This window comes from Pelobates fuscus, chromosome 5 (assembly GCF_036172605.1).
Source record: "Pelobates fuscus isolate aPelFus1 chromosome 5, aPelFus1.pri, whole genome shotgun sequence".
In the NCBI taxonomy this organism is placed as follows: domain Eukaryota; kingdom Metazoa; phylum Chordata; class Amphibia; order Anura; family Pelobatidae; genus Pelobates; species Pelobates fuscus.
Window position 1 is genome coordinate 162,824,691 of NC_086321.1, and position 72,089 is coordinate 162,896,779.

Consider the following 72,089-nt stretch of genomic DNA (forward strand, 5'->3'; position numbering starts at 1 on the left):
TCACACTTGCCAAATAATTGGTAGCGGACATGTGTGTCTATCTATAAAGAACTATAAAGGACTCTGCATGGGAGGGTGCCAAGACCACACCCAAGCAAAGTGGTATATATGTACCGTGCGTTACCAATTGACTGTATTGTAATTTGATTACTGTATCTATTACTATGCCACTACTGCTGTACCATGTAACTACCTTCAGCCTTGTTGCCACACCTGCACATGTTGTGTTACTGATTGTGTACACTGTTATTAAATGCATTGTTTGTTAAAAAAAAAATCTTTAATAAACAGAGACATGTCAAAAAAAGAAATTAATGATCAGGGTTGGCACTAATACGAGCACTAGTAGGAGCGATAAAATAAATACATATATAAAAACAGCTATTTATTTGCACCATAAATAAATATACAATTAACGAAAATAATACAAAAATATATGTAAAACAGTGGTGATCATCCTATAAATACTTCTAATGAAGACCATCAAATCAAAGGCTGCACATCTTAAGGAATTGAACCAAATAGTGATAAACCATAAACAAACGGATAATTGAAGCAGCAATTGAATAAGAGGAATATAAAGAGCACAACAAAACAGAAAGCCCACTTGCCGGCTAAATGCCTAATCCTGTAGAAGTTAGAAGATTTTTCCTTCATGGAAAGTCTTGGCTGGATAAAAGTATCTCCTAGTGTGTCTACATAAGACGTGCTGTAAATGCTGGTCTTGCTCCAATGAATATAACAAGATTATTATTATTATTATTATCGCCATGTATATAGCGCCATCAGATTCCATAGCGCTTTACAATATTATGAGAGGGGGGATTTAACTATAAATAGGACAATTACAAAAAAACTTACAGGAACGATAGGTTGAAGAGGACCCTGCTCAAACGAGCTTACATTCTATAGATTAGAACAGTATTGAATGTGAATAGGACACAATTATGGAAACCCAAAGAGGCCATGCAGTGTAAAAAAAAAAATGTGATTTATTTTTTTGATATAACCAGTCGGAAAAATATTAAAAATAAATGGCCTATCTGGGATTCCATATGCAACATATTAATAAAAAGTATATTTTATTCCAGATAGGAATGTGTAGACAGTATGTGACTACAGTAAGGGTGGATAAAGACACAAAGGAGGATGTGATTAGTTAATTGGTTAATTGATATGCCTTCCAAGGTGAATATTAAAGGATGAATTTTTCATGCATGTATTCATTGGGGATTTATCTTAAAAGAGCTTGCAAAGCCCTCACCTTTTTTCCTGGAAAAGACTTTTAGTCTCATCACAGGGATAAAAAAAAAATCAAAGGCTTCTCACACATGTCTAGTCTGTCAGTATATTTATATCGGTAGACATTTTTGTGCTAAGATAGCAATTAAAAGTGTATATTGATAATCACACTCAGAACAAAGCTAACTCCATTTTGGATTTACAGGCATATAACATATAATTTCTCTTTACTGCTAAGTACTGCTGCAGTCTGCTGGGCCACCCCTGCAAATACAGGGAGCCGGTGTGCCTGCGGCTACACATCTATATAGCGATCATCGCTATATATATGTGCAGAGAGGGAATGTGGGGCCCAGAACTGCCAAAGCAGTCCGGGGACCGCCGGGCCCTTGACAACCGTCATGGTTGTCACCCCCTGTAAGCCGCCCTGTATGGATATAATCTTGATCTGAGCACCAACTACTTTTAATACTCTAGTGATGGATAGATTTGGCAGATACAAAACATATATTTAGTTTAAATGTATGACTACCAGCAAAAAACATGTATTGTTTTTTTAAAATATAATTACAATTTAAAATGATCAATACTTGTATCATTATAATTTGAAACAATGAATAACTATAAATTGCATTTCTATCTCTATGTGTTTGGTCTCCTGGAAAGAAGCAGTGAAAAGTAAATTATTTGGAAATTCCCTTATCTCTTGGGCATGGTACTGTTATAGAATGTACTGTGAAGGGACGCATAAGGGTAAATTTGGATACTTGTACATGAAAGTCAGAGTGACAAATCAATTGCACTGAATGAGGAATATAGCTTCAGCAGCATCATTTCCATTTCCTATTCCGAATTTCAATTGGAATCTGCATTACATCAGAAAATTTCATTACCCAGCTCATAGGGAATTATAACACTACTCGATATAAAATATACAACCTCCAGAGATACTCAAAAGTTTTAATACATCACACTACATTTGCTCTGCATGTCTTCCAATGTAAAGAAAATGTGTTGACTAAAATATTATCTACATCTTAAACTCTATTCTTCCTAAAGTTTTTTATTTTTTTTTTATTTTTTTTTATTCTGTTCATTGTGTACCTATTACAGTTAGATAGTGATACCACAGAAGATTAAAAATGTAAATGTGCAAAATTCTAAATAACTAGTAAAAATTGGTTTCTGATTTTGAACGTTTGCCCACTGACAAAGAAATTATCAGTTTATAATTTTAATGGTAGGTGTATTTTAACAGTGAGAGACAAAATAACAAACAAAAAATCCAGAAAAAATGCATGTCAAAAAAGTTATAAATTGATTTGCATGTCAATGAGTGAAATAAGTATTTGACCCCTTCAACTTATTACTTGGCGGCAAAAACCTTGTTGGCAATCACAGAGGTCAGACATTTCTTATACACCAGGTTTGCACACATCCCAGGAGGGATTTTTCCCCACTTTGCAGATCCTCTCCAAGTCATTAAGGTTTCGAGGCTGATGTTTGGCAACTCAAACCTTCAACTCCCTCCACAGATTTTCTATGGGATTAAGGTCTAGAGACTGGCTTGGCCACTCCAGGGACATAATGTTCTTCTTCTTGAGCCACTCCTTTGTTGCCTTGGCTGTGTGTTTTGGGTCATTGTTATGCTGGAATACCCATCCACAACCCATTTTCTTTTTTTTTTTTTTTAAATATATCTTTATTTGATTTTAAAAAAAGATTTTAAGTCAAAGAACATACATCATACATTTTAAATATCAAAGAACATACATCATACAAAATACAAAAATATAAACAGTTACGACAGTAGTATTGACCATCAAACCATTCAAGCTATATCATATACCGTATATACTCGAGTATAAGCCGAGTTTTTCAGCCCATTTTTTGGGCTGAAAAACCCCAACTCGGCTTATACTCGAGTCAGAGTCTGTATTATGGCAATTTGCATTGCCATAATACAGACTGGGGGTGAGAGGGGGCTGGCAGAGCTGTACTTACCTTTCCTGCAGCTCCTGTCAGCTCTCTCCTCCTCCGCGCCGTCCGTTCAGCACCTCGGTCAGCTCCCAGTGTAAGTCTCGCGAGAGCCGCGACTTACAGTGTGAGCTGACAGAGGGAGCTGCACGGACGGCGCAGAGGAGGAGAGAGCTGACAGGAGCTGCAGGAAAGGTAAGTACAGCTCTGCCAGCCCCCCTCTCCCCCCCACTGAACTACCAATGCCACTGGACCACCAGGGAAGGAGAGCCCCCCTCCCTGCCATATATCAAGCAGGGAGGGGGGACGAAAAAAAAAATATAAATTAAATAAGAAAAAAAATAATAAAAAAAAAAATAATAATAATAAAAAAAAAGGGGTATAAGGACCACTATGGGAGGGGGGGTGGGGGTGGGTTAAGGACCACTATGGGAGGGAGGGGGGTTATAAGGACCACTATGGGAGGGAGGGGGGGGATAAGGACCACTATGGGAGGGAGGGGGGGGATAAGGACCACTATGGGAGGGAGGGGGGTATAAGGACCACTATGGGAGGGAGGGGGGGATAAGGACCACAATGGGAGGGGGGGGATAAGGACCACTATTGGAGGGAGGGGGGTATAAGGACCACTATGGGAGGGATGGGGGGTATAAGGACCACTATGGGAGGGGGTGGGATAAGGACCACTATGGGAGGGAGGGGGGTATAAGGACCATTATGGGAGGGAGGGGGGGGGGGGGTATATGGACCACTATGGGAGGGATGGGGGGGGATAAGGAACACTATGGGAGGGAGAAGGGGGATAAGGACCACTATGAGAGGGGAGGGGGAAGTAAGGACCACTAGGGGAGGGGAGGGTAAGGACCACTAGGGGAGGGGTGAGTCAGGACCACTGGGGGGGGAGTGAAGGAACACGGGGGTGGGGAGGTAAGGACCACTGAGGGAGGAGGAGGGGAAGTCAGGACATATGGGGGGGGAGGGGGCGGCAAAAAATGTTTTGCCTACGGCGGCAAATATCCTTGCACCGGCCCTGCACACACTGCATTCACACACTGCATTCATGCACACACACACTGCATTCATGCACACACACACTGCATTCATGCACACACACACTGCACTCATACACACACTGCACTCATACACACACGCTGCACTCATACACACACGCTGCACTCATACACACACACATACGCACACACTGCATTCATTATACACACACTGTAAATAAATATTCAATTAATATATTTTTTTTAGGATCTAATTTTATTTAGAAATTTACCAGTAGCTGCTGCATTTCCCACCCTAGTCTTATACTCGAGTCAATAAGTTTTCCCAGTTTTTTGGGATAAAATTAGGGGCCTCGGCTTATATTCGGGTCGGCTTATACTCGAGTATATACGGTAACTTCCGTCAAAGTACATTCTAAGTCCTGCATACATACAAAAAGGGAGTAGACCGCAACATACAATAGGATCAGTTATACATACATAATCAAATTTTATCATTTAAACACTTCAGTGTATTCATCCTAAATAATTATTGTTATTGCTCATTATTTTCTAAGAATTTTAGACATTTCTTACCCATTTCATATTTCTGTACAATATCCCTCCTCTTAAAAAGCCCTATTTCATTTTTAATTTGAAGTATTAGTTGTTTCTCCCAGTGTTTAACCTCAATTGTCACAGAGTTCTTCCATCCTCTTGCTATCAGAATCTTTGCTGCCATAAAAGAATGGCAGACCAAAAATTGTTGGTATATTAGTAAATCAGGCCATTGAAGGTGTAAAAGGGCCGTTGTTGGGGATTTTTCTATCATAATTTTGTCCCAAACATACAGTTTTCTAAGGAGCTCATCCCATAAATTCTTAATTAATCTACAACTCCACCAAATATGAATAAAACTTCCCAAGTTGCTTCCACATCTCCAACATATTTTAGATTCATTGTGATCAATTCTATTTAGTCTCATTGGCACTAAATACCAGCGATAGCAAACTTTATAATGTGTCTCAAACAGTGTAACATTGTGAACATTCCTTTTTAACTGTGTCAACATATTTTCCCACTTTATTGGGTCTATTTTTAGATTACATTCTTTTTCCCAACTTTTTATTTGTTTGGACCTTATATTTTTAGGGATTGCTCTTATCAGGGCATAGCAATTTGCCATGTTTTTCCGAGAGCTATTGTTTCCAAAAATCTGTTTTATGAGGATACTACTGATTATATTACTCTTAGCAAGTGATTTATCTATAAAGGATTTTATTCTTAAATAACGAAAAACCTCAGCCTGAGGGAGACCAAAATCCTTAGATAAAGTTAAAAAATCTTTGATTTTATCTCCTCTTAATATATCTTCCAAATTTTCAATTTTCATATCCTTCCAAGAATCTATTTTTAGGTCTGGCATTAGGGCTTCTAGTATTTCTATCTTCATAAACCCAAAAATATTTCCCAAGATTTTTAGTTTTTTTTCTAATCTTATTCCAGTCATTCAGTAAATATTTTAGAATTACACTATTAATTTCTTGCCCGATCTTCTTGGGTTGCCAGATATATCTAAATAGTTCTTTTCCATTTAGGTCTTGAGTCTCTAAACCAAACCAGCCAGATTTTTCAGAATCTTTTTTGGTTAATAACTGTGTATGGAATATGATAGAGGCTTCATAGTGACCTACTATATTCGGAAAGTTCACCCCTCCATGCTCTACAGTATTTGTTAATTGATCTAAACTAATCCGAGGTTTTTTCCCCTTCCAGATAAAGTTTTTAATAAGCCTCTGTGTTATCTCCAGCCATGGCAATGGGATTTTTAAAGGAACCATTCTAAAAAAGTATGTCCATCTAGGCACTATGTACGCATTTATTACATTTATCCTTCCCAGCCAACTAAGAAACAGGGGGTTCCATTTTTTTAACGATATCCCAGTGGACTTCAGAAGCCTAGTAAAATTAATCTCCACCATTTTGTCCAATTTATCTGATAATATTACCCCTAGATATTCAAAACTCCCCTTCGCATCCGTAAAGCAATATGTCTTCAAAAATTCATTTTTCCACTCTTTGCTACAGTTCTTAAATAACACAATTGTTTTATCTGAGTTTATTTTGTAGTTTGAGATAGTACTAAATATTTCTATTTCTTTTATCAAGTTGTCAATTGATCTGGTTGGGTCTATGAGGGTCAAGATGGTATCGTCTGCATACATACTTATTTTTAATTCTCTATCGGAGTTTGGTACTCCCCGGATATCTGGGTTTTCTCTTATTCTAATTGCAAAGGGCTCCATTGAAAGAATATATAGAATAGGTGAGAGTGGACACCCTTGCCGTGTGCCATTTTTTAATGGAAACCAATCTGAGCATAGATCTATGCCGACTACTCTCGCCATGGGATTTTGGTAAATAGAGCCTATTGCTGACAACATCCAACCATCTATGCCCATTTCCCTTAGCACCCCCATCATGTATCCCCACCCGACCCTGTCAAAGGCCTTTTCTGCATCCAGTGACAGGGCCAGGAGGGGAATTCGCGTTCTATCACTCCAATCCAGAACATTGATCATTCTTCTTATATTAGTACTAGCCCGTCTAGTTGGGACAAACCCTATCTGGTCTCTATCTACCAGTTCCATCCACAACCCATTTTCAATGCCCTGGCTGAGGGCACGCAAGATTTGACGGTACATGGCCCCGTCCATCGTCCCTTTGATGCAGAGCAGTTTCCTGTCCCCTTAGTAGAATAATACCCCCAAAGCATAATGTTTCCACCTCCATGTTTGACAGTGGGGATGGTGTTCTTGGGGTTATTAGGCAGCATTCCTCCTCCTCCAAACAAGGTGAGTTGAGTTGATGCCAAAGAGTTCGATTTTGGTATAATCTGACAACAACACTTTCACCCAATTCTCCTCTGAATCATTCAGATGTTCATTGACAAACTTCAGACGGGCCTGTACATGTGCTGTCTTGAGCAGGGGGACCTTGTGAGCGCTGTAGTGTGTTACCAATAGTTTTCTTGTTGACTATGGTCCCAGCTGCCTTGAGATTATTAACAAGATCCTCCCACATAGTTCTGGGCTGATTCCTCACTGTTCTCATGATCATTGAAATTCCACAAGGTGAGATCTTGCATGGAGCACCAGACCGAGGGAGACTGACAGTTATTTTGTGTTTCTTTCGTTTGCAAATAATAGCACCAACTGTTGTCACCTTCTCACCTTCTCCTCAGGCTGCTTAGTGATGGTCTTGTAGTCCCTTCCAGCCTTGTGTAGGTCTACAATCTTGTTCCTGACATCCATGGACAGCTCTTTGGTTTTGGACATGGTGGAGAGTTTGGAATCTGATTAATTGGTTCTCTGGACAGATATATTTTATACAGGTAACAAGCTGAGATTAGGAGCACACCCTTTAAGAGAGTGCTCCTAATTTCAGCTCGTTACCTGTATAAAAGAAACCTAGGATCCAGAAATCTTGCTGATTGATAGGGATCAAGTACTTATTTCACTCATTGACATGCAAATCAATTTATAACTTTTTTGACATGCGTTTTTCTGGATTTTATTTTTGTTATTCTGTCTCTCACTGTTAACATACACCTACCATTAAAATTATCCGGATTAGAGGCCTTCTTGAAACTGTTACCATCGAAACACTACCTTCCACACAGTGTGGAATATTCCTTACCCTCCTCCCAGAAGCAACTCCACAAGATCTGGCCGTTGACAGCGCCCACAGATCCCTGGATCTGGCTCCTCTAGAAACCCTGGGACCCCTTAACCAGAGCACAAAACAAACTAACAAACAGAACATTCCTAGTAATGAGAATAGCAATAATGGAACTCTGGGGCACTCCAAACATATCCACACTCCCAACGGTCATTCGTAAAACCAAAGAAGAAATGGAAATGGATAGGATCTTTGCCAAAGTCCACGAAACATAGAATTTTTTTTTACAAGATCTGGGAACCATGGCTAAATTTACCGTCCCCTATTGTAACTGACTCCCATAGCATAATAGTCCTTTACGCCCTACGCACCCGCACTGCACCGCAGCGGGGGGGGGGGGGAGGGTTGAATGAGAGACCACTACCGCGGATGGGGGGGTGGAGGGGATGTAAGGTCTTGCCTTCCTCTTTGTCCTCCTTCACTTGGGACTTTTACACCCCATGCACTTTGACCCCACGACTGAGTCGGGGCCAACAGAGCAGGGGGTGGAGGGAAGCCCAAGCATCTGCCAAGGGCAAGCACATGCTTAAGCAACAACACTGCAGTCCCTGGTCCCGGTCATGGCTCTAAGCCTACAAAAGAGCCTGGACTGGAGAACCATTCATAAACCCAAACCAAAAGACCTGTCCCTGGCCCACTTACTCGACTCACAAGAGGCTGACCTTCACCATACCCACACACACAATTGAGACCACAAATTGGGGCTCCAAGAGCGACTAGTCGGACCATGTCTCAGCCCTCAAGACCAATAGTTACACTTGTTTATGCTACTGTATAATTTTGTTTTTATTATATTTTGTATATACGATATGTTTTGAACGACATTGACCTCAGAACAGCAAGACAGCCAAACAACCTCACCACATGATGGGAACCCCAACCCGCAGACCACCAAACACAGTCCATAGGCTACTGAGATATATTAACCTACTGTATAACCACGGTACCTTGACAACAAACCATGTAATTGACTAACAACAGAAACGGTTGAACGCTATAAATGATCTGCCTAATAACAGTTTCCTTTCTGTAATGCTACCTTTTGATTATGAAGACTCAATAAACACAGCATGTTTAGAAAAAAAATCTCAGAAGGCGCAGTGTTTTAAGATAAAAATATTGCAAATACTGACTCCTGCCACAATAACCATTTCAAATCACTAATCACTGAAGTGGTCATGGTCATTGGAGAAGCCCTTCACATTAAAGCCAGTTTATTGGCTACTGATAAAAATTAAATATTGCGAAGGAGGGGGAAAGATTACTGTCCTCCCTCTGCCTCCACCAATGGACGGCAGATGGGGGTATTAAATAATTAAAAAAAAAAAAACAGTATATATCCTAGCATATAAAGAATGAACTAGAATATAGTCAGTTATGCAGTCTGTGTGTAAATATTTTTAGATCTGATTTAGTTCAACACATTCCAATAAAGTGGCATTCAATAGCATTGTGACTTTAGTTCACCTTTGAATACATGATTTAGTGGAAACTGTTTTATTTCAATTATTTTGATACCATTAACTCAATGAGAATATCCATTATATTTATATTTTTATAATATATATTTTACTGACTTAATCTATTTATCGATTTGTACGGTTCATAAGATTTTCTTAGTAATGTTTTGTGATAAATTCTAAACCTTTGAGCTAAACTCATTCTTTTTCCGTATTGATAATAAGAATGCTTAACCGTTATGCTATTAATGGACTTTACCTTTGAAATACTGAACAACATAAATTATTACACTGCTACCTTTGTGGTGAGGAGATACAATGCTTTGTAAAAACAAAAATATACAGGCTGATTTGCTTGATAGTGGAAAAATTGCCATATCTTATAAAATGAGTGGCACTTTGAAGTCAGAAAAAACAGCATGCAAGCTGACTGCTCAGTATAACTTACTCCATTTTGGATGGTTTTCTAACTGCAGAGTTTGAATGATGTCTGAAGAAAACATATTGGTGGAGGTAGCAGATATGTGTTTTTCTGTTTGCAGCCATAATGCTAAATTAAAAAAACAAACAAATTGGTCTGTAACACCCCAGAATTAAATTCATAATAGTTTGCACATTAATGGACAAACATCACATGAGTGATATTCCTGGGACTGCTGAATGTTTTATACCATTATTATGCCATTTATACAGCGCCAACAGATTCCGCAGGGCTTTACAATATTATGAGAGGGGGGATTTAACAATTCAAGAAATATATGTTGAAGAGGACCCTGCTCAAATGAGCTTACCATCTATAGGAGGTGCACGTTTAGAGCAGGGCTGCAGCGTTCAAGGCAGAGGTTAGGGTAGTGTTATATGTGGAGATGGTCAGTGAGGGACAGGAGAGGGAAGGGATGGATAGCAGTTGTGAATCAATATCAGCTGACAGCTTCTGGAGGTCAAGAGAATTAAGGTTCCTCCTGAGTTGAGGGGGGTTAGGCTGAGGTTGTTGAGTGAGGGGGTACTTGAGAGCAAACTTTAAGAGGTGGTGATAAGCGAGAGGAAATGGAGTGCTGCAGATATTAGATACTGTACATGCATAAGAGAAAATTAGGTTGAGGGTATTGCCAGCTAGATGGGTGGGAAAATTAGCCTACTGTGATAGCCAGAGGGAGGAAGTAATTGAAAGTAGTTTAGAGGTTGCTAAGGTCAAAGGCGGGTTAATGGGAATATTGAAGTCCCTGAGAAGAGAGGAAATAGGGTAGCCAGGCAGCAAAGTGGTCAAGGAAGAGGAGAGGGGAACCAGGTGGGCTTAAATAGCGGCAATGTTAGCAGAGAAGGGTTTGAAGAGGCAAATCGAATGCATTTCAAATGATGGGAAGGAGAGGGAAGGGGTAGAGGTTTGAATGAGCAGTGAGGTGAGAGGAGAAACTCTACACCGCCACCTTTACATTCAGAGTGTCTTGGGTTGTGGGTAAGTTAAAGACCACCAAAGGATAAAGATCCATGGGTAGTACTGTCAGAGGGGGAGAGCCATGTTTCTGTTAAGGCTAGTAAATCTAGGGAACGAGAGATAAAGAGGTTGTGGACTGCAATGGATTTAGTAATATTGCAAACAGAGCATGCATTCCAGAGGGCAATATTGAAGGAGGATTTAGAGGAAGAGTAACATGAGATGGGTATGAGATTGATGTGGTTAACTTAAGTTAGTACGTGGTGGGTTTGCTGAGATGGGACCGGGGTTTGGAGAGACATCACCAGCTGCTAGGAGCAGAAGATAGAAAGGAAGTAAAGGTGGGAGTAGGGTTTTAAAGTTTTGTAGGAGGATATGCATATAGAGGATTTGGGAGGAGCTGGAATGGTATATGTAGAGTGCATGGGATGAATAGAGGGGGGAGTAAAGTGGAAGTAATGAAGGGACAGGGGCCCAGTCTCTGCTTAGGCTTTTCTGCAGGGCTTGGTTTCTTGTGAGTACTGGGTGTTTATAATCAATGCTGTTTTAGGGACCCAGTCTCTGCTTAGGCTTTTCTGCCATGCTTGGTTGCTTGTGAGTACTGGGTGTTGTATCCAATCATTAAATATTTCAGGTGTTAATTTTAGGCCTTCCAACAGTCCCTATTTCAGGGTCCTATCCGACCATTCTTCTTCAGTTCCCTGGTGTCAAGCACCTGGAGACAGCATGGAATTGTCCAAATGCAGTACAGTGTGAGCGCATCATTAGATGAACTCATGCTGTGCAGTGGGCACTAACACCATAAAGGGAGTGCTTTAGCAGCAGTTACATTCACCAAAAATCAATGTTGGTCCCTTTTTTAAAGCATCTGTCTTTTTGAAACACTTCACTAAAAAATGTTATTAGATGTGTAATTAGTACCAGGCCCGGACTGGCCATCGGGCACACCGGGCAAATGCCCGGTGGGCCGCGGTGGGCAGGGGCCGAGGCCGGCAGGGGAGGTTCCAGGATCTCCCCTGCCGGTCTATGCAGGGCCGGCACTATGCGAGCGCCGGCCTCGCTGTTTGCCACGACGGGCCGGTGGGAAGATCAAAGATCTCCCTCACCGGCCCACTTAAATAGACCTGCGGCACATGCGGCTGGGGAGGGAGGGAGAGGACCCGGCGGAGCTCTATCCATGGCAACGACCGGATCTCGCGAGAGTGAACTGTAGCCCGCAGGCTAGAGTTCACTCACCCACTGGACCGCCAGGGAAGATACCAGCGTGCCGGTCCCCCCCTCTCACTCACCAGCGTGCCGGTCCCTCTCCCCCCCTCCTCCCAGGCTAAAGGTAAGAAGGGAGAGGGGGGGATATAATGCATGCTTATTAGATTATTTTTTTTCCCCCAACACAAAATCTCTTTTAAAATTCACCCTCAGCACCCTCACCCACATCACACTCAGCACCCTCACACACATCACTCTCACACAAATCAAACTCAGCACCCTCACACACATCACTCTCACACACATCACTCACAGCACTATCACACTCAGTACTCTCACACACAGCACTCTCACACACATCACACTCAGCACCGTCACACAAATCACACACAGCACCCACACACACCTCACACACAGCACACTCTCACACAGCACCCACACAGACAAATCGCACACAGCACCCTCACACACATAACACTCAGCACCCTCACACACATCACTCTCACACACATCATTCGCAGCACTATCACACTCAGTACTCTCACACACAGCACTCTCACACACAGCACTCTCACACACATCACACTCAGCACCGTCACACAAATCACACACAGCACCCACACACACACCTCACACACAGCACACTCTCACACAGCACCCACACACACAAATCACACACAGCACCCCCACAAATCACACAGCACCCTCACACACAAAACACACACAGAACCCTCACAAATCACACACAGGACCCTCACACACAGCACCCTTAAACACAACACCCTCACACACAGCACCCTTAAACACATCACACACAGCACCCCCACACACATACAGATACACGGCACCCTTACACACACACATACACAGCATCATTACACACAGCACCCCTCAAACACAGCACCCTCAAACACAGCATCCATCACAAACACATACTGCACCCTTCACGTACACACCACACCCCTCACAGACACTCACTGCACCCCTCACACATACACACAGAACCCCAACACACTGCACCAAACACACACACAATACTTTCAAACATATTTTATATATATATATACACACACACTACAGCACCCCTCTCACACACTGAACCCCTCACACACATATTGCACCCCTAAACACATTACATTCCAGACACACACTAGATCCCTTACCCAACTCTGGATCATATACACACACTAGATCCCTATATACACTCTGATTCCGTTATATACACACACTCACTAGATCTCCTACACATTCTGGGTCCTTCAAACACACACTAGACTCCTGTACACACACACACACACACACACACACACACACACTGCACCACCTACACACACACTACATTCCTCACATACACACTCTGGATCCCTTATACACACACTAGATTCCTTGTAAACAAACACATGCTACACCCCTAAACACACACTCTCTACAACCACTACATCACCTATATACACACACACACACTATAGCCTGTATGCACACACTTACTACATCCCCTATACACACATTCTCTACAGCCCCTAGCCACATATACATTACATTACACCACAAACACAACACGACTAAAACCGACCTTATTACACAATACCACACCACAATCAGCTCACTCTACACACACACAATCCCACAAGCAGGCTCCAAACACATGCACAATACTCTTTCCTGGCCCTTTTATCTCCTGGTATCCATTTATAGAGACACCAGAGACAAGTTGCAAGGAAACACAGTGCAAGCATGTTATTAAATTAGCTTGCACTGTGCAGAACAAATACAGGTTTTTTTTTTCTCGTGCTAGAGCTCTTTAGCAGAGCTCTGCCCTGGAAGATGATTGACCCAACGCTCACTTTGAGAGGGGGCATGTTTGTCATTGGTGATGACGAAACACACCCTCTCTGCCCCGCCCCCTTCTTAGTGGGCCACTGTGCTAAAAAAATGCCCGGGCCTAATTTTTCTCCCAGTCCAGCCCTGATTGGTACATATATGTTAGCTCTGCTGATCTGTTCATTATTGAGAGTCCCGACTCTAGGACAGAGTCAATAGTCTATTCAAGTATTTCTTTTGTAAAGACAAGAACCAATCTTCATGAAATAAGATATAAACCACTTTACTTATGTCAACTCAACTCTACACTGGGTCTGAACTCCTGGTTTTGACATTGTATCTAAGCTTTTCCTCCTTTTTCTTCTTATGGCTGAGACTTCTCTATATGCATTAAGGGAATATGGGTATTGCAATTATCTTCACTTTGTATGTATGTCTAGTATGTATGCATATTTTTTGATATAATGAATTAAGATAATGGAATATGTATGTTTTTTGTATTGAAAACCAATAAAATTTATAAAAAATAAAAACAAGATATAAACCTCTTTAGATTTCAAATTGTAATACACATTTGAAAATGTTGATTTAAATGTTGAGGGATGTCTTCTACATAAATGTGTAACAGTTTTGGATAGGGTGTGGATCAAAAATCTACATTTGTGTGGAGTGTTCAGGCCTTTTACATTGTGTGAGTATAAGAGAAATCTTGTGGACAGTAGGGGTGAATATAGAAGTGGTAGCACTGGCGGATCCAGGGGGGGGCAATGGGGCAATTGCCCCACCCCCCCCAGATTCTCTCCTGCCGGCTAATGCAGGGCTGGCACTGTCCAAGTGCCAGCCCTGCAATGTGATTGCGGACCAGGGAGGGAGATTAGTGCTGGCAGCCAGCAGGAGAGGGAGAGAGGACCCGGGAGCTCAGTCTGCAGCTCCTCCGGTCCTACTCTCGCGAGCACGGAGCGTTGCTTCTAATGGAAGCACCTTGTTTTTTTCCTTGGCACTCTGATTGCTGGCTAAAGGTGATAGGAGTAGGCATGATCTATATGAGTGTGGGAATATCTGAGGACTTAAAGTTTTGGTGTCTGATTATTCAATATCTTGTTAGTAAAAGTGGAATAGTAAATTATAGTATAACTAAAGTAAGTGATGGTCTTGCATGCTGAGAGCAGGCCTACCTGATATGAGGCCAACCTAATATTGATATGAGGCTTACCTAATATTGTTGCATAATCTTTCAAAAATACTTAATATTTTTGGGTACATTTTTAAATGTATTTTTTCCACATATTATAATATTAAAAATATACCATATGTAAAAAAAAAATCAATATCTACTGTGATAAGGTGAATGGGGTGGTCTGTGAGGGAGTTTATATTTCGACGGAATTGTTCAGAGAGGCATATGATTTTTAACCCCAGGGGGAGTGTGTGTGTCTGTGTGTATATAACCTAAAATGAATATTTAGTTATGGGCCCCTGGGGTGGAGCATTTGGAGAGCAGGGTGGACCAGTGCTCCACTCCGCAGTTTAGCGGTTTTCTTGGGAGACATAGATCCAGGCCAGGGTTTTTGGACTGTCTCCAACCCACTGCTCAGCTGCAGGTAATCAGCTGCAGCAGTGGGAATAAACCCCACCCTGCTAGGCAGGTAAGGGGAGAATGTTTGTATTCTCTCTTGAAGAGCTGGAAGCTGAGAGCTGAAAAAGACAATAGGTTGGTGAAACCAATATTATTTTGCTATAGTTTAACCCCTTAGAGATAGGGAATCTTAAGTAGAGCTCAGACGAGCTAGGTTTTTGTTTATAGGGATTTGTGTTATATTTATGTTTTCATTTACTGCTGTCTCCTGTGTGGATTTACAAATAAAGTGCCTGGATTTAAGTTACTTTTAAAGACTGTGCATGTTTGTACCCAAAAGGACCGTGCTAACTGCAGACAAGGATCACAATACAAATATTTAAATATTTAAAAAGTTAAATAGTTCTAATATTATTAAATCCTTTTAAAAGTTTATCCAAAAATATTAAATCATTTGGAAAATGTATCCAACTATATTAAATTGAGGCCTTAATCTTTAAGTCAGAAAAACATATATAAATGAAGGTCATAAAAGTGCCTTAACATCACATATCATGTATACATTGTTGGCTTCCTTGCAAACTAAATACGTATATCACTTAAAGTTGCAAAAGTATGTCCAGATGCAGTGAGAGTGAGCCATGACATCACACACTTAAGTTCAGTAATAACTATTAGAATGCTTATCCTTTTCCGTACTAATTATAAATGGGTTCACCCAATATTAGTGATAAACCAGTGACAGATAAGTAAAATTATGGAATTGAGTGCCTTGTTTCTCAATTACATTAGGGTTTTCTTGCTACAAGCACCTTTCTATAAGTACCACTTAGAACAGACAGGATGTATTTATTTTCCTTAATGTCAAATTTTTGTTGACCTGGATACAGGCATTACTAACTTATTTAGCAAAATATGTAAACCCAGAACACTTATTTCAATTATTTTATTTTACCATGATAATCCCTGTGAGAAAACCAGCTTTCTCTATATTCATTCGCATGCTATTTTGAATATTTTCATCATTTTGTTTATTTGTTCGGTAGTTTCCAAACTACCGAATGACCAACCACCCCCCTGGCTCATTATTGATAAAGGAAACATTCAATTAAGAACTCTCTATGTGCGGCCGCCGTTCATATAGCCAAATGCCACGTGGCAGAGAAAACGTCAGCCATCTTGTTTGCACAAAAGGAGGCAGCGGGACGTTGAGTGTCTGGAAATAAAATCGGACACTCGACTTCCCGAAACACCGGTCAAACTGATGAACGCCTGCTTCCTTTTTCCGAACAGTTAGGAGAGCGCTGTTCGGTAGTTTTGTTCCCATGAACGAGGTTCCCAGAGGGATCCATTCGTGCATTAGTTGGTTTATTTGGACTTAACAAAATAGACTGACCGCACAGTCTGAAATCATGGAACTGTTTTGGGCAGGAGCCTCGTGTGCGGTCAGTCAACTGGGACTTCCATGAAAATCGAAAATCCCTGAACCGATCTGTGTGATTTTTGGATATGTTGGTCACCCAGATCAGGGCTATCAGGTGATGTGCCATTTGTGGGGGTCCTTTAAGTTTTGGGATGGTTTCCAGGAATTGTGAAAATTGTGTTCCCTCTGCCCAGAGATAATTAAGTTATTACTTTATCTGACCCAATTATCTCTAGGCAGAGAGGAGGAGATATACTGTTTGTATTTGGAGTGTCATTATTTTGCTCTGTATTTTTATTGGTTATCCTAAGTTGTGTCCCTGTTTTCCACAAAGTCCAGGGGGGTGTTCCCCTGGCCTGAAAACTTGCATAAAAGCCAATAAGATCTCAATAAAATCTCATTCCTGTTGCACCCTTCATCATGTTTCGGCTGATGTTTGGGTACCTGATTATTGCTTTGGGGAAATTCAACTTGATTGCTTCACTTACTCTGGATTATTAGGCGAGCGGAGAACCGAACGGCAAGCTATAATCACTCTTGCTCTCTGCCGTTCGGTTAAAAACTGACAAACCCCTAGCTACCACTTCAGGGTTCGTTACAATCCCAATCCAAATATGTTATGACATCTCTCCGAGCAGTGTTAGTTTGTTTCAGCTTCTAGTTTTATTCTGTTACTATGCCAATTTTAAATAGGATTTATTGTTGTTTTTTTTAAATTTGGAAACAGGAAGAAAATTATATTTGTGTAACATATTAAAAATATAAAATAAAAACAATTACCTAAAATCTATCAAGTGTTTTTTTTATTAAAAAGGTGGGTAAATCTTGCCCTTTCATGTACCTCACGTTTCCCCAGGTAATGGAAATTCTCATTATCTATTCAGATTCAAAACTTGGCAGTCAAAGTTGTTTTCACAGTAACTCCTTATTACGTATACATCCAAAATTGGTATTCAGCAGTGAATTATGGATCTTCTTGTTTCCAATGTGGTCAGGTAGTTTTGGGGGATTATGCTCACAGAGACACAGCACCCTCTCCCTATATCCAAAGAAATAAAAACAAAAAATTTTGCAATCAGAGACTGCAATTCAAATATTCTTTATTATGTCACATTAATGTGGCAAGCATTTAAATTCGACATTGCAAATGTTTTTAGGACAGTATATACATGTGAGGAAATCTTTATGTATCAATAAACATTGTAACATTGTGTTTACTGTTACCTAAATGTTTTATTTTGTCAAAAGATTTTTGTAAAAAAGGGTACTGTCTCTGTAAACAGACATAAAGTTTATATTCAATAAGACCGGGGTGGGTATTTCTCTTGCTCTGTTAATTGATCATTAACCTCACACACAAGAAGGCTGCTGCAGGCATTATCAGGTAATTAATATAGCTGAAGATTATACATTCTAAATTAAACACATTGGGAAATAAAGGAAATTTAAAAATGTGAACTGTTTTTTAGGAAATATGTAGAGAGCTTGTTTAAATCACAGCCATGGGAGGTGTGGCTAAGGCTGCATACACAAAGTGATTGAATGTATAAATTGCAGAGTGAGATTTCAAGTAGATGATCTATACAACAAAACCATTTTATTAAGCTAAAATTGTTTAGGTGCTTAGAGTGTCCCTTTAACTGTGTGACTAAAGAAAAAAATCTAAAGATTATAGTCAAGGGTTTTCTTAGGAATCTTCTCCTGACTGGCAACATAATTTGAGTAAAAAGTGCAAAATGTTGGGTGATTCTGTATAGCACCTATTTTGTCTCTTATAAATCTACCCCACATATCACTATACTTTTCAAACATGTTTGAATCAGACTTAAAACAGAGAAGTCTGATTTTCTATGCTTCAAAGAAAATGTTATGCAGTAGTAAGTTTCATAGTACAACTATTAACTGAGAGATCTAAGAGAATGTTTAAGAAATATATTTTATCAACAGCTATAATTATATATTTGTATAACAGCACAAATATGCAAAGATGAATAATAAAAATTAAGAAGAAAAGTTAATTTAAGATATCTGTCAAAATAACAGAATAATACCCAAAACTTGGTAGTGGTCGGTTTATAAACTATTATTTGATCGTTTCCATCATTTCTATTTTTACCCTTTTGTTTGCATATAAAGCATTATTGGAATACAATATAAATAGAGTTACATAATGATCCCAGCTTAGGGGCAAAATGAACACAATTAAATTCCACATTGGTGAAAGATACATACATCTACATAGAAGGCTAATGAGATATGCGCTTGTGCAGTGGTATTATATTAATGACCCATTAGGGAATATAATCACAAAAAGGCTTTCACTGTAATTACCAGGCTAATGACCAGCAGTGACATCATGTTATAGTAAAGGCATTGCTTGTTTTGGACCAATTTCAAAGTCAGAGATGCTGTGATGGGTGAGTATTAAAGCTTTCAGCATGATTACCTTACCTTTCTGCATTTGCTTACCATTTTTTTTTTCCAAACAGTTTTGTCGGCTACTGGCTTTTATCCAACAGACACAGAAGTCCCACATTCTCTTATTTTTAAAGGGTGCCTCTGGGGCTCTAAACACTAAGCAGCAATTTGTCAGCACTAGCGTACTTCCAAATGTTATATGCAGAGTGAAAGTCGTATAGAGCAGAATGAAGTAGAAGGGCTAAGAGGCAAATTCAAAGCTTTTTGCTTCGGAAAACCTTTATAAAAAGAGTCTTTAATAAACAATGATTTATGAACTAATGCACTTTCCTGGAGCAAATCTGCACTGTTTAACCTTTATAATGGTGTTTGAATAAATACTTGCTCTCTGCATTGCACATTGAATTGAGTGCCTTGTTTCTCAATTACATTAGTGTTTTCTTCCTACAACCACCTTTCTATAAGTGCCACTTAAAACAGAGAGGATGTATTTATTTTCCTTAATGTCAAATTTGTGTTGACCTGGATGCAGGCATCACTAACTTATTTAGCAAAATATGTAAACCCAGAACACTTATTTCAATGATTTTATTTTACCATGATAATCCCAATCCAAAGATGTTTCCAAAGATAAAGATGAGGAACCGCACTTAGTCCCTTAGTTGATATGATTCTGGGTGCAACCGGATCAGTCTCAGTACCAGGAAACCAGTTGTATAATAGAACAAAAGAAGAAAGGTCCAGCCACTCCAGAAATAAAAATAAGAACATAAGTGATTAACAAATCAATTAATCAATAAAAGACCAATTAGAATCATACAATCAGGTGCCACTTACCCATATACACCCCGTTCCAAATTATTATGCAAATTATATTTTTCTCATTTACCTAAATAATTGATGAAAATAACAGTCAGCATAATTCTCATGTTATCGACTATTAAGAGTACAATTCAAATTTTATTGAACAAACCTCCTATTGATAACAGTATTTTTTTTAAAACATCAAACACTTACAATGCACTGTTCCAAATTGTTATGCACAGTAAGTTTCAAAACACTTTATAGGTGTAAAGAAATGAAAATTATAATTTGTTGTGTTTGCAGCATATTTACTGAAATCAAAAATATTTAAATCAAACTTATAACAATATTTTAACTTTTTAAACATTTTAACAGGTCACGTTACATTTTAACATAGGACCCCTTATTTGATAACATTCTTGCATCCATTGAACTTGTGAGTTTTTGGACAGTTTCTGTATGAATTTGTTTGCAAAATGTCAGAACAGATTCCCAGAGCTGCGGTTTGGATGTAAACCAACTCCCACCCTCATAGAACTTTTGCTTGAGGATGCTCCAAAGGTTCTCAATAGGATTGAGGTCAGGGGAGGATGGAGGCCACACCATGACTTTCTCTGCCTTTTTCCCCATAGCAGCCATTGATGCAGAGGTATTCTTTGCAGCATGAAATGGTGCATTGTCATGCATGAAGATGATTTTATTATGGAAAGCATAGTTTTTCCTTCTGTACCATGGAAGAAAGTGGTCAGTCAGAAACTCCACATACTTTGCAAAGGTCATCTTTACACCTCCGGGGACCCTAAAGGGGCCGATCAGCTCTCCTCCCATGATTCCGGCCCAAAACATGACTCCACCACCGCCTTGCTGACGTTGCAGCCTTGTTGGAACAGGGTGGCTGTCCACCAACCATCCACTACTCCATTCATCTGGACCATCCAGGTTTGCACGGCACTCATCAGTGAACAGGACTGTTTGAAAATTAGTCTTCATGTATTTTTCTGCCCAATGCAGCTGTTTCTGCTTGTGAGCATTGGTTAGTGGTGGCCGAATAGAAGGTTTATGCACAGCTGAAAGACTCTGAAGGACTCTACACCTTGATGTCCGTGGGACTCCAGAGGCACCAGTAGCTTCAAATATTCAGAACTGCTGAACGCTGTTGGAGAAAGTCTCACTGTGCATCTGAATTTCTCCACTATAAATTTATGCCGAGCTCATACAGCTTGGCTCTTTCCTCTGCAAAAGTTAATTACTTCAATACCCTCATAACCACACTCTCCCGCGAACCCAAACGACTATTTCACACATTTAACTCTCTTCTTTGCCCTGCTGTACCTCCTCCACCTACTAACTTGACTGCCTCAGACTTTGCAACTCACTTCACTGACAAGATCTCTACAATCAGAGAAGAGATCTCTCATCTTTCTCCTCCCCCTTGCAATACTTCACTCCCTCTGCTGTTCTATGTTCATTCGCACCCGCTACATTGGAAGAGGTTTCTGCTCTGCTCCAGTCCTCCCGCCCCACCACCTGCTCCCTAGATCCAATTCCCTCGCATCTCATCCGTACTCTGTCTTCTTCACTTTCTCCACCTCTCACTAAAATTCTCAATCTCTCTCTCTCCTCTGGTCTATTTCCATCGCCCTTCAAACATGCAACTGTAACGCCAATTCTAAAGAAGCCCAATCTTGACACTAACTCCCCATCCAACTATTGTCCTATCTTGCTACTGCCTTTTGCATCCAAGATCCTTGAAAGAATTGTGTATGCGAGATTGACAGACTTCCTCGAATCAAACTCTCTGCTAGACCCGCTTCAGTCTGGTTTCCGCGCTAAGCACTCTGTGGAAACGGCACTGACCAAAGTATCCAATGATCTACTCGCTGCAAAATCTCGTGGTCACTACTCTATCCTAATTCTCCTTGACCTGTCTGCGGCTTTTGACACTGTTGATCATCAACAGCTTCTTCTCATCCTTAGCAATATCGGTTTACAAGATATTGCTCTCTCTTGGTGCTCATCCTACCTCTCCCAGCGCTCTTTCAGTGTTTCTTTCTCTGGCTCTGCTTCTTCTCCCCAACTCCTCTCTGTTGGTGTCCCTCAAGGTTCAGTCCTTGGTCCCCTACTGTTCTCCATCTATACTGCCTCCCTTGGTAAACTCATTAGCTCCTTTGGCTTCCAATATCATTTCTATGCAGATGACACACAAATCTACCTGTCCTCTCCTGATCTCTCCCTCTTGACTAGTGTCTCTGACTGCCTCTCTGCTGTTTCTAACTGGATGGCCGCCCACTTCCTTAAACTAAACTTGACCAAAACTGAAATTCTGGTCTTTCCCTCAAGTGCTGTTACTCCTGTGTCTGTCTCCCTCCAAGTCAATGGTACTACCATCAGCTCCACCACGCAGGCTCGTTGCCTAGGTGTTCTCTTTGACTCCGACCTCTCCTTCAAGCCTCATGTTCACTCTATTGCCAAATCCTGTAATTTCCATCTCAAAAACATTGCACGCATCCGCCCCTACTTAACGCCAGATGCGACTAAGGTGTTGGTCCATTCCACTGTACTTTCTCGCCTTGACTACTGTAATCCACTTCTAAGTGGTCTTACGTGCTCCCAACTTGCGCCATTACAGTCCATAATGAATGAGGCGGCGAGGCTCATCTTCCTGTCCGCCCGCACCTCCCATGCCTCACCCTTCTGTCAGTCCCTACATTGGCTCCCTATAAAATATAGAGCTCAATTTAAAATTATGGTTCTTGCTTTCAAATGTCTACATAATGCTGCTCCCACCTATCTATCCTCCCTTATACACAAGTATGTCCCGTCTAGGGCCTTACGATCTGCTGAAGACTTACGTCTATCTTCTGTCTGTTCTCCCACCTCTGATGCTCGCCTTCAAGACTTCTCGAGGGCTGCACAGTTCCTGTGGAACTCGCTTCCCTCCTCCCTTAGATGCTCACCCAGTCTCCACTCTTTCAAAAAATCATTAAAAACCCACTTCTTCATAAAAGCGTATCAATTAAACTCTTAATAGCTCCCAACTGATTCCTCTTCTGCAACTGTCACTAGTCTAATACTATCCTTACCTTTTGTGTCATTTTACCCCACTCCCTCTAGCATGTAAGCTCATTGAACAGGGCCCCCAACCCCTCTGTTCCTGTGTGTTTACCCATTGTAAAGCGCTGCGGAATTTGATGGCGCTCTATAAATAATATAATAATAATAATAAAATATCTGTTTGCTGCTATGTAATGGTATTTTAGCAGCTGCTCCCTTGATCCGATGCATGGATCTGGCAGAAATCTTCCTCAGTGTGCCTTTATCTGCACGAACCCGTCTGTGCTCTGAATCAGCCACAAATCTCTTAATAGTGCGATGATCACGCTAAAGTTTTCGTGAAAAATCTAATGTTTTCATACCTCGTCCAAGGCATTGAACTATTTCACTCTTTTCAGCAGCAGAGAGATCCTTTTTCTTCCCCATATTGCATGAAAATGGTGCTCTGCTTAATAATGTGGAACACCCTCCTTTAGTAGTTTTTCCTTAAATTGGGCTCACCTGGCAATCTAATTATCACAGGTGTCCGAGATTGTTTTCAGTGATCAAAAGAGCCCTGAGACGTAATGCCATCCATGAGTTAAATTGAAAAACAAAATATTTAATCTTTGTGACACTTAAATAGAATTTGCATAATAATTTGAAACAGGGTGTATGAGAGGTGTCAGCTGTGTTGGAACAGGTGTATCAAAAAATCAGTAACAGAAGGTGTTTGAGAAACCGGGAAAATATTTATCAAGCTCAGTATTTCCGCATTAAACGTAATGTTGACGTACTAACGTCTAACTCACGTGGGGTTGACGTCTGCGTAATGACGTCTCTGTGACTGAGTGGAGCGCACATGCACACTCTGTGGCTAGACGGATCACACATGCGCACACAGTCGCCCATCCGCGCGAGTCACGCAAGCCGCCATGCCAATGCGCAAACGCCCAGGAATAAATCCAAGTGCATGAACACTGACGCAACAGCATGGATGGCCATATACGCACATGCGCGAACAGGCAAAACAAGGCGCACGCACAGATCACAAAGTCCCGGTAGAAAGAAAATTTGTAAAAAATATGCAAAATAGACACCTGTCCCAATCATTAGCCAACAGCCCCCACCATGGGTATTACAATAATACAAAAACTCATATTAATAAAAATGTAATAATAAAAACAAGTAAGCATAAGTAAATATAAGATGAGCTTCTCCAGATATAGGTAATGGTATACTATTTACATCTCCATTTAAATTAGCAAAACATAATATCAAGATGAAAAAAATAAATAACCATATATACAAAATATAGTGCTAAAATATCGCATCTAATAATAAGAAAGATAAAATGTTAACGTGTGATAGTGTGTTGGTAACACAGTGATATCAAGCTATAGATAAAAGTCAAGTAGCATAGTAATAGTAAGTATACAATGTATTAGTGAAAGTGAAATATTAATATATCTCCAATACATCTATAAAATAGATCTTAAATAGTGAAAAAAATAATATATCTTGAATAAATCTAAAAAATAGATCTTAAATAGAGCACCTAAGTAGGTCTCAAGAGGAAAAAAATGAGTGTCTATAAGTTATATCTATATAGTGATACAAAACAGAAGGGAATATAGACATTTTAAGGAGCTTTTAAAGAGCTAAACATCATTACTTATAAAGAGGAAGATTGTAATGAGTGGAAAAGCCGAGAGTTGATGTGCATCTGAGATGGTTATCACCAGCACCAGTATCATAAATTGAGGAAAAGCTGTAAGAAATAGAAAATGGAAATAATTTTAAAATACTAATTACAATAATTATATGGTATTAAAGACAATTTTAGATTAACAGATTGAGGTCATACTCATGATTAAGGTCTTTAGGGGCCAATTTATCAAGCTTTTTAATCCAATAGACTTCTCTGAATAGTAACCTTTTTTGTCTATCTCCAAGTCTCGGCTTCTCTTTAATATGCTCAATAATCTGGCATTTAAGTAGAGATATGTTGTGATGTGCCTCTAGAAAATGTGAGGGAATAGGTAATTCCAACATTGCTGTCCTTATGGTTAATTTATGTTTAGTAAACCTCTCTTTCATTTTTTGGGTTGTTTGCCCCTCATATATTAGTCCACAAGGACATTTTAGGATATAGATGACATATGTGGTGTTACATGTAACAAATTGTTTTATGGAGTATTTATTGCCTCATTTATGAACAAGCATTGGTTTGTTTTTAAACTCGTCATGCCAGGATGACAATCAGACAATATATGCCAGTGTCTGTCTATCACTTTCTTAAGTCTGGTAGACAATATACCAAATCGGGATTTAAATTTGAGCCTATTATCTGTGTTGTATCTGTTTTTTGGAGAGACAGTGGTTTGTCTTTCCATGTTTTTCACAGATTGAAGTTGATCCTGGAGAATGGATATAGGGTATTCTCTCCTACAAAATCTCTGGGTCATATGCTCAAGATGTTGATCCAACTGTTCTGTTTGGGAGACCAACCTTTTGACTCTCATAAACTGACTTTTTGAGACTGCTTTAACCATCCTCCATCGATGATTAAAGCAGTCTCAAAAGTCAGTTCCATGCGATCCGTCTAGCCACAGAGTGTGCATGTGCACTCCACTTAGTCACAGAGACGTCATTACGCAGACCACCACACGTGCATTAGACGTTAGTAGGTCAACATCACGTTCAATGCGGAAATACTAAGCTTGATAGATATTTTCCCAGTTTCTCAAACACCTTCTATTATTGATTTTTTGATACACCTGTTCCAACACCTCTCATATATGGGTAAGTGACACCTGATTGTATGATTCTAATTCTTTTATTGATTAATTGATTTGTTAATCACTTATGTTCTTATAAATTGTACTCTGTGTGTGATTTGGGTAGCTTGACAAAGACCAGGTTGGTCGAAACGTTGCTTTGGCTGTGGGTTCAATAAATTGCCTATTTTTTTTTTTTTTTATTATTTATGGAGTGCCTGGACCTTTCTTCTTTTAAAGGATCACTATACACAAATATGTATTCCTGACCCTATAGTGTTAAAACCACCATCTAGCCCCCCTGATCCTCTCATGCCTCCCTAAAAATAGCAACATTTTACTTTTATTCAAGCCTGAAGTTGTAGCTCTGCATGCTGTTTGACTCAGAATAGTCAATAGTCAAAACCTGCCTGCTAACATCATCAGAAGTGGTGGCCTGATCCAATCACAATGCTTCCCCATAGTATTGGCTGAGACTGACAAGGAGGCAGATCAGGGGCAGAGCCAGCATGATTCAAACACAGCCCTGACCAATCAGCATCTCCTCATAGAGATTAGTGTTAGTTTGCTTCAGCTTCTAGTTTTATTATGTTACCGCTGAGCTGAGAGCATGCTAACCTGTACAGCTCCTGCTCCACAGCGTGAATTAAGCAAATTTCAGCCAAAAAACGGGACCTAACTGGTTCAAAAAGGCCACCAGGCAGGAGGTGACAGAGAGGGGCTCACAATGATGCCACACAAATGACACTATGGGCAAAAATCCCCTGTACCTCAGGCAGGGCCCACACGCCTGGTCGGCGGGTGGAAAACGGCCCCTCCCCCACTGACAGTCATGGCTGAAAAACGGTTACAAGATCCACGTTCCCCTGCTCTGTACTGGTGGGGGTCATCCTGGTCCCCCCAATGGAGACCCCAGCGCAACCCGGAGAGAGAGCTGCACCAACTCAGGGGCCCGAAACAAGCAGTAGCACTGCTTTCAAAATGGCAGAGGCAGCGTGCTTATTTGGCTCTCGAAGGGAGAAGTCTGAGGGGGAGCTCCAGCTAGACATGACCTTCCAAGCTTTCTGGGAGAAACTGGATGTTCCCTACAACCTCTGTAACAAAGCATGAAAACCCACCACGCACTCCCCCAAGCAGACCTAAATGGAAGACAGCAACGACACCTTTTACAGCGGCCCACCCCGGAGGACAGAAACACTGGGAAACCATCCTGAGGCAGGTGACTAGGAATCCTTCAAGAGGCGGCAAGCGCTGGACAGCAGTCTCTTGGAGCCTGAAAGTATTCATGACGACTCACACGAGTCCACCCTCCCACCAACCAGGCACAGAGTCTTTATCTACACATGGACTGACATAGCCGAGCTGCTGCCTGTCTGCCTGTACAGGTCTGTACTTTGCTCGCACAAGGCGAAGGCTGATCAGCAACTTAGAAGAGGGACTTACCCTGGCAAAGTGCATCTGCATTGCCAGCTTCGTGTACACATGCGATACTTGCTCTAGTTTTCAGCTCACTCCGATATGATCTACTTTAGAGGGCAGGAATATTTTCCCTACTGTCGGCTCAAATTCCCTGGATCACACGATACTGCCTCCCACTCTTCAAGGGGCCTTCTGGGGTCTATTACACTAACTGTCCCTAGCTATATGACCTTGCCTGACTAATATATTTATGTTGATGTATGAAACCCACTATGCCTGCTAAGCATGTTTATTCCTTGTATCTTTTACTGAGTGTCTATGTTTGAACCTAGCTACCTATCCCCTACTTCATACTCTTTACTTATATCACTCTACCTATAGTATTAAATTGTGCATTTGTTCTCAGTTACCCCAAATGTATAGTGTGACAATAAGCCTGATGATTGCTGTGCCTCCTTGTAATATTTTAAAGCACTGAAAGAAATATATATATATTGTGTTTTAATTTATAAAATTAAATTTTAGGTAAATATGACCTAAAATATCTAAAGTATTTTTCATTAAAGGTAGGTACATTTTCCCTTCCATAGACCTCAAGTCCCCAGGTAATGATAATTCTCTAATTTTCTATTCAGATTCAGAACTTTGCACTCAGAGTCACTCCTTGTTACATATACATTCAAAATTGGTATCTAGCAGTGAACCAAGGTGGGACAATTGTCCCCCTACAAACTCTTACACCCTTTTGCTCTTTCACAATTTAACTGATGAAATCTTTCTCTATGGCATTAGATTTATCAGTTTTATTAACTACTATGGTGCTACCGGAAAGGTAGCAAGGTAAGTTAATAGATCACAATAAAAAAACATGTTACAGGGTGAACAGGAAAACCTATTGAATATCTTAAAACATATAGAATATCATTGGTAGATCTAAATAACTAAGGATTACCTACTAGAGAGACAACATTTACAACCTTAAAAGGCAATAGGTAATATCTTAAAAGTTATATTCTTTCTCCTATATTTTACGTTTTTCAAATATTCCCTGATCATGATGTGATCTGTACTGTTTTACCAGAGGCCAGGGGGGCTGCAGTGGAGTTTATCATATATCTCATGCATGGTGTCCAGAGGAGAATGCACCAACAGGACAGTGAAAGGTCTTGAGAAATTCAAATACTCTTCACTGCCGCAACTTCTTTGTCCGGGACCAAAATTTATCTCCAATGAAAAGGCAAACAAAGGACAGAAATTTGTGATAAAGCATGGTTGATATTGTAGTGGGGGTTGCCTTTGGATTGGTTTCTGGTTAAAGAACACTCCAAGTAACACAAGTGTCCTGGCACCCTTCTCGACTGTAAGAATTAAAACTGTTCTAGAAGGTGTTGACTTATTACCTAGGGTCCACTGGGTGGCGCTCCCCATCACTGCTACCTCCACTTTATCCAAAAATGAGCTGATGCTGCAGGGATTAGATCATTGTAAGAGTGAAATTAGCTTAGCGAATGCAGGGTTTGGCTCACAATAGCTAACAAACGTTATTAAGCGGAAGCTTCCTGCTCTCTTTTAGATGTAGTGGATATAGGGAGCAGTACACGACATATGTCAGATAAAAAGTCAAACCATTCCAAAATTCTATGACTTCTTAGAATGGGGGGATGCTAGGGCACTCCTGGCACCAAAACCACTCCACCATGCTATAGTACATTATGCTGTAGTGGTAATGGTTCCTGGAGTGTTCCTGTCATGATGTTGCTCAGGTCAGATAGGAGGCTTTGGCCAGAGTGGCTTTATTGGAAGGTATTGACATAACAGCAGGGTAATTAATAGAATGAACTTGTAAATAGGAGTTAGCAGCAAAGTCCAGATAGGGGTTATGCAGGTTTGTATAACTCGGGTAGGCAGAATAAAGCATAATTGTAAGCAATTAAGGTTGGTATGGAGCAGGGTTGGAAGTAAACCAGGTTAGAAGGATAAAGCAGAGTTGTAAGCAATCCAGGGTAGTCTTCCAGTAAGAATATCAACTTCAATATAAAGGCCAGTTGGTTTGTCGGGTGTGGCCTTATATAGCAGACTTGAATTCATGTTATGCAGGTGAGAGACTGAGGTGACTAGTGGCTAGGGAGGCCACTAGTGGTGGAGAACTGGAACGTCTATTTAAAGTTACAGAAATAAACAAACATAAAACATATTTGTCAGGATAAGAACCTGACAGTTCCTTTAACCCCTTAAGGACACATGACGTGTGTGACACGTCATGATTCCCTTTTATTCCAGAAGTTTGGTCCTTAAGGGGTTAAAGTAAACTACATTTAGACTTTACAGTTCATTCAGTCCATGGTATATGATTAATTAACTTTTCTTTTTTGCATATGTTAGTTAAAAGCATGTGTAAGCCAGAGTGGAAGTGTACATGTATCTGTAAAAGAGGGAATATTTAAAATATGTATGTGTAAAAGACAGTATATGCATGTTTATGTATTTAGAAAAATATACAGAATTGTATGTACTCCATATGTAGGAAGATTAGGCAAACAAGCAAGTTTAAATAGTTAAAGCTGGAAGTCCTCAAGGCTCAAATGTAATGGACACACACACATCCTGAGAAGTTGCACTGTACACAAAGCTTTTGAAAATATGATAAAGAAGCCTTCTTAGCAGTATTTTGGCAGTATATATGTAAGTTGTAAGCACTGATTCCACTTCACAAAATAATTTTCTTATTGTGAGTAAGCAATACAAACATTCAAGAACCCTAATCCTATTAAATAATTCAGATAAATAAATGAAAGGGTGATTGCAATTAGTTTTATTTTATTTATAAAATATTTTACGAGGAAAGATACATTGAGATTTCTCTCATTTTCAAGTATGTCCTGGGTCCACAAAACATTGCATTAATACAACAATTATACAATAAAATACATAAACAATATTAATAAACAATTTATCCAAATTAAACATAGTGCACGTAGGAAATATATAATCAACCATTAACATGTGCATTCTGTTTTGAGGTATGTAGAGTGGGATCTCTTAAAGGACTTTAGGCTTGGGGAAGATTTGAAAGTGTGTGGGAGGTTGTTCCATAATTGCGGTGCTCTGTAGGAAAAGGAGGGTCAGGCTGCTTTCTTTTTGTATTGAGGTAGACTAAATAATGTGTTAGTACTGGATCACAGGTTATATGAAGTGGGAGCAGCCGGGGAGAGCTGCTCAGGTAGGGTGGGAGCTTCCCACAAAAGCTCTTAAACACAAGGCTGGAAAGATGAAGGGTGCATCTGGATTCCAGCGACAACCAGTTTAGATCTTTTAGTATGTCACAATAGTGGGTCATGTAATTACATTGTAGCACAAATCGGCAGAATGAGTTATATAATGTATTGAGTTTATTACGGTGGGTTTGCGGTGCAGGTGCATATACTACATCCCCATAATCAATGATTGGCATCATCATTTGCTGTACAATCTTTTCCTTTACTGTAGGGCTTAGGCAGGATTTGTTTCTGTACAGGGCACCTAGTTTTGGATCAAGTTTAGATGCAAGCTTTTCTATGTGGAGGCCAAAAGATAGATTGGGGTCTAACTACATACCCAAGTATTTGAAAGAGTGGACTGCGGTCAGTGAGCTATTTGAATTTGTTTTGATGGATAGGTGGGAATTGTGTAATTTATGTACTGTTCCAAAGATTATTGTGATAGTTTTGTCAGTGTTTAGGGAGAGTTTGTTTTTTGTGATCCACTTTTCTACCTCTGTAAACTGGTCTTGAAGCACAGCCTCAAGCTGCGGTAGATTGGATTTGCTTGCATAGATTACTGTGTCGTCGGCGTACATGTGTACATTTGAGGATTTGCAGATCATTCATAAATAATGTAAATAGTAGGGGGCCAATAATGGAACCTTAGGGAACACCACACGTGACTGGGAGAGGAAGGGAGTCGCTGTCAGAAATGGATACATATTGTGAGCGATCCGATAAGTATGATCAAAACTGGGTTAGCAAATAATCACCAATATCTAAGATTTTGAGTTTGTGCAGTAGAATGTCATGGTCTACTGTGTAAAATGCCTTTGCAAAATCAAGGAAAATAGCTCCAGTTAGGTCTCCTTGTTCCATGCCAGTTTGGATGTCATTGCAAACGTTTAAGAGGGCAGTTGTAGTGGAGTGATTCGGGTGAAAACCCAATTGATCAGGGGTCAGAGTTTGATTGTTGGTAATACTCACATAGTTGCATATGGATACATTTTTCTAAGATTTTTGACAATACTGGGAGCAATGATATAGGGTGATAGTTAGAAACCAAAGTAGTGTCACCACTTTTATGGATAGGCACTACTCTTGCAGTCTTCCAAAGTTTGGGTATGTATCCAGACACCATTAGTACTTATTAGTTCACATTACAGTAATTAGTGCAAAGTAGTAATGAGCTTAATGAGCATACACAGTATCTTTGCAATGCATTATAGACAAAGACAAACGTGTACTTTGTGCACTACTCCTGTTTTTTTTCTAGAAAGCATAGAACATTAAGCTGGAAGAAGTTAGATGGTGAACACTTATCTGACCAAGGTAAGGTCATGAGGCTAGGAATAATACATCATGAGAATGTGGGTTCCAAGATTTACAATGGAGAGGCTGATGATAAATAACTAAAGCTAATTTGCAATGTTATTTTTAATGGTTGTCACTAACATAAATGAGTAGAAGTTGTGACTAGAAAATCTTACTTATTATATCTGGTCATTCCAAGCTAACAGGAGTTTAATGGTTCCCAGAGTAACAGAAGATATTAAGTGACACACACTGACCCATTTCATGCAACAAGCTAAATGCTACAAGTTGCCACTAACCCATTCAAATTAATAACTGCCTCAGCTAATTGAAAAGAGAAAAAACAAGTCCAATCCTTCTTCACAGCTCTGTAATTTCCCTCTTACCCATACCCTCCCAAAAAACATTTCCAATCCAAAGTCCAATCTCTTCTTCACCTCTTACACACATAACTCTTAAATAAGGTGTGAGCAGCCACCAGTGGGCTCTATTTCCATTGGAAATAGGAGGGTATCTGTGGGTCAGAGTGGTGTCTACTGATCCTACTGACATAAGGGCTAGACCGAGGGAGAAGAGTTATACTGTTGGTGTTAAAGAGGCCGTTTTGAGACCAAAGGTGGAACTCACCCATTCAGTCTGAGCTGTCTTTGGGATGTAGTAATTTGTCATTCCCCTTTAGGTGGAGCTGTTACCAGCATAGTCTTTAGAATCAGTTTTATGACTACTGGAGGGAGATCAAATGTATACATGATTAATCTATGTGCTACATAGTTCTGTTACGACACCCACAATAACGTAATGAGGATCATGGGTACTGTGCCAGTGCCTGAAGATATTCTTAGAATTAAGTAACATTCAGTAGATTACCTGGAAGATAAAAAGATAACATTCACTAATGTGATATATTTGACATTAACAAAAGAGCACAAGGTAATTCATGAGATTTTTGCTACATATTATGCCAAATTATTTTGAGGGAGCAACTGTTAATTTGAATACTCTGCATGGGATGGAATGACTCAACTTTTAATCATATGAAAGGGTGATTGGGATGAAATAGATGTTTATTATTCTTACCAAAACTATAATGATTGGGGGCATTATTTTACATTAAATATGCAAAAAAACACAGTTGAATTTCTGGATCTCTCTCTTAGTGGTAATATAGATTGTATCCTTACAAAGACATACCAGAAGAAAGTTGATGCAAATGTCTCTTTGTCTCTTTAGGACAGTTTATCAAAATACTCCACAATTGTTCTCTTTAAGAAGACTTGAAGCGGAATCCCTTACCCTTAGTCAGCAATTTGAGATTGATCAGAGTGGCGTATGATGAAGCATGTGCAAATCAAAGGGAGCATCTTCTAAACCCCTATTCTGATAGATCTGAGATTATGGTTTTCCCCTGAGATTGTTCATTCTAGATTTCATGAAACTATCTTACAACTGTTGACCTCATCATGGACAGCCAACAAGATAAACTATTTTGTGTCAATATGATATTTATATTTATTACAGGTAAATGTGCAATCTTCTCCACAGTTTTTTTATGTTTTTTTTGGTGAAATCATAAGTATTATTTATTTTATTTATAAAATATTTTACCAGGAAAGATACATTGAGATTTCTCTTGTTTTCAAGTATGTCCTGGGTCAACAAATCATTGCATTGTTACAATTAGGGTACAATAAAATACAAAAACAATATTAATACACAATAAATACAAAATTTAACATAGAACAGGTAGGAAGTATATAATCAACCATGACAGGTGCATTCTGTTTTGAGGTATGTAGAGAGGGACCTCTTAAAGGACTTTAGGCTTAGGGAAGATTTTAATTGTGCGGGAGGTCGTTCCACAATTGCGGTGCTCTGTAGGAGAAGGAGGATCGGGCTGCTTTCTTTTTGTATTGAGGTAGACTAAGTAAAGTGTTGGTACTGGATCGGAGGTTATAGGAAGTGGGAACAGCCGGGGAAAGCATTGTGTTCAGGTAGGGTGGGAGTTTCCCAGAAAAGCTCTTAAACACAGGGCTGGAAAGATGAAGGGTGCGTCTGTATTCCAGCGACAACCAATTTAGTTCTTTTAGCATGTCACAATGGTGGGTCCTGTAATTACATTGTAACACAAATCGGCAGAACGAGTTATACAACGTGTTTAGTTTATTAATGTGGGATTGCGATGCAGATGCATATACTACATCCCCATAATCAATGATTGGCATCATCATTTGCTGTACAATCTTTTCCTTTACTGTAGGGCTTAGGCAGGATTTGTTTCTGTACAGGGCACCTAGTTTTGGATAAAGTTTAGATGCAAGCTTTTCTATGTGCAGGCCAAAAGATAGATTGGGGTCTAACATCATACCCAAGTATTTGAAAGAGTGGACTGCGGTCAGTGTGCCATTTGAATTTGTTTTGATGGATAGGTGGGAATTGTGTAATTTGTGTAATTTAGGTACTGTTCCAAAGATCATTGTGATAGTTTTGTCAGTGTTCAGGAAGAGTTTGTTTTTTGCGATCCACTTTTCTACCTTTGTAAACTGGTCTTGGAGCACAGCCTCAAGCTGCGGTAGATCGGAATTGCTCGCATAGATTACTGTGTCATCTGCGTACATGTGTACATTTGAGGATTTGCAGACATTAGGCAGATCATTTGTAAATAATGTAAACAGTAGGGGACCGAGAATGGAACCTTGGGGAACACCACACGTGACTGTGAGAGGGAGGTAGTCGCTATCAGAAATGGACACATATTGCTATATTCTATAAACAATGGCTGATTCTCAAGTTGGATCCATGGCTGAGATTTAGTATCGCGGATGATCCTAGTGTAACATTTAGAAGGAGTCAGAAATGTAAGAACATTTTGGCTCCCTCTAAACATAAGCCCATATACCATTACTCAAATAGGGGAGAATCGTTGGGTAATTTTTGTTGCGGCTATGTTAAATGTATAACTTGTGGATATATGTGTCATGGATCAGTTCAATTTGGTCCGAACATGGGATGAAAGAGGTTTACATTAACCCACAAGATCAACTACAATTCTTCATTTGTTGTTTATTTATTGGTTTGTTTTTGTGGGTTACAGTATGTGGGGCAAACTTCTAGGCCCCTGAAGTGCAAGTTTAGAGAGCATCATCTAGCTATTATGCACAAAGATTACAGGTTTTCAGAGGCTCGACATTTCAAATCTGCTCATAATAGTGACTCCTCCTATATATTAATAATGGGAATTTAACTGGCACCTGCTAAAGGAGATACAGCACAAAAAAAAGAGCTAGCAGTCCTTGACCATCGGACAAGACTACAAATGTGGTGGTCTGCCAAAGTATCCCCTCTACAGTTGTATTGGTTATTTAACCAATAAAATAACACCAATAATCCCAAAGGTGTAATGTTGATGGTGTCGCATAACCCCCAACACATGAGCCAAGGCTTAATGCTTGGAGAAATCTGATTTATTCAGAGCCACACATGTTTTTTTTTACACAGAAATATCTAAGATCAACCCTTGGTCTGCAATACATATGTATTTTCTTTTATATTTAGCCTTCACAGTTGTAAATTGAGTGCGTGTATTCACATGCATGCACAGTTTATTTATTTTCAAGTTATGTCATTATTGTTATGTATTGTGATCATTTTTTTGCAGATAGCACGGTCCTCTAGGGTAAACAACAGACACAGTCCTTTGGTTTTCATATAATCCAGGCAATTTTATTGGCAAGTCCACACAGCAACACAACTAAAACATAAATATAACAGGTTTGCCCTTTAAACAAAAACCTAGCTCGTCTGAGCACTGACTCACTTTTAATATCCCTCTCTATCAGGGTTAAACTAACAAAAACATATCGCACCAACCTTATTAGATATCAACACTCTGCTAGCTAGCCTGTTGCTTTCCTTTCTCCACTCCCAGTGCTCCAAGCCAGCCTTGCCTCGACTGCTTTCCTTTCTGCACTCCCAGTGCTCCAAGCCAGCCTTGACTGCTTCCTTCTGCACTCCTAGTGCTCCAAGCCAGCCTTGACTGCTTCCTTTCTGCACTCCCAGTGCCTAGTCTCCTTGACTCTCTATCTGGAGAGAACAGCCTCTCTCCTACCTGCTTCCTGGGAGGAAGCCAGCAAAATTCCCCCCTGTACCTGCCTAGAAGTGAGTGGTTTATTCCCACTGCTACTGCTGATTATCTGCAGCTGAGCAGTGGGTTGGAGACAGTCCAAAAAACCCTGGCCTGGATCTTTGTCTCCCAATAAAACCACTAAACTGTGGAGTGGAGCATTGGCCCACCCTTCTCTCCAAATGCTCCACCCCAGGGGCCCATAACTAAACATAGCTTTGTGTTGCTCACAACACATACAACACATACTTCCCCTGGGGTTAAATGTTAAAGGCCTCTCTGCCTTCACTTTATCACAGTATGTACTATGCCTTCTGCCCCAATGCCTTCTGCCATAATGCCCTCTTGTTCCAGACTTGTGGCTGGTTTTTCACGATCTTGTAATTAGTTACTCTCTTTTCTTAATTCATACATCAGGGGTTGTTTTCAATTATTCAGGCCACCTCGTTTATGGTCTATCTTGCGTGTATACATGAGTCTTGAGCATATCTGTATATAAATTTCACTATGTATGCATCATACTGGCCTTGATATTCGGGAGCAGTTTTAGTCTTTAGGGTCAACTGGTTCTTTCTTGTACTTTGTTTTCCTTCAGTGGCTTGATAGAGATGTCACTAGAGTATTTGTGTTCTGGGATAGTTGTTTTTACTTTATCTACCTTACCGGCAATCGGACTGTTGCATTTTTCATGTTATTGATAACTTCATTCCGTTTTATATACACTACGCTCTCTGACTTTTGGCTTGTGCTTAGATTAGTGAACCGCTGTCCACTTTTTGGTACTCTATTTCTATTCATGTATTTCTTACCTTTCATTAATTCTGACGGTATTTCTATTCACTCATTTCCATCATTATGTATTTGTTTTCAAGTCCCCATGCAAGTGACCGGCTTTATGATACTACCTAACCCCGTACAACAACCGCTTACTCGACAGATCATTACCTTTAGTTTGGTCTGGCTGTTAGGGTACGCTAGGTGGCCATATGTGGATTTTTGGCTTTTTGTGCCATTACATAGCTGTCCCGCAAAGCCAACTCCTCAACTATGGAGGTATTTCACCTGTTGGGCCAAATCATAGTTAGTGCTTCGCATCTCTGCCCTCTTGGCAAAGTAGTTAGGGCATCACCTGGCACAGCCAACCTTACTTGAATCTTATTAAGCGTCACTGAGAGGCCAACACCCCACCACAATGCTCAATGGCAAACCTACCCAACTTTCCAAATCATAGATAGAGCCTCTCATCACCACTTGGAAACTAGTTAGGTTCCCAAGTTACTAGTTTAGCTTAATTGCTTTGCCACTTGCCATAACATAGTTCAGCCAGTACTAGAAAATTAGACTTTTGCTTTCACTAACATATTTCTTTCCTCTTTTAGGTGTAGTTATAAATGCCACCACAGTACTAGGGTAACAGCAGAGGAAAGGAGATATGGAATAAAAGATTTTAGTGGTCTATGAGATTTCTGATACAGGCATACCCTACTTTTAAGTACACAATGGGACCAGAACATGTATGTAAAATGATAATGTACTTAAATTGAAGCAATACCCTTTTTCACTGCCCAATGCATGTACTGCATTGCAATAGTCAAGTACAGGCATAACTAATATAAATAATGTATTGATAACTAAAATAAACACAATAATAAAAAAATAAGCTTACCCTGATTGTTATTGCAATGCCAGAGCAGCTGAGATAATTAATTGTAGTAGGAAGGATGAAGGCATACAGGAGTCATTTGTTTCACAAGTCAAGTCTTCAAAGGCGAGACACTTTCATGCTGGGGAATTAGGCATAACTGATGAAAAAATACTGTACTGTAGTGTTGTCGCGAACCCGGAATTTTCGGTTCGCGAACGCCGAACGCGAACTCCCGCAAATGTTCGCGAACCGGCCATTGACTTCAATGGGCAGGCGAATTTTAAAAACAACAGGGACTCTTTCTGGCCACAATAGTGATGGAAAAGTTGTTTCAAGGGGACTAACACCTGGACTGTGGCATGCCAGAGGGGGATCCATGGCAAAACTCCCATGGAAAATTGCACAGTTGATGCAGAGTCTGCTTTTAATCCATAAAGGGCAGACATCACCTAACATTGACACCTGTCCTCAAAGCCCAGCCCTGATACACACTGACACAGAGCAGAATAGAGACTGTTCCCCCTACATAGGGTCACTTGGCAGATATGGATTGACACCTGTCCTCAAAACCCCTGATACACACTGACACAGAGCAGAATAGAGACTGTTCCCCCTACATAGGGTCACTTGGCAGATATGGATTGACACCTGTCCTCAAAACCCCTGATACACACTGACACAGAGCAGAATAGAGACTGTTCCTTGTCCACAGAGACCATGATACACACTGACACAGAGCAGAATAGGGACTGTTCCCCCTACATAGGGTCACTTGGCAGATATGGATTGACACCTATCCTAATGATCCCTGATACACACTGACACAGAGCAGAATAGAGACTGTTCCCCCTACATAGGGTCACTTGGCAGATATGGATTGACACCTATCCTAATGATCCCTGATACACACTGACACAGAGCAGAATAGGGACTGTTCCTCCTACATAGGGTCACTTGGCAGATATGGATTGACACCTATCCTAGTGATCCCTGATACACACTGACACAGAGCAGAATAGAGACTGTTCCCCCTACATAGGGTCACTTGGCAGATATGGATTGACACCTATCCTAATGATCCCTGATACACACTGACACAGAGCAGAATAGGGACTGTTCCTCCTACATAGGGTCACTTGGCAGATATGGATTGTAACGGAATGCAGTATATTAGTCCACGATATCCGTTGGTATCTTCAGGAAATCCACAGTCCGAGTAGAAAGCAAGGCAATATCCCCAATCCTCCCAATAACCGGACGAAACACAGTTTGGGAGTCAACTAACTCGGTTTATTCACAAGCAGCGTATTTATGCAGTTCCCCATGCAAGGGGTTTCCATACAGATATTCCAGGGGATTTCTCCCAACATGCATTGTGACTTTCCCAACAGGCATCGCTGCACGAGAAGGATACTCCCACTAAAATGGACGATTAAGTGGATTATCCCCTCGTGCAGCAAAACCGACAATTGACATTAAAATACATAATTCCCGTAATATTCGGTACTTTAGAATAACCGAACGTTCGGTAGATAGCTGGGGTCGGGGCGCACACTTTGTGAGAATACCGCTCCGATCCCAGCTGAATTGACCGAACGCCGCACATAATACATTTAAACATCAAGGTGAGTTTAAAAGTACCGAATAAGTACGGGACACATAATGTACCGAACGCGGTACTCCCGAACGCTCTGGAAGTCCAGTGGTGTTCGGATCACTGAGTAGCCGTTTTCAGTTCCAGGCTCTCGACGACCGAACACCGCTGCAGAGACAAAGGATCCAAGATGGCCGACCGCCGCATGGTCGGTAGTGGATCGACGGCCACCTAGGAGAGCCCTTAATTACCGATTGCAACAATGTTGCAATCGGTTAATTGGTGCCACACGACCTGTGAATGTGTGGTCTACCTGGGGAGTCCACATTCGTACGGCGAATGGCCAGGATAGCCGTGTTTCGTCGTACGAATGCTTTGTATGCTGGCGGCATACGGCTGCCAGCATGCGAACGGTCACAGTACAATACACATACAGTCAACGGGACACGTTATACATTCAGCCTACGGACAACCTGCAATGAATATAGTTCAGAAGTGGCTAGGTTTGCCACAATGCTCCCCCAGAATCAAGCCGGCATACACAGTCTGATCCCAACGGATCGGCTTGGGGATGTCCGGGAGAGTACTCACAGATCACTTCTCGAGTTCAGTCTGTCTGGATAACCCGTCAGCGTTACCGTTTTGTTTTCCTGGCCGGTAATGGATAGTAAAGTCAAAGGGCTGCAGCGCCAAGCTCCAGCGCAGCAGCCTGGCATTGTCTCCAGACACACGGTTTAGCCACACTAACGGGTTGTGATCTGTGAGTAAGGAAAAAGGTTGTCCGTACAGATATGGCTGCAACTTTTTAAGGGCCCACACCACGGCCAGGCATTCTTTCTCGATGGCGGCGTAGCTCACTTCCCGGGGTAGTAGCTTGCGGCTTAGATAGGCTACGGGGTGTTCTCCGCCATCGGCTCCCACTTGGCTCAGTACTGCCCCCAATCCAAACATGGAAGCGTCTGTGTGAACAAGAAATCTTTTAGTTGGATCAGGAGCCGTTAACACAGGAGCATTAGTGAGAGCAGTCTTGAGTTGTTGGAACGCCTGCTCACACTCTGGGGCCCAGACAACCAGTCGGGGAAGGTTCTTTTTGGTCAGGTCCGTTAGGGGTTTGGCCAGGGTGCTATAGTCGGGGACAAACTTCCTGTAATAGCCTGCCGTCCCTAAGAACGCCAGCACCTGGGTCTTAGTCCTGGGGGTAGGCCACTGTGCTACGGCCTCAATCTTGGCTGGCTCAGGCCTCTGCTGCCCACATCCTACACGGTGGCCCAGATACTGTACCTCGGCCATACCTATGTGGCACTTGCTAGGTTTTAGGGTTAACCCAGCCTCCCCAATGCGATCTAGGATCGCCCCGATGTGGTGTAGGTGGTCTTCCCAGGTCTGGCTAAAGATGGCTATGTCATCTAGATAGGCACAAGCATACTCCTGAAAACCGTCCAGTAGCCGATCTACCATCCGCTGAAAGGTAGCCGGAGCGTTTTTCATCCCGAAAGGCATGACCTTGAATTGGTACAGGCCAAACGGGGTGACAAACGCCGACTTGGGGATGGCGTCATCGGCTAGAGGAATCTGCCAGTACCCCTTACACAAATCAATGGTAGTGAGGTACTGGCCCCGTGCCATCTTATCTAACAGCTCGTCTATCCGGGGCATCGGGTAGGCATCAGACACCGTTTTGTCATTTAGCCTCCGGTAGTCGACACAGAATCGGGTGGTGCCATCCTTTTTAGGTACCAGGACTACCGGCGATGCCCAGGGGCTATCGGAGGGTTCGATAACCCCTAGCTGCAGCATTTCGTCTAGTTCGGCTTTCATATGGGTACGGACTGATTCCGGAACCCTATATGGAGCCTGGCGCATAGGTAGCTGTCCCGGGGTCTCTACTCGGTGGGTGGCTAACGGAGTGTACCCAGGTAAATTGGAGAAGGTAGTCCCTTTGGCTACAATCAGCGCCTGTACCTGGGCACGCTCCTGGGGGCTTAGCCGCTCCCCCAGCTGGACTCCCCGGGAAGGCTCTATCTGTTCCTCGGGTTCTAGTAGGTCAGGTAAGGGTAGGTTCTCCTGATCCTCTAAGGAGGAGGCACAGATTGCCGTCACATCCTCGATCCTCTCATGGTAGGGTTTGAGCATGTTCACGTGGAGCATGCGTCTCTTCCCTACCCCTGAGCAGGGGCCGATCACATAGGTAGTGTCGCATCGCTGCTCCACTACCTGGTATGGGCCTTGCCAGATGGCCTGCAGCTTATCGGACAAAGGATCCAAGATGGCCGACCGCCGCATGGTCGGTAGTGGATCGACGGCCACCTAGGAGAGCCCTTAATTACCGATTGCAACAATGTTGCAATCGGTTAATTGGTGCCACACGACCTGTGAATGTGTGGTCTACCTGGGGAGTCCACATTCGTACGGCGAATGGCCAGGATAGCCGTGTTTCGTCGTACGAATGCTTTGTATGCTGGCGGCATACGGCTGCCAGCATGCGAACGGTCACAGTACAATACTCATACAGTCAACGGGACACGTTATACATTCAGCCTACGGACAACCTGCAATGAATATAGTTCAGAAGTGGCTAGGTTTGCCACATGGATTGACACCTGTCCTAATGATCCCTGATACACACTGACACAGAGCAGAATAGGGACTGTTCCTCCTACATAGGGTCACTTGGCAGATATGGATTGACACCTATCCTAATGATCCCTGATACACACTGACACAGAGCAGAATAGAGACTGTTCCTCCTACATAGGGTCACTTGGCAGATATGGATTGACACCTATCCTAATGATCCCGGATACACACTGACACAGAGCAGAATAGAGACTGTTCCCCCTACATAGGGTCACTTGGCAGATATGGATTGACACCTATCCTAATGATCCCTGATACACACTGACACAGAGCAGAATAGGGACTGTTCCTCCTACATAGGGTCACTTGGCAGATATGGATTGACACCTGTCCTAATGATCCCTGATACACACTGACACAGAGCAGAATAGGGACTGTTCCTCCTACATAGGGTCACTTGGCAGATATGGATTGACACCTATCCTAATGATCCCTGATACACACTGACACAGAGCAGAATATAGACTGTTCCTCCTACATAGGGTCACTTGGCAGATATGGATTGACACCTGTCCTAATGATCCCTGATACACACTGACACAGAGCAGAATAGAGACTGTTCCCCCTACATAGGGTCACTTGGCAGATATGGATTGACACCTGTCCTCAAGATATGGATTGACACTGACACAGAGCAGAATAGAGACTGTTCCTTGTCCACAGAGACCATGATACACACTGACACAGAGCAGAATAGGGACTGTTCCCCCTACATAGGGTCACTTGGCAGATATGGATTGACAAATCCCTGACAAACAAGTACCACATGCAAGGAAGGCAGCAGGGGCGCAAATGACCCACTCCCAACGCGGGAAGGTAGTGACGACAAATAACAATACAGGACTCTTTAGAGGCCCTGTAATTGTAATCAGTCCACTTGCACCAGTGGGCCTAAAAATTAGGCATGTACACATGCCTGAAAAATGTGGTATTGTTGCAGCCGCTGCTGTAGCAGCGTCCAGAAAAATTGATGTTTGTTTCACAGGCAGAAAGTGCCCTAAAACATGGCGGCTTGAACCCTAGTTGGTGGCGGATAAGTCACGCAAGTCAAACGTCATTCAGAGCTAAAATACAGCAGCGTGTGGACAATTTTTAGCCCAAGGCAGCTCATCTCATCAGGCCTTTTTTAATCGAATGTATCACCCAGTGTCAGTCCCTTCGGGATCCATCCCTCATTCATCTTAATAAAGGTGAGGTAATCTAGACTTTTTTGACCTAGGAGACTTCTCTTCTCAGTGACAATACCTCCTGCTGCACTGAAGGTCCTTTCTGACAGGACACTTGAAGCGGGGCAGGCCAGAAGTTCTATCGCAAATTGGGATAGCTCAGGCCACAGGTCAAGCCTGCACACCCAGTAGTCAAGTGGTTCATCGCTCCTCAGAGTGTCGATATCTGCAGTTAAGGCGAGGTAGTCTGCTACCTGTCGGTCGAGTCGCTCTCTGAGGGTGGATCCCGAAGGGCTGTGGCGATGCATAGGACTTAAAAAGGTCCGCATGTCCTCCATCAACAACACGTCTTTAAAGCGTCCTGTCCTTGCCGGCGTGGTCGTGGGAGGAGGAGGAGGAGGATGACTTCCACCTCTCCCCCTGTTAGATTCCCGTTGTGCTGTGACATCACCCTTATACGCTGTGTAAAGCATACTTTTTAATTTATTTTGCAAATGCTGCATCCTTTCCGACTTGTTGTAATTGGGTAACATTTCCGCCACTTTCTGCTTATACCGGGGGTCTAGTAGCATGGACACCCAGTACAGGTCGTTCTCCTTCAGCCTTTTTATACGAGGGTCCCTCAACAGGCAGGACAGCATGAAAGACCCCATTTGCACAAGGTTGGATGCCGAGCTACTCATTTCCCGTTCCTCCTCCTCACTGATGTCATTGAAGGTATGTTCTTCCCCCCAGCCACGTACAACACCACGGGTACCAGATAGGTGACAACGAGCACCCTGGGATGCCTGTTGTGTTTTGTCTTGCTCCTCCTCCTCCTCCTCAAAGCTACAATCCTCCTCTGACTCCTCTTCCTCACAATCCTCTTCCAGCGTTGCTGCAGGTCCAGCAAGCGATGCTGATAAGGCTGTTTCTGGTGGTGATGGTGACCACAACTCTTCCTCTTCCTCTTCACGCTCATCTACAGCCTGATCCAGCACTCTTCGCAGGGCACGCTCCATGAAGAAAACAAATGGTATGATGTCGCTGATGGTGCCTTCGGTGCGACTGACTAGGTTTGTCACCTCCTCAAAAGGACGCATGAGCCTACAGGCATTGCGCATGAGCGTCCAGTAACGTGGCAAAAAAATTCCCAGCTCCCCAGAGGCTGTCCTAGCACCCCGGTCATACAAATATTCATTAACAGCTTTTTCTTGTTGGAGCAGGCGGTCGAACATTAGGAGTGTTGAATTCCAACGTGTAGGGCTGTCGCAAATCAAGCGCCTCACTGGCATGTTGTTTCGCCGCTGGATATCGGCAAAGTGAGCCATGGCCGTGTAGGAACGCCTGAAATGGCCACACACCTTCCTGGCCTGCTTCAGGACGTCCTGTAAGCCTGTGTACTTATGCACAAAGCGTTGTACGATCAGATTACACACATGTGCCATGCACGGCACATGTTTCAACTTGCCCAACTTCAATGCCGCTATCAAATTTTTTCCGTTGTCACACACCACTTTGCCGATATCCAGTTGCTGCGGAGTCAGCCACTTTTCCACCTGTGCGTTCAGGGCGGACAGGAGTGCTTGTCCGGTGTGACTCTCTGCTTTCAAGCAAGTCAAACCCAAGACGGCGTGACACTGCCGTATCCGGGATGTGGAATAGTACCTGGGGAGCTGGGGGGGTGCCGTTGATGTGGAGCAAGAAGCAGCGGCACAAGAGGACTCAGCCGAGGAGGTTATGGAAGAGGATGGAGTAGGAGGAGTAGAGGAGGTGGCAGCAGGACTGCCTGCAATTCATGGCGGTGTCACCAACTCCTCTGCAATGCCACGCATTCCTTGCTTGTCAGCCGTCAGCAGGTTTACCCAATGCGCAGTGTAGGTGATATACCTGCCCTGACCATGCTTTGCAGACCAGGTATCAGTGGTCAGATGGACCCTTGCCCCAACACTGTGTGCCAGATATGCCATGACTTCCTTTTGCACAATCGAGTACAAGTTGGGGATTGCCTTTTGTGAAAAGAAATTCCGGCCGGGTACCTTCCACTGCGGTGTCCCAATAGCTACAAATTTTTTGAACGCCTCAGACTCAACCAGATTGTATGGTAAAAGCTGGCGGGCTAATAGTTCGGGGGTGACTTGGTGACATTGGCTTCTTACGCTCAAACATGTCCTTGACAGACACATGACTGTGGGCAGATGAGCGGGAACTGCTCAAGGCGGGAGACGGAGTGGCGGATGGTTGAGAGGGGTCAAGAAGGACAGCAGTGGTTGACGTGGCTGAAGATGCTGGACCAGGAGGAGGATGGTGGCTTAGAGTAGGCGTGCTGCTTGTATGTGTTGATCCCATAGGCGTTTGTGATGTGAGATCATGTGCCTACGCAAAGCAGTTGTACCTAGGTGGGTGTTGGACCTCCCACGACTCAGTTTCCTTTGGCACAGGTTGCAAATGGCATCGCTGTTGTCCGAGGCAGACACACAAAAAAAATGCCACACTGCTGAGCTCTGCAATGACGGCATTCTGGTGGTGGACACAGCATGCGTTGATTGGCGTGCTGTCGGGCTGACCCCGGGTGCCGATGCATGCTGTCTGACTGTGCCACTAGCTCCTTGCGACGACCCCCCCCCCTGCTTCCAACTGGTCTCCTCCTCCTCCTCCTCTCTGTCTCCCCATCTGAACTTTCGCCCTGTTCTTCTTCTCTTCTAGCGGGCACCCACGTGACTTCCATGGACGCATCGTCATCATCAACCGCTTCGCTTGTATCTGACAATTCAGAAAAGGAAGCAGCAGCGGGTACAACATCATCATCATCACACCGTACCTCCATGTGTTTAATGCTGCCTGCCTGAGACATATCCCTGTTATCTACATCCTCTAGCAATAATGGTTGCGCATCACTCATTTCTTCAAACGGGTGTGTGAATAACTCCTCTGACATACCAAGTAAAGCGGCTGTGGTGCTAGTTTTGGTGGTGGCGGCAGGCGGGTGAGTGCTATCTTGAGAGGTGCCTGAAGCTAAGCTGGAGGAGGATGGTGCGTCAAGGTTCCGAGCGGAGGCTGTACAAGATTGGGTGTCCTGTGTTAGCCAGTCAACTATGTCCTCAGAACTTTTCAAGTTCAGGGTACGTGGCTTCTGAAAACTGGGCATTATTCTAGGGCAAAAGGGAATCACAGCACCACGACCACGACGGCCCCTGCGGGGTGGCCTGCCTCTGCCTGTAATTTTTTTTGGGGATTAGTGGTACTATGCGTGCAAGCTACTGTGAGACCAGATATGATTGGCAATGTGAACTGTAACAGTTCTGCAGAGCACACACTGTAGGCCTGAGACACCCGCTTGAAGACAAGTAACTGCTATTCAATCTATAACAGTGAAAAACAAATTTTGGTTGTAAAAGCACGCTATAGAGACACAAGATATGAGTGGCAACTGTCAAAGCACACTGGCACAGGTCTGCAGAGCACACGCTGAAGTAGGCCTGAGACACCCGCTTGAAGACAAGTAACTGCTATTCAATCTATAACAGTGAAAAACAAATTTTGTTTTTAAAAGCACGCTATAGAGACACCAGATATGATTGGCAATGTGCACTGGAACAGTGCTGCAGAGCACACGCTGAAGTAGGCCTGAGACACCCGCTTGAAGACAAGTAACTGCTATTCAATCTATAACAGTGAAAAACAAATTTTGGTTGTAAAAGCACGCTATAGAGACACAAGATATGAGTGGCAACTGTCAAAGCACACTGGCACAGGTCTGCAGAGCACACGCTGAAGTAGGCCTGACACCCAGACGCTTGCAGACAACTAACTGCTCTTCTATTACAGTGAAAAAAAATATTTATTTTAAATCTAAAGCTTAAGCTATTGTAAAAACAGATATGAGTGGTGGCACTGGGCAAGAGGGCACAGTATCCAATGTGAACCTCACACAGAAGCTGGCAGGCAGGCAACTGCTCTTCTATTACAGTGGAAACAAAGTTTTGGTTTTAAAAGCACGCTATAGAGACACCAGATATGAGTGGCAACTGTCAAAGTACGCTGGCAGGGTTGTGCAGGGCACACGCTGAAGGAAGGCCTGACAGAGCCGCTTGAAGGACACTGACTGGCTGCTATTAGCTTACACTGGAAACCTTTTTTCTTTGTAAAAGCACGCTAAAGAGACACCAGATATGATTGGCAACTGTCAAAGCACGCTGGCAGTGTGGCTGCTATTAGCTTACACTGGAAACCTTTTTTCTTTGTAAAAGCACGCTAAAGAGACACCAGATATGATTGGCAACTGTCAAAGCACGCTGGCACACGCTGAAGGAAGGCCTGACAGAGCCGCTTGAAGGACACTGACTGGCTGCTATTAGCTTACACTGGAAACCTTTTTTCTTTGTAAAAGCACGCTAAAGAGACACCAGATATGATTGGCAACTGTCAAAGCACGCAGGCAGGGTTGTGCAGGGCACACGCTGAAGGAAGGCCTGACAGAGCCGCTTGAAGGACACTGACTGGCTGCTATTAGCTTACACTGGAAACCTTTTTTCTTTGTAAAAGCACGCTAAAGAGGCACCAGATATGATTGGCAACTGTCAAAGCACGCTGGCACAGGTCTGCAGAGCACACGCTGAAGTAGGCCTGACACCCAGACGCTTGCAGACAACTAACTGCTCTTCTATTACAGTGAAAAAAAATATTTATTTTAAATCTAAAGCTTAAGCTATTGTAAAAACAGATATGAGTGGTTGCACTGGGCAAGAGGGCACAGTATCCACTGTGAAACTCACACAGAAGCTGGCAGGCAACTGCTCTTCTATTACAGTGGAAACAAAGTTTTGGTTTTAAAAGCACGCTATAGAGACAACAGATATGAGTGGCAACTGTCAAAGTACGCTGGCAGGGTTGTGCAGGGCACAAGCTGAAGGAAGGCATGACAGAGCCGCTTGAAGGACACTGACTGGCTGCTATTAGCTTACACTGGAAACCTTTTTTCTTTGTAAAAGCACGCTAAAGAGACAGCAGATATGATTGGTAACTGTCAAAGCACGCTGGCAGGGTTGTGCAGGGCACACGCTGAAGGAAGGCCTGACAGAGCCGCTTGAAGGACACTGACTGGCTGCTATTAGCTTACACTGGAAACCTTTTTTCTTTGTAAAAGCACGCTAAAGAGACACCAGATATGATTGGCAACTGTCAAAGCACGCTGGCAGGGTTGTGCAGGGCACACGCTGAAGGAAGGCCTGACAGAGCCGGTTGAAGGACACTGACTGGCTGCTATTAGCTTACACTGGAAACCTTTTTTCTTTGTAAAAGCACGCTAAAGAGACACCAGATATGATTGGCAACTGTCAAAGCACGCTGGCACAGGTCTGCAGAGCACACGCTGAAGTAGGCCTGACACCCAGACGCTTGCAGACAACTAACTGCTCTTCTATTACAGTGAAAAAAAATATTTATTTTAAATCTAAAGCTTAAGCTATTGTAAAAACAGATATGAGTGGTTGCACTGGGCAAGAGGGCACAGTATCCACTGTGAAACTCACACAGAAGCTGGCAGGCAACTGCTCTTCTATTACAGTGGAAACAAAGTTTTGGTTTTAAAAGCACGCTATAGAGACAACAGATATGAGTGGCAACTGTCAAAGTACGCTGGCAGGGTTGTGCAGGGCACAAGCTGAAGGAAGGCATGACAGAGCCGCTTGAAGGACACTGACTGGCTGCTATTAGCTTACACTGGAAACCTTTTTTCTTTGTAAAAGCACGCTAAAGAGACAGCAGATATGATTGGCAACTGTCAAAGCACGCTGGCAGGGTTGTGCAGGGCACACGCTGAAGGAAGGCCTGACAGAGCCGCTTGAAGGACACTGACTGGCTGCTATTAGCTTACACTGGAAACCTTTTTTCTTTGTAAAAGCACGCTAAAGAGACACCAGATATGATTGGCAACTGTCAAAGCACGCTGGCAGGGTTGTGCAGGGCACACGCTGAAGGAAGGCCTGACAGAGCCGGTTGAAGGACACTGACTGGCTGCTATTAGCTTACACTGGAAACCTTTTTTCTTTGTAAAAGCACGCTAAAGAGACACCAGATATGATTGGCAACTGTCAAAGCACGCTGGCACAGGTCTGCAGAGCACACGCTGAAGTAGGCCTGACACCCAGACGCTTGCAGACAACTAACTGCTCTTCTATTACAGTGAAAAAAAATATTTATTTTAAATCTAAAGCTTAAGCTATTGTAAAAACAGATATGAGTGGTGGCACTGGGCAAGAGGGCACAGTATCCACTGTGAAACTCACACAGAAGCTGGCAGGCAGGCAACTGCTCTTCTATTACAGTGGAAACAAAGTTTTGGTTTTAAAAGCACGCTATAGAGACACCAGATATGAGTGGCAACTGTCAAAGTACGCTGGCAGTGTTGTGCAGGGCACACGCTGAAGGAAGGCCTGACAGAGCCGCTTGAAGGACACTGACTGGCTGCTATTAGCTTACACTGGAAACCTTTTTTCTTTGTAAAAGCACGCTATAGAGACACCAGATATGATTGGCAACTGTCAAAGTACGCTGGCAGGGTTGTGCAGGGCACACGCTGAAGGAAGGCCTGACAGAGCCGCTTGAAGGACACTGACTGGCTGCTATTAGCTTACACTGGAAACCTTTTTTCTTTGTAAAAGCACGCTAAAGAGACACCAGATATGATTGGCAACTGTCAAAGCACGCTGGCAGGGTTGTGCAGGGCACACGCTAAAGGAAGGCCTGACAGAGCCGCTTGAAGGACACTGACTGGCTGCTATTAGCTTACACTGGAAACCTTTTTTCTTTGTAAAAGCACGCTAAAGAGACACCAGATATGATTGGCAACTGTCAAAGCACGCTGGCAGGGTTGTGCAGGGCAGACGCTGAAGGAAGGCCTGACAGAGCCGCTTGAAGGACACTGACTGGCTGCTATTAGCTTACACTGGAAACCTTTTTTCTTTGTAAAAGCACGCTAAAGAGACACTCGATATGATTGGCAACTGTCAAAGCACGCTGGCAGGGTTGTGCAGGGCACACGCTGAAGGAAGGCCTGACAGAGCCGCTTGAAGGACACTGACTGGCTGCTATTAGCTTACACTGGAAACCTTTTTTCTTTGTAAAAGCACGCTATAGAGACACCAGATATGATTGGCAACTGTCAAAGTACGCTGGCAGGGTTGTGCAGGGCACACGCTGAAGGAAGGCCTGACAGAGCCGCTTGAAGGACACTGACTGGCTGCTATTAGCTTACACTGGAAACCTTTTTTCTTTGTAAAAGCACGCTAAAGAGACAGCAGATATGATTGGCAACTGTCAAAGCACGCTGGCAGGGTTGTGCAGGGCACACGCTGAAGTAGACCTGACACCCAGATGCTTGCAGACAACTAACTGCTCTTCTATTACAGTGAAAAAAAATTATTTATTTTAAATCTAAAGCTTAACCGATTGTTAAAACAGATATGAGTGGTGGCACTGACTGTGCAAATGGGCAAGGCATCCAACCTCACACAGCAGCTGGCAGGCAGGCAACTGCTCTTCTATTACAGTGAAAAAAAAATATTTATTTTAAATGTAAAGCTTAACCGATTGTTAAAACAGATATTAGTGGTGGCACTGGGCAAGTAGGCACAGTATATGCTGTGAGCCTGACAAACAGGCTGGCAGGCAGGCACCTGCAATTACATTACACAGGAAAAAAAAAAAAGCAGCCTGATGTTCTAGCCCTAAAAAGGGCTTTTTGGGGTGCTGTCCTTACAGCAGAGATCAGATGAGTCCTTCACGATTGTAGTGGACACTGAATACCCTAGCCTAGCTATCAATTTCCCTATGTAATCAGCAGCAGCTAAACTTTCCCTCCTCTCACTAAGCATGCATCTTCCAAATGAATCGAAAATGGATGCTGGGAGGGAGGTTGGAGGGTGTGGAAGGGAGGGAGTGCTGCTGATTGGCTGTAATGTGTCTGCTGACCGAGAGGCACAGGGTCAAAGTTTGCCCAATGATGACGAATAGGGGGCGGATCAAACTGCGCATGTGTCCGCCCGCCGCGGCGAACGCGAACAAGCTAATTTCGCCGGGAACTGTCCGCCGGCGGACAGTTCGGTACATCACTACTGTACTGTAATGCATTTATAACTAAAATAAACACAATATTAAAATAAAAATTGTAAGCTTACCCTATTTGATTGTTGTCGCAAGGCCAGGGCAGCTGAGATAATTTATTGTAGTAGGAAGGATGAAGGCATACAGGTATTTTCTGTTTAACAAGTCAAGTCTTCAAAGGCGAGATGTTTTTTTTGCTGGCAAATTGGGTGTACTACAAGTAGCAATAAAAGTAGGAGCAGGATGTGGTGGTGATGTCAGAGCTGGAAATGGACTGTCAGTTGATGATGATCTGGGATAAAAATGACTGTCAGTCAATGTTGGTGATCTGTGTGCTGATGGACTTTTAGAATAGTAAGTGTCTGTGGAGGGTTGAAGTGTAGCTCTCTTCTTTTCCCTGTAGATTTCTTTGAAACAGGCATAAGCCCCTGAAATGTTAGCATTGATTTTGGAACTTTGTTCAAAATCCCTATCATGCTATTAAAAAAGAGCCATGGTGCTATCAAGATGACAGAAAGCTTCAAAGATAAGTTCTGTAGTTAAGTTCAATGATCTCAACCCCATCCTGCCCTTCAAGTTATAGAGGATCTTCATTGCTGAGGAGCTCAGTTTGGGACGCAAGCAGTTCAGCAACATCTTCTGGCTCCACTTCCAGCTCTATTTGCCTTGCCATCGCTACAATATTTTCAGTAACATTAGCTACATGATCTTCAAAGCCTTCGGAATCATCAACTAACTGTGGGCATGATTTTTTCCAGTCCCTTTTCATTGTGGTTTCCTTTATGTCATTCCAAGCCTCCAAGATGTTGTAGCTTTTCCAGAATTTGGATAGGACTTTTTTACCTGCGTTTTCCTATTTGTCTATTGCTGCAATACACTTACTGAATGTTCTTTTTAAGTAGCTCAACTTAAAGGCGGCTATGACACATTGACCCATGGGCTGCTGTAGTGAGGTGGTATTTGGTGGTAGGAATTGCAATCGAATCTTTACGTACACTCGTGGGTATGTCCTTACTCGCGAGTGTGCGTAAAGTGAAGGTACATAAAGAGGGATATGCCTGTAATCAGTTTCCGAACATGAACCGAGACATGAGCCTTAGGAAGTCAGTATTTCCTTACCGCAACTAGTACGAAGCACTGCTTATAACCTACATTTAATTGCCTTATAGCACAGGGTTACAGTATATTTTTAGTAATTTTTTCATTACTGAAATGTTCAATTCCTTAATGCTTTCTTTCTAACAACCTGAACGTTTTTGCAGTATACTCATTTGCTTTATTAATGTTAGTACAAGCACGCTTACACACTACTAGGCTTTGTTATTACGTAGTTATGAATTTAGGTAAGTTTAATATTTTTGCCCCCTACTTTTTCAGGCCCTATCCCTTTTGAATCCGACCACAAATGTTAAGGCAGGATGCCTGGATTTGAGGGAGGGGTATGATGCCAACCTATATCTACTTCCTCCTCCTAAGCTCCTACTGGCGTCCTGACAACATTTTTGTAAACCCACCCACCTCTCCCTTTTGACATATCCTTCAATAGGTGGGCCCTCTTTCTCAGGCCCTACCTTTTTCTGCATATATCAACCAACTTGCTTTTAATTGTATAATTTAATCATTTTGGAATGTCTCAGCCTTTTGATTCCCACCACAAATATGTATATGTATAGACAAATTGCGTTTTGTCCAAATGCTGTCAGTTCTTATAATCCTGTAGTTTCAAAACATTATATGGATGAATCACAAAACAAACAAAATGGGCAATGGACAAACAGTTTTGTTTGTTTTATGATTCAGAATTCTGCCTGTGGTGTCAAAAAAGATGATTGATGGGAAAAGTGATGATTGCCATAATTCACTGTGAGAATTGGCAAATAGCTGTAAAAAAAGGAGGCGCAATACAAAATATATATATTTCTATATTACATATATGTTAAATATATAATTTACAAATATATAAATATAACTGCATGCTGCCCTCCTCTTTCTTGCTCTATTGGTTACTTTTTGTCACTTGATTTTTGAAACAAACTGACACATGCAAACTCATTACAAATAAACTCCCTGGCAGGCACACAAACACGCAAAATTACTATCAATCATGGAATACAGTGCATTTCAAGCCTACTAGCACTTGGCTCTGAAAGTTTGGTCTATTAAGTTTATTTATGCATAAGGCTGTCATTTCCTTTCCTCTTCCTGTTGCCACTTGCAACATCAGCTAGTTGAGGATGGGGGCTGGTGCACAATTGTGGGGTTGACTTCAGTATCAAGCACTTGGTGTTACAATACTTGTAGATGCTGGAAGTGAGTTCTAGAGTTTGAGCTAGCAACATTTGTATATAAATTAGAAATAAATGTGTGTATGTGTGTGCACAAGCATGTTTGTATGTGTGAATTTGGCTCCTATAATTAGCCACCATTAGACTTGACTTTAATTAATAAGAACAAAATGTAGTAAAAGCGAAACTCGTGTATAATTGCTTTTTTTCTGGTTTAAAAATAATTAAAATAAACCAAAAATACCTATTGTATATTGTAACCTCCAGCATGCACCACTGTGAATATAACCTGTTTCCATATATTTAAATTTGCCTGGCGTACTTATGTTCTGCTTCTCTTTGTGCAGTGCCTAAGGGTAAATTAATAGCTCATAATAATATTTTATTGTGACAATTTTAATGCAAAGTATAAAAAGGGACCGATAGCTAGCTAGATAGATAGATAGATAGATAGATAGATAGATAGATTTTTTTTAAGTGGGTAAATATTATTTGCCTTATGTCAAATATATTAAGCTTTGTATTCATAAACCTAAAAAAGCGAGAAAATATATAAATCCTCCTAAGCAAAAATAAGGTTTCCAGCAAGTAAGAAGTATGTATACCAATGAAAACAGTTTGGTGAACATTTTCAGTTTCGATTATTAACATTTCATTCTTTAGCATTTTTTATGCAACAAATCACTAGATAGAGATAGATAGATAGATAAAAATTCTCTGCATACATGAAAAGATCTTGTCGGATATCATAGGAATTTAAAGCAAACAGAAGTGAAACAGCTCTCTTGTTATGCATGGATATGTACTGGATATGTAGCAATACATAAGTCATACCTATGCTTCAGAGTAGCTGAATGCTGTGATATTCAAGTTTGTCAATTGCTGTGGCTCTGGTGAAATGCGGGGGAAGAATGAGCAAGAGGAGGGGGATTTGATTCAAGGTCTGCTCCCTGCATGACTGATCAACATCATTTCCATACTATAATTACATTGCCCAATACTCTCCTGATTTTACTGCTATCTTGTAAGGCATCCTGGTTCTGAGTAATTTAAAGCTATATGAGATGTCAGACTGCTTGAAACAATCAACCTCTGAAGAAATATGGTCAGAGATAATAATTGATAAGTCTCTTTAGGTGATAGGGTCTCTTATTCCTTCTTGGGCTCTTCTGAAATGGCCTTGCTGATTCACTTCATGCAGATTTTTTTTTTCACTTTATATCATTGATAGAGTAAAGAAACAGCAGTCCAAATATAGTAAAATAGAGAGAAAATATAAAATAGGTTTAATGTAATTTTCTAACATAAGAGGGACTAAAAATTTTTACTGGGCATTTCTATACAGAGCTCTGAACTGTACCTCTCATTATAGAAAACTATGATTGTGTTACATTTTAATTTTTTTGTTAGTGCATTGCTTAAGCTTATTAATTGCAGTACTAACAATAATAAATCTTGTCATTAAAATGTGCAGTGAGGATTCATTACCAATATCAACAATATTTTAAATGATATAAAAATACCTACTTCTTCGTATGCAAATCATTATTATTATTATATATTATTTTTATATATTTATTTCATAATCTTTTAATTTATTTGCAGACATTTCACTAAGAAGGGATGCAACAATGATAGGTGTATTGAAAGGAAGAAAAGAAAATGCCTTGCCCATGATCCAATTTTTAGTTACCTGTCTAAGTGTAAGCTTCTTTATATTTAACCCCTTAAGGACACATGACATGATTCCCTTTTATTCCAGACGTTTGGTCCTTAAGGGGTTAAACACAAAATACTGTTGGGCTATGTAAAATTTGGGGATATTTTAGAACCTTAGGCATTTCAATTACTCCACAGGGACATATAATTTGCAAGTATAGACACCATTAGGACTATTCACTAAAGTCTGAATGTCTATCAAATGGGGCAAATTGTGGTGTGCTGTGCAGTGCTACTTGGACTGCAAAATCCAGGCATTGTTCACACTATTTAACAATGTCCAGATTTTACAAATGAGGCTGGGAACAAGCCTGAATTTGGTCTGGATTTCAGCCAGACCTAAAGCTGTCGGAAGGCAAAAATCTGGACCTATATTGTTAAAATCCAAACCAAATGCCTGCTAGCACAAATCCCTTGGCACTTGCTGTCCAGCCGCCACATTAGAAAGTGTATGTAGTAGGTATGGCTGCCTTACACCTCCACATGTGAAGTTATGGCTGGGGTATGTCTATTGAACAGTGACCAGCCAACAGCTGCTCATTTTAACTAAAAACTGTAACTAAATACTAGCAACTGGAAAGTAATTACTGCCCAGTCGCTAGAGAGTCCCAATCCATTAAGACTTAAGTCTGTAAAATAAATTGGATATATTTGGACTGATCTGGGCATTGGGTAGGGCTTTAAATGAAATAATGGGGAGGGGGGTTGGACAGATTACTGTGGCCAGCAGGTATATTCCCATGGCAAGTCTTGTGACCTACAAGCCAACCAATCAGAGTGCTCTACTGAGATTTCAAAGTTTGGTAAAGCCTTTATAGAGGAAACTATTTCTGCATGGAGCTCTCACTGAATTCACATAGCTTTTTTTTGTTGAGTTGTGTTTTATTTTGAGTTTTTTTTTTTGCAATTTGGGCCTTTTGGACTTTTTGGGGCTTAAAAGGAAACTATAGTGCCAGGAAAACAAACTCATTTCCCTGGCACTGTAGCTTGCCCCCTTTGTCAAGGCCCAAATATAATATGGACTGTAATTAGACTTATGCACAGCAAGAAAATAAATTTTGGCCTAACCATTTTTTTCTATATTTTTAATTTTCTTTTGAGACCAGTTTTGTCATATGTTGGTTAGGCTTACCAGAAGTTCAATAACAAAAATAAAACCAACCAAAATGGTGTGAAAATAGGCCTATCAGTGTACTACAAAATAAATATATAATTTAAATAGTGTATATTTTGCAGTAAACAGATTAACTAATAAATGCATTATTATATGCATTTATTGATCAAATGCAATTTATGATTCACTTGTCAATTGAACTGTCAATAAAATAAACTGACTGTCCCCAAACCATCAATCATCCTTTTTTCCATCAGTCTTGTCTCTTATTAGATCCAAGGGTAGGAATTAAAAATTTACAAGTTAAAATTATAGCTCAACCACTGTGCGTTATGTTTGGTTCGTGATTCCTCTACATTTCGAATCATACTTTAAGAATTCAAATGATCATTGGATTGGTCCATATTCATTCAAATTACAGTTTGGAACAAAACAAATCTACAAGTCTACAAGAGCGCAGGTAACTTTTTTCTTTGGTTTTTACTGTATGTATTGGGGCTGATGTGTACTATGGTCATTGCTGCCGCCCAGGAGTGATGGGAGTTTGAGCGCAGGACATGGTTGTTTGTATTTGTAAATCTACAAGTCTGACAGTAACTCAAATAACTCTAAGGCAACCAAAACTTGGCTGGGAATAACAGTAGTTACATTTTATGGCACCTTAAAGTTAAACACTTTCTAAATCAACCCCCTCAATCTTAAACCACTCCTAATCCTAAATATGCTATTACTGACACACTAACTTCAGCACACTAACCATAGTATTAACACCTACATAAATCTGTTAACTTTAACCTCAACTCTAACACACTATACTTAACATAAACCTAAGCCTAAACCACTAACCTTACACCAACTGTAACCTTAACCCTACACTATCTCTTACACAAACCCTTACCCTAAACCAACCCAGACCTACATCTATACCAACCCTAATCTTAATGCTTCTTAAACCCTAAAGCAGTGAGGAAGCACTCAGTCAATGACCCTCTTTCTCTGTGAGTGCTGGGAAAAGTGTGATCCAGCATGAGAGGTAAGAATTGGCTGCTAATTCTCATGCACCCCGATGGATTATGCAGAGCCGATCATTTTCCACATGAAGTATGCAAGATAACTCAGTCAGGGTCTTTTTAGACCCTATAGGACTCCCTCTGTTGAGGGAATCCACAGGGGCATCATTAAGGACATCACTGAGCCATGACTGAACATGGAAGTTGAGCAGCTGTAATTTAAAGGGCTGTGTACAGTGTTTAAAGTCAGCATGGGGCCACTAAACCAAGCTGACATAGTTGCACCCCAGTTAGAAAAATATACCTGGATCTCCCTTGGTCCAGTGTCAAGGGCCTGATCAGGAAGGGGTGCTGACTAGTGCAGCAACCTCTATAGGGCTGAACCCAGAAAGTAGTAACAAGTAGTAAAAAAGTAGTAGAATGTAGTAAAAAAAGAAGGAGCAAGGCTCAACTAAATAGGGAGAAGTTAATTACAAAGTAAGGCCAACTGGGAACAGAGAGAGACCTCAGTCTGGGTGCAGCAGCCTGCAATATTACCAAAGCCAGGTAGTGGCACTGTGAGGTACTGCACCAGACTGAGAGTAAACCAAAGCGTGACAACCAGAAATGAAGCCTTGTTGCCACGTGTTATATCTATAAACTGCTTAACAGCCTTAAATGTGATACTTAATAGGTTTAATTTCTAAAAACTAGAATGTTAGATAACACCACTCCATTGTCCCTACCTAAGCATTTGTATGAGTAAGAATTTAAACATAATTCCTAAAACACATCATACAAAAATAATAGATAGCACTCATTGTATATTATAAGTGTGCACAAAGCAAAGAGTTACTACTTACAATGAATGGAGCAGATTGGTGATTAATGGAGCATGGTTGGTACAATACCCACCCAGGATATATGTGTCCAGGCTCCATATGGAGTTATTCTGATGTATTCAGTGGAAAGAAATCAAGAATATTGCAGTTTCTCTGGAATTACAGTGGTTTACATTGCAGCACTAAGTGCAATAGGGACACTGTACCTAGACCCCTTCAATGAGCTGAAGTGATCTGGGTGCCTACAGTGTCCCTGTGAAAATGAATCTCAGACAACGTGTTTAGCTTCTAGAATATATTTTTTCAAGTGTAGACAGAGGTCCTGGTGTCTGCTTGATGTCACAGTCACATGAACGTAATATCTATCACGTTACTAATATATTGATGTTACAGTCACATGACTACGATGATTCAGTGAGTGTCTGTGATTGAATGTCTGTCAATGAGTGTATGTGTTTGTCAGTGAGTGTGTGTGTCTGTCAGTGTGACTGTCATTGCTCTGCACCAATCAGCATCTCTTCATATAAATGCATTGAATGAATGCATCAATATGGGGAAAGTTCAGTGTCTCCACGCAGAGAGTGGAGATGCTGAACATAGGTGCTTCACACCTCTAATGGCCATCTTTGAAAAGGCAGTGTTTGCATTGAAATTCATGATGGGGCAAGCTATAGATACCAGAACCAGTACATTAAGCCACTTTAAGAATTGTATTTTTGTTGTTGAAAATTAAGCTGTTAATAAAAACAAAAATGACTCCTAACATTTTTAGTTGGCTCCTAGATTCTAAGCACATTTGTCAAGCCCTGTGATATGATATTCTTCTTGATCTATATGGATAGATACTGAATCTACAATTGGCATTGGTATGCTATTTTTACTTAATTTCTCTCCAAGACATTGTGTGGGACATCTAAGGTGAAGCCATTACAACACTGCCAATACCAACATATACATCCATTGTTGCTGGCTATGCCTTTTACATGCAGCACTTTTGTGCTTTTACACTGTTTTCTCATTATGATTACAGACTATCTCAACTTCCTTGGCTTTCAGTGTGGCTTTCACTCCCAACCTAACACTGAAACCTTCCTGAACGAACAAGGTGACTAATGACTTAGTTACAGTTAAACCCAAAGTAAATTACTCGCTACATATTCTTCTTCTTCTTCTTTTTTTCTTCTTGTTGATCTCATGCTTTTCCTTATCACCATTCACAACCTTGGCCTCAGTGACACTGCTCTTTACTGGTACTCTTTCAACCTCTCTGCCCCTCTTTCAGTGTCTCATTCTTAGCTTCCCTTCACCCTTCTGTATCTCTCTTGGTTAGAACTTGTCAAGGCTCTGTACTGGTATCTCTTCTTTTCTCAATACACACTGTCTCTCTTCATGACCTCCTGTTATCATCCTATGGCATCTAATATTATCTGTACACTGATTATTTTCAGATCTACCTCTGTTCAAGTGATCTTTCTCCCAATTTGCTGGATCATGTCATTGACTACTGTAAGGAAACCAAGTTTAGACAAACCGCGTTCGGTAGTTTCCTCCCGAAAGGTCAGAGTCTAAGGTAGTGCGAGCTTGCTTCGATAGTTACAGGAACCGAAATCCATACGGAATAAAACAGCTGCATAAGATAATTCCCTTGTTACAGCATACGAATTCCAAATAACAGTCAGAGTCCAGGTTCAGGATACAAGTAGAACTAACGTTTATTCACACACATGGCTTTTTATGCAGGTCCCCATGCAAGGGGACATCCCACAGGGAGGAGTAACATTTATCCAATCCCGAACAGTAAAAATATAAAACACACCCAATACAAACAGGCAGTTCCCTCCCCTAGTCCTGGAGATAATCAGGTCTGATATAGTAACAACCTAATTATCTCCAGGCTGAAAATTCACTATTTTCCCCAATTTCTGGAACACCCCTTTATACCTGGGGTATCCCCACAAATACTATATCCCCTGATAGCCCCGATCCGGGTGACCAACATATCCAAATTTCACCCGGATCGGTTCAGGGGTTCGCAAAAAGTATGGAAGTCCTTTGTGACCGGTTCATTGTGGGCGGACTGCCCAAAATAGTTCCAGAGGTTCGTGTGGTTTTGCCGGTCACTTCAGAAAAAGGGAAAAAATGCATAAAAGTACCGAATGACTTCCCCTGGCTCCTAGCAGCGATTGTTCCCCTCATTCGTGTGCATATTTGTACCGAATAGCGCTCTCCTAGCTAATCGGTATCACTAGTTCCAGCGTTCGTATGATTGAGACCGGTGTTTGGGAAGTCGAGTGTCCGATTTTAGTTCCAGACACTCGACGACCAAGTCCCGCTGCCTTTGTTTGGCGAAAAAAAAGATGGCCGCGGTTTTCTCTGCCACGTGGCGTTCGGCAGTACGAACGCTGACCGCACACATAGAGGGTGAAAGTGATGCCGGCTTTGAAGTTAAGTGAGCCAGGGGTGGTCTCTGTTCGGCAGTCCCATCTGCCGAATGAAAAATACACAAAAAAACAAGAACTATGCAACAAAATATCGAATAATATAGTCATTTCTTCACAGCTACCTATCAACTATTTCTGACTGAATAATGTCATGATTCCTCAAATGAAACTTATCCAGACAAAATTCCCTCTCTGTAAGGCTATGTGTGTACCTGTTTCCCATAAGAGCATTGCCTTGGTTTGCTCTTTGAATATGACCTTGCCTTCACCTCTTACATCTATTACTAAATCTTGTCAGCTTGGCCTCTTTGCTCAGCTGAGACCTTCCTGCACCCTTGCCCTAGACTCTCACCTGCAGGACTTCTCCAGGGTTGCCCACATCTTTCTGGAATGCCCTTCCATGGGACATCCAACTTTCCCTATCTCTGCAGTCTTTAAAAAAAAATACTTCCTTTCACTCCTCACCAACTAGAACCTTTCTTTGCCATATCACACTTACTGTGCTAGCTCCTCCCAGACATCCCTCCCATCCTCAGATACATCCACAACACTTGATTCCCTTGCTTCCCTTAGTGTAACTGTTCCTCATCTCTTTAGGATCTAAGCTTGTTTGGGCAGGGCCCTCTTCACTTTTATTCCTGTATGTCATACATGTTTTGTTAGAAATACAAGTTGTATTTGTTTCCTATTCAAGGTCATCTTTAATACAGATAGGCAAGCATTTGCTTGGGCCCCCTTCCCCCACTCTCTGACCCCTTAGCATGCAATTACGCCCTCTACCCCAACATACAAAAAAAAAAAAACAGCAAATATCAGTGCTCCTCAACCTTTTCTCACCCAAAATACACAAAGCCTTTCCCAGAAGTCCAGGGCACACCACAAGCAAAAATATATGGCCACAGTGTCATCATGCTCAAGCACACTTGCCAAAAGGTCAACTGCCTTTAACATTTTATCAATACACTAAACGTGCCTGTTGCCAGTGTCATTTTGCCCCACAGAAAATGCCACAGCAAATTTCCCATTAAAAATATACCGCAGTCAATTTTCCTATTAAACATATGCCAAGCCAGATGCCCATAAAAAAAATACCACGGCCAGTGTGCCCATTGCTAAATACCACAGTCAGTTTTCCAATTAATAAATACCACAGTAAGATTGCCCATTAATAACTATCACAGTCACTGTGCCTGAGAGTGAGTCTGATAGTGAGTATCCTTGTGTTCGAATGTATGTCTCTGAGACCATGAGCATGTTTGTGTCCTAGGCCATTTGTGTGTGGGGTAACTGTTTGCAAAGTGTTGTGTTTATGGGGGCTACCTATGGCCTTTGTACATTGTGTTTATGGCCCAGCTATGTTTCATGACTGTGTGTGTAAGATGACTGTCTTCTGGGGGTGACTGTGACAGGGTGGGTAAAGGGTTAACTGTGGAAAGGTGAGTGTAACAGGGCCAGAGATATGAATGAGACAGGGTTGGGTGGTGAGTGTGACAGAGTGAGTGTAAAAGGGTTGGGGGTGGTTGTGACATGCTTGGAGGAGGGAGTGTGACAGGGCGAGAGGAGATAAGTGTGTCAGGATTAGGGGGTTAATGTGACAGAGTGGTGTGGCATGGGATGAGGGTGAGTATTACAGAGTTGGGGTGAACGTGGCATGGTTGTAGGAGGGAGTTTAACAGAGTGAAGAGAGCTGAGAGTGACACAATTAAGGGAGCTTTATGTGACAAAGTGAGTGTGGAAATGTTGGGGGGATGAGTATGACAGAATTGGAGGGGTTAAGGTGATAGGGTGAGTGTGGCAGAGTGATGGGAGGTGAGTGTGGCATGGGTGAGTGTGACAGGATTAGGGGAGTTAATGTGAGTGTGGCAGAGTGAAGGAGGTGACAGAGTATGAGAGATGGTGATAGTATATGTGTTGGGGGTAACAGTCTGTAGGGCTTGACAGTGTGTGTGGGGGGTGTGGCTGTGTGTGTGTGTGTGTGTGTGTGTATGTGTGGAGGGGGAGACAGGTGTGTATTATATTGGAATGCAAGTGCTGTGTTGGCATAGGAATGCAGGGGTGTATGCACAGCAGCACACACACTCAGAAACATACAGACACACAGATACACATACACACAGGTACACATACACATTAACACAAGTACATAGACACACAGGTACACATACACAGACACACAGGTAAACATACACAAACAGGTACTGCATGTGGTGCCTTCTCCTCCTACCCACACAGCTAGGAGGAAGAGACCTGTCCTGAACTCACTTCCTCCCAGCAGGCTGGGAGAACAAAGTGAAAGGGGCCCGATCCATGTGAATTTTAAAGGGTTACGGGCCCATGATTAAATTGTTGCATGCTCAAAGGGCTCAAGGGACAGCTGCTTTGGGCCCCCATGAATAACTGGGCCCAGGGCAGCTGCCCCTTCTGCCCCTTGTTAAAGATTGCCCTGTTCCTATTGTACAGTATTGCTAAGTAATTATAAATGTTATTGTATGATTTGCTGTTTGATGGATGAACTTTGTTGTTCAACTTGTTTTTCTCTGACATCTTGAAGTTCTTTAGAAGGAAACTGTGATTTTTTTTTTTTTTACTTAAGCATACAATTAAAAAATGTTGCATTATAGTAAACTATGTATGTTTATTTCAAGAAATCATATGTTAACACGGTAGGCCTGGCATATGACTTTGCCTCTTCCACAGTGCAGATTGAAGGTAATACAGCAAAAACTGTCAGCAAAAACATTTTGATATTGAGTAAGTGTCTTGGTATAGATGCAAATGCACCCAGCATTCTTTTCAATACTTCATTTTGTTCTTTACCCTTCTTAGGTATGTAGGTATTTTATTATGTTTTCCCCACAATGGGAGTATTGCTATAACAATACAGTAAACTTGCCTGTTGCCAGTGTCATTTTGTCCCACAGAAAATGCCACAGTCAGATTTCCCATTGAACACATTAGTGCTCTGATAGTCACCATGAAAATGCCATATATACATAAAAACACAAATACAAATTACAAATAATTTTGGCAGTGTTTTGGTCATTAAATGGTCAAGCTGTGTGGCTTGAAATAGCTTGTTGCTTACACAATTCAGGAAGAGATGGTTTCTTGGTTTTTGCTTCTCAAGTATCGCCAAGTCTCAATAGCAAGCTAGTAACCAACCTCATGCTGATGAGTTGTAGTAACAACGAAACAGCTGTTTAGGCGTGGTTCAATAGTTTTGCATCTCTTCCTGAGTTGTGTTTCAAAGCTGTTGTATACAGCAAATACAAACAACAAATCCATGTTTAAAATGAATAATGAGGCAAAAATTTGATTCTTTGTTGGACTAATTTGCATATGCCCATCCAGACACCTTTGCAATAGTAACATCACTGCAAATGTGAGAATTCGGAGGGGAAAAGTAAGTCTGATGGCTTGACTGGTGTGCCTGTGTTTAACATTGTATTAACTATCCACTGACTTCAGGTGGAAGGGATTTTCAATCACAATTTTTCCCCACCATAACTTTCTTAGTTTTTGCTTAGCATGTATTGATACATATGTATGTTATTTTGTTTTTGTTTTTTGTCTTTTAAGCTGTTGTGCTACAACTGAAAAAAACCTGAGCAACAAAGAACGAGAAAAAAGTGAGGGGATGTGGTGACATTGCTGTTAACCCTTTCCTATGTATTTAATGCACGTGTATCAGACTAGCCTCAATTTGTAAATGAATAGCCACCTTTCTTAAAGTATGACTTTCCTGTATAGATATACACTTACTCATGGAGCTGCTAGCCTTATTTATTATACATGGAAATTTACTATAGTTAATGGAGTTTGTCTTATTGATACCGGAGAAACTGACGGAAGCCAAGCACAGAGAAGTGGACACAGGTTTCTTCAGGAAGGAAGAGATTCTTTATTCGATTCACCGACCGGGGCTCAGATGGACTAGCGTCACCACAACAAACAGTCTGAGCCCAGAACTGACTGTGTAAATGCATAATATAGACATATAGCTCCTCCTATAGTTAACTCTACCCACATATACTCTTTACCCAATCAGCTGAACAAAGCCTAACTTCCCTTACCTGTTAGACCACATGGCTCACCCAGAACAATGGAGGAGGGGAAGTGTTTTCAGTTTCTGCATTCCTGCACTTGCTCAGTACACTGTTGATTGTATCTTAGCTACGTGTAACTAACTGATACACCAACATACACATATGCCACGTGGAAATCTCTGCCTACTAACTTTAATTTCTACCGAGCTTCCACCACATTATTTCAAAACAAATTTTGCATAAATTCATCCAAATTCAGAAATTGGGAAATGTCCAAAATTTCTGAGTCAATAGAAATTGATATAAAACAAAACAAATCCATTCATTTTAAAAAGGATATCAAATTAAGGAGTTAATATCCACTAAACAACTCAAAGAAAAAACATAAGAAAGGTACTTGTCTTATTTTTGATCTTTCAACTGTTTATTCGATATCTCCTTAATTTAGTATCCGTAAATATGACAATTCAACCAGAAATATAGCAAATTAGAGAGTTATCTACTAAACTGAGGAAAGAGCAAAACAAATAATTTCTAAATTGTGATCTTTTAACTTGGTACCCTTAATTGTGGCATCAACATGCCATCTAAGTATATACTAAGCATAAGTATATATTATAGGGAGTATAATTAGCTCTCTAATGGGGTATATTTAAGTGGCATGTTGATGCCACAATTAACTGTACCAAGTTAAAATTATATATACTATAAGACAAGCTTTCAAGAGTTTTCCTCTCTTGCTCAGGTCTTCCTCAGTGTATCCTGGAAATATTATGTTAGCCCAATAAAAAAGGTATCATTGCATACTGTAATACTCTGGTATTTTGGCATCTTGACTACTGGACTAATATGGCTAATCCAATCTACACTATATATTTTTTTTCACATACATTTAGATTTCCATTGGTAATATATGTATATATATATATATATATATATATATATATATATATATCAGTGAACGCTTATGTCAGTAATTATGTGTCTATTTAAATAGTGCTCTACATGTGTTTAATTTGATGATCACCTTAGATTGGTTATTTTACTTTAATCTTGCTACCTTGCAGACACTATGTTACTATATCAAAATATATAGTTGTGCTGCTTTATTAGTAAACTGTATGGGTATTATTTATAAATTATGAGCACAACTCATTTCATGTACTATATGCTTGCATATAGCACTATTACATCTATCTCACTGACCTTGCTAGGCTAAGAAATGTCTTTGATGTGTAAAACAGTGGAGCTCCTGGAGCCACGTTGATAATTTTTGGAGATCGTTGATCAGTGAAACCCCATACCAGGTGCTTGCACTATATTGTATGGTATGTCTTAATATTTTCTATAAATTGTATAATGATATAAATGGAGTGAATAACATTGTGAGAACTTTGACATTTACTAAAATTTAATAGGATGTGTGTAAACAGTTTTAAATGTAATGACTAGTGCTATTATTATGTTTGCTATTGTACTTTCTCAATCAATGGTTATTTTGCTAGTCAGAGTATTTGTTTAAAGAAGGGAATTAAAAGGCTGTTCACAGTCGCCGTTCTGAATTTATAAGCCAATGATTTGGAGCTGGCTAACTTGTCAGTTGAGTTACCTGCCGGCCTTGCATTCATGTTGCTTATCATATATACCCTGGATTCCATTTTCACCTTTTATTGTCAAAGATAATGGGCTGTGAATGTGTCTATTTAGATTTACAAGTTCTAGCCTTTCATTGTTAACTGTTAATGAGCTTTCTTTTTTGCAGTCTGACTACTTGGACCTTTCTTGTATTGTTGAGCATTCTTTTTTTTACCACCAGAAAGATATTTTGGTGCATTTTTTTCTAGATAATAGTTGCATATTTAAATATTGTTGGATATTCAATTTATATACATAAATAATTAAGGAAAACAGGTGCAGTTTTCCTTTATATAAGATGAGCCTCCTTAGCACTAGGGATAATGCTAAGGTGTTTTAAAATACGTGACACCCAACCTCACTCAGTACCAGCTTCCATTAATTAAAATCAATGTTTATTACACTAAAAATAATCTGCAAGTAAAATAACACAGTGCTAAAATATGTAATGCTGAAATATACTAGTTAACTGTAAATTCACATGGGGTTTCATGTTTACACATTGGTTGCATTGCACAATTAACTTGTATTCATTTGTTTTCCATGTAATTTGGGAAAGGTTCAAATTCAAAGGTAGAACTATGTTTATTATTGTAGGATTGAAGCAGAGTTTGTCACAGTACAGCACTGCTATTTTTACAACATGTCTACACTTGTATATAAATATGCTACAGGAGTCATTTACCTCATAGACCAGGGTATAGATAGTAATCAAAATTAAGGTCAGGACAAAACTTTTAATTTTAATGTTTTAGTAATAGAGAAAGAATAGAGAAACTGTCCAAGTGGGAAAAATAGTGAACTTTATTTTACATAAATCATTCACATAGTTTTTGTTTCCACAATTTACATTTGCTTTAGTATACAATTAATTGTAGTCGGGGACATAAGCCGTAAAGTATAATGATTATACCAGAATATGATAGTCGGTTGTGGTGTGCCGGAACCGACGTATGGGGTAGGCCTGTAATAAAAGAGGGCCCACCCAAGAATGGTTATAGAGGGTTGTGGTGGGAGGGATGAACCCAGTGATTCCAGTACTGATTTGGCGGGGGCCTGAGCTTTTATAGCCGGGTAACCCCTCCCACAATTACAGGCTACGCCTTTCTATTTGTAGTCGGGGACATAAGCCGTAAAGTATAATGATTATACCAGAATATGATAGTCGGTTGTGGTGTGCCGGAACCGACGTATGGGGTAGGCCTGTAATAAAAGAGGGCAAAAAGGTTGGAGTAAACAATACACTTTATTATACATAGGTTACATAGCAAGACCTTTGAATGCTGATCTTAGTTCTGTTGCTGGTTGTGGAATGTAAGTGGCGTAGACCGCGGATTTCCACCGGCCTAAACTTTTAATTATGTTAGAGGGTACGTTGTGACTTGAGGCTGCCGAAGCGGCTCCAATTCTAAACGAGTGACCAGAAAACCCTGTGGGGTTGAGGCCGAGTCGGATGTACTGAATGAACTAGCCAGTTGTTAAGGGGAAACCTTGTAATGAGAGTAGTGGGGCGTTTTGACTGAGATCTGTGAGAGTAGCCAGAAAGGTGTCAAATACTGCGACGGGGCACCACTGATTGCCGGTGGGATAGTAGCGGCTCTTGGTAGGTGTGCCTATTTGATTAGTTTGTGTGACCTAAGTTGAGTATGTAGTGATCTGTGTGTTTCTGGAGGTTTGAAATTTTGAGGAGCTGATGATGACACGACACACTTATTGGTGGTGAACTCGTTTGGTCGTAAAAACCCAAGTCGCTATCAAGTCGCTGTCTTGATAACTAGGTTGGTATGGTTTCAAAAGGTTTGGAGTCCAAGATATTGGAGAGTGCGCAAAACTTGGGACCGTCTATCGGAAGTCTGGAAGAGGTAGGTCTAATCTTAGTATGCCTTTTTATATGTTTTTCACGGGATAGGAATGACATGAAGGGTTTTGAACTAGGGTAGGCTGATGATGTGATGTTGTATACCCGAGAGATATAGTTTAATGGTGTTCAATGATAATTTTAGGTTAAGGTGGCAGAAAGAAAGAAATGCAATAATGGAATCTAGAGAATGAGTGTCAATTATTTGATGATGTGTCGTGAATTTGGTGTATATGGTAAACGGTCGATCGTATGCAAGGAATGTATTTGTGGATAGGGCTGCTCCGGCTAGGTATCTGCTGTGAGATAGCAGTCTTTCTAGTCCAGGAAGAGGTCTTGGAATGGGGGGGGGGGGGGTGCTGACCGGTCTGGAGTTGGCTGTGGGGTGTGTCCTGAAGAAAACCAAGTTAGCCTTCGGATTAATTTCATGATGGTGAGTGAGGAGGATCTACCCTTGTTTATTATGTCACAGGCTGGTTTGTTGTCGGAAGAGCATTTATCCCTGCTCCCCCCCCCCCATAAGTGTCCCCATACTCTGGCAGCTGCCACAATCGGATAGATTTGAATAGGGCTGATGTAGTGGGAAATGAGGGCAAACCTAGGGTTTCTACTGGCCATGAATCTCTGAACCAGTCATGGTGATAGATTGCTGCAACCCTGTGTGAGCTGCGGCATCAGTCCAGATGACAGGTGAGGAATCTGATAAAGGAGTGATGAACATGGCTCTCCCATTCCAGTGAGACGGGAAGCGTAGCCACATGAGTGGATCTGCCCTGGCTTGAGTATCTAGTGACGGGGAGCTGGAGTTAGTTTTGAGTAAAGGGAGAAGGCACAACAATCCAGAGATGAATGCCCGGCCTTGCGGAATGATTCTTATGACGAAGTCCAACATGCCCAGTAAAGATTGTAGGTCTGACCTGGTACACGTGTCCTTAACCAGAAAATACTCCACCATCTCTATGATTTGTCGCACCTTCTCTCCTGGTAAACTAGCCTGTAAGGTAACAGTGTCCAGGTGAATGCCCAGGAACGTAAGATTTGTAGTAGGGCCTGTAGTTTCTCTTGTGACAGTGGAAGTCCTAATGCTGCAAATAGGGCCAAGGTCTTCTGGAGGCTGACTGGAGAGAACTGAGGTGATTCTATAGTGAGGAAGTCATCCGAGTATTGCTGAACGGAGGGGCACTGGGTAATATTAAGGAGTAGCCAACCTAGTGTGTCGGCACATATATCAAATAGTTTGGTGCTGCTTTTGGCTCCAAAAGTACGGTGGGTAGCAAAGTAGTATTTGTCTTCCCATTAGATGCCGTGAAACTGCCACAGGGATGGGTGAATAGGTAGGAGTTTGAAAGCGTTAGAAATATCGTTTTTTCCCAACCAAGCTCCTACCCCTTGCCCAAAGAATGGCCTGAATGGTATTGACCCTGTTGTGTACTGCAGTGAAAACTCTTCTGAAGGAGTTAATGCTGGGGGTTGCTAAGGAATTCGGAGCGGACAAGTCGTAAGGCTGTCTCTTTATATTGTTAAATTTTCCAGTGGCAATACCTATGGTTTGGTACGCCAACTGGAAAACGGGGAGTGAGAGAAGGGGCCCGAGATAAATCCATTCGTCAGTTCCTTTGTGAGTAGTGAATGTGTGGTGAGCGGGTCAAGGATAGACTGTAAGTTGGGACATTCGTGAATACCTGTAGGAAGTGTAAGAAGGCCTGTGTGGAAACCATTAGTGAAGCCTTGGATGAGGAAGTCGACTAAGTGCTGGGAAGGGTGTGTCTGGAGGTAGAATGCCAGGTAGTCGATGCTTACTTCGGTTAGTCGTTGTTTTGGGTACAGATGATTGGGACATATGGTTTTGGTGTGTGCCCTGAAGCAAATTGAGTAGACGTGCTGCAGTCTGCACGAGCTAAATCCACAACTGGCCGAATTATAGCTGTTGCAGATCTGAGCTTTCCCAAGGTATACTATGGGTCTGCCCAACATATCCTTTAGTCCTCTGTGTGTGGAGTGTAAGATGGAGGCGCACAATGCATGGTTTTGAAACAAAGCCCTCCATACTTGTGCCCTAGGTCCACCAACCTGTGCGTGTATCAATCTAATTCCTCCCTACGGTGCGGGGAGGTGGAACAAATTACTTCACGATAGAGGCCAAAGGCAAGGACAAACTCAGGTACGGCGAGCCTTCGGTTGAGCCTAGGATCTCTGGCTTTAGCACAACCGAAAGATCGCCGTAGCAATAGGCCTAGTTTCCTACCATATCTTGTGAAGCGACTAATAAAGACACAAGGTTTATGTCCTTGCTTTCCCGAATATATTTGCGTATCGTCGGGGGTACAAAGTGTGCAGGCGTGATGATGTGAGTGGACGTGCTTGGCATTGGGTTTATGGGAGTGTCATTACCGTGAGGGAGGAGAGCCGAAGTGGGGTTGGTATGTGTGAGGTGACTGTCGAAGTCTGAGGGGTTTCCAGTTTGTTCAGCTTAACGCTGATCGTGGTGAATGAGGTCAGAAGAGATTACATCAGGCCCTTGATCTCATAGTTTTCGGAGTGCCGAACCACTCCTGGCTGGGGAGTACAAGTGTTTGTGATGAAAATTTTGTATAGTTCGGTTTTGCGGGCAGTAGCTGGAAACGGGACCCCTAAGTGACGTAATTCGGCCGCGAGCTTGGGGATGGTCCATGACCGGAGAGCGTATGGGCTGGCTGGTTCTAGGTTTTCAGTAGGTGTACTTAGGTCAGCCGGGGTAGCAGGCCTGGTTGGGGTTTCAGGTAAGGTCAGCTCTTTTCCCTGGTCGTGGGTTTGAGACATACTGGAAAAAGAAGAATAGGGTAAGAAACAGGACCTGGATCTTGAGAAAAGGTGCCTGAGACAACTGGTGCTAGCTAGGCGAGAGGCGAAACATTATCTATCCTACTGGGAAGGTGAGGCCCTACTAGTGCCAAGTGGCAAGAGAGGCTCTATCTATGATGAGGGCCGGATGGACAGGGGCCACTCGAACGATGTGGCAGGATGGTTGGCCTCTCGGTGATAGTAACAAGACAAAAGTAATTGGCTGTGACCGGTGAGGCCCTAACTGGTAACCATGAGTGGTTGTAGTGAGGCTCTAGCTATGCGTTGGGCCGAGGGGCGTATACCTCCGATGAGGATGGGTGTTGGCCTCACGGGATTAGTTTACTTTACAATTTAAGCTAGGGACCGTACGCTAAACGTCACCAGTTGACCGCCCTATACATTTGAGATCTGGGGAGCGAGTGTCAAGCGATGACGTACCTATTTGCATAATAGTTAGAGTTCTCAACGGGGGATTAGAGGATAATTTTAGAATCTGATAGGCCTGTAACAATGGTTCTGTCGGGATAATTGCTTTTACGCAAGTAAGGGGAGTTATCTGAGGATAAAGCTTAAAGTTATCCACTGTACCATATTAGTTATGTAAACACTAGGGATGGGGTGCTCCGTAATATACCTATAATTAACTAGGAGTCCGTTAGAGAACCCTGGGTTCAGGGGAGGAGTAGGAAATGGTTCAAATGGGCCTTGAACGAAACGTATAACCAGAATCAGAACTTGTCTTTAATGAGTAAATAACTGAGGCTGTCAGGTGAGGCCGGGAGTATAGGTAAGGTTTGGACACCTGCCTAGTATGGGTGACAGGTAATATAGTGTAGCTATTAGTAACATGGAATGTTTTAAGATAAGTACTTCAATAACGGTGGTTATAGTATAGTTAGCGAGCTGCTGTTGGCATGCTCTTTGGGTAAACTGATGCCGTAAAGCGCATATATAGGGGTACCTAGGGTGACCCAACAAGCAAACGTATAATGAACTAATACACGATTTTGAAATTTAACACAAGGAAAAAGGAGGGAAAACAGAATTTAAATGATAAAGCATTTCTTATGTAATGACATGTTATTGCCACCGGGGGTCGTAGTGAGCAGCTGTGTTTATAGTAAGTATTGGAATGAACCTGTTCGTATTCCAAATGGCCAGCTTGCCAACAAGCATTGGAGGGTAAGTACCAGAGTGGTGAAATGCGCGTGCGTGG